General features: G+C 32.5%; 2 protein-coding genes and 1 pseudogene across 3 annotated transcripts; 1 reads left to right on the top strand and 2 right to left on the bottom strand.

Annotated features, from left to right (window-relative positions):
• Nucleotides 1-15,112: 15,112 nt before the first annotated feature.
• LOC133187803 (betaine--homocysteine S-methyltransferase 1-like) lies at nucleotides 15,113-23,617 on the bottom strand. Its single transcript, XM_061323204.1, has 7 exons — nucleotides 23,586-23,617; nucleotides 22,805-22,995; nucleotides 20,505-20,699; nucleotides 20,304-20,418; nucleotides 19,368-19,543; nucleotides 16,969-17,050; nucleotides 15,113-16,732 (listed from the first exon to the last, which is right to left on the bottom strand). The coding sequence occupies exons 1-7, from the start codon at nucleotides 23,596-23,598 to the stop codon at nucleotides 16,482-16,484; spliced, it is 1,023 nt and encodes a 340-aa protein (XP_061179188.1). The 5' UTR covers nucleotides 23,599-23,617; the 3' UTR covers nucleotides 15,113-16,481.
• Nucleotides 23,618-29,523: 5,906 nt separating this feature from the next.
• Nucleotides 29,524-34,707, bottom strand: LOC133188039 (S-methylmethionine--homocysteine S-methyltransferase BHMT2-like; annotated as a pseudogene).
• A 3,874-nt stretch (nucleotides 34,708-38,581) lies between these two features.
• On the top strand, nucleotides 38,582-70,301 carry LOC133187458 (protein O-linked-mannose beta-1,2-N-acetylglucosaminyltransferase 1-like). Of its 2 annotated transcripts, XM_061322838.1 has the most exons (26): nucleotides 38,582-38,673; nucleotides 40,309-40,403; nucleotides 46,435-46,518; nucleotides 47,179-47,238; nucleotides 51,755-51,857; nucleotides 52,714-52,772; nucleotides 52,974-53,024; nucleotides 54,627-54,711; nucleotides 55,416-55,542; nucleotides 56,192-56,261; nucleotides 56,472-56,640; nucleotides 56,936-57,051; nucleotides 59,060-59,144; nucleotides 60,746-60,872; nucleotides 61,443-61,512; nucleotides 62,493-62,591; nucleotides 62,778-62,873; nucleotides 63,640-63,716; nucleotides 64,069-64,162; nucleotides 64,645-64,691; nucleotides 65,247-65,373; nucleotides 66,833-66,965; nucleotides 67,082-67,225; nucleotides 67,432-67,587; nucleotides 67,791-67,919; nucleotides 69,293-70,301. In XM_061322838.1, exons 2-26 carry the CDS (start codon nucleotides 40,343-40,345, stop codon nucleotides 69,381-69,383), a joined length of 2,460 nt encoding a protein of 819 aa, XP_061178822.1. In that variant the 5' UTR covers nucleotides 38,582-38,673; nucleotides 40,309-40,342; the 3' UTR covers nucleotides 69,384-70,301. The 2 variants fall into 2 exon arrangements, with proteins under 2 accessions (XP_061178822.1, XP_061178823.1); XM_061322839.1 differs by lacking the exon at nucleotides 47,179-47,238 and having other exon boundaries at nucleotides 69,293-70,300.
• The last annotated feature ends 701 nt before the right edge of the window (nucleotides 70,302-71,002 follow it).

The following is a 71,002-nucleotide window of genomic DNA, read 5'->3' as shown; positions in this document are numbered from 1 at the left end:
GGAGAGAAATAAAATCTAAAAAAAAAAAAAAAAAAAAAAGAAAAGAAAAGAAAAGAAATTCAGACTTATTAGTTTTACAAACATTGAATTGATTTCAAAATATTTGCTGATGTTTAACCATCAGTTTACAAAAAAGTTGCTAAAAGAATAATTAGCCGCGAACAGTGTTTATATTACAGGAGGGTGCATTGGAGAGAACACAAGAATATCATTATATATAAACATATCTGATTATTGTATGAATAATGATGTGTTGATATTTTACGTTACCTCTATTCTGAAAAGTCTTTTGAATCTGTTGAATATAGTTTCATATACAAAAATCTCAAACAAACCTGATTTTGGTGAAAATGTTATCATTATGGTAAAAAGTTTACGCTTTAACCCAATTTTTATAGCTAAAAATAACAGATGGATATCAAAACCATGTGAAATTCACAGAGGCTTTAGACAAGGTTGTCCTGTGTCAACAAATTAATTTATTTTCGTGCTAGAAATACCAGCAACTCAACTTAGAATTAACGTCAAAATAATTAATCTATTATACCGGGTGATGATTTCAGTGGAAATTTAACATGGACAAAACAGAATGTTTATCGTCAGAATTTTTTTTTTTTTTTTGAAATATATATTCATGGTGTTGGAATTACTTTAAAATCATTAGGTGTATAACTTGGGCATGATAATGATATTTTTTATAATATGAACTGAAAAAATTAAACTAGAGAAGCTTGAAAGAAAACTAAATGATTAGAGAAGACGAAACTTAACGATCTTCAAAAAATGTTCTATATACATTATAAATACATCAGCACTATCTAAAATGGTATACCTGTCTTGTAGAGTAGGCTTTTCTCCTCTTAAAATCTTTTCCCCCGGAAAACTGGCTCTAAGGTAGGATTTTCCCCCGGAAAATATAGGCTCTAGAGTTAAATTTTCCCCACGGAAATCCCAAACCAGATTCAATTTTCAGAGGGGAAATCCTTCTCTGTGTAGTAGTTATAGAGTGCGATTTCCCCCAGAGCCATTTCCCCCAAATAAAATATAATGGCTGTACTTATGTTATGAGGGGAAAAGGTGGCGACACATTATTGCAAGTGTCCCTTAAATTCTTCAAAATGATGACCAGATGTATTGAAACATACGAAGAATAAAAAATAAAAAAAATTAAATCTCATTTTTCTCAGCAACCGTCCAACCAATTTTTAAAGCATTAAAATCTTATTCTTTTTATCTGGTCAAACTGGTTTCTGAAAAAAATTGATACAATGTAATCGGTCGGACTAATTTTTACTGTATCCATAGAAACAAAAGGAATTTTATTTTAAATGGAGATTTCTCTCCAATTGTATTCTACTTTAAATTCATTCACTTTCAAATGAAAGCAGAATAAACAACATGCACTATTTGGATATAGCAATGACACGCAGCAGCTTTATTATATTGTACAATGTGCATATAAAATGTCAAATATGAAAATCCATAATAATATACATGTATATCATAAAAGTTGGATTAAATAAATAATAGAAATAAAATTTTAATTTATGTTGTGCTCTATATGTCGTCTTATTCAACTCTTATATAGCCTTGCTAACGGGACCATTCCAGAGAACCATGCACGTGATCTTAACCAGTTATTCGAATGAAATTCTTGTAATTCCGAAAAAGTAATTCATTATACACATGTAACAACAGGTAGAAATTGATTTCTGCATGTCGAAGTCGTTCCTAAAACGAGAGGAATTTTATTTTCAAACTACATGTACATAATACTGGTGTTGAGGGTTTCTCCAAAATTCTGATGTTTAAATACCCGAAATAGCTACTGTTGCCCTGAAACTAAAAATTGGTAATTTATCTCTAAATATTCGGAATTTTGCAAATCTTTTAAAAGAGTATTTGCTCTCTGCTTTCCAATCCAATATTACATCGCTGGGGTCAAGAGGACATACTTATGCTTTGGCTTGCAAAAGCAGTGTTTCTTGTATTGTTTTTGATTTTGGCTTACTTTTTCTTTGAAGAAGTATTCGATTCAAATACTCACAAAATGGTATGTGGAACTTATCAAAAACATGAATTTAAAAAAAAAATTCACTCACTCTATGTAAAAATGGTGGATTCACATATGAAATACTGGACCTTTAGAGGGTCAACAAATTATCAAATCAATATAGGTGCCCTGATATACATTTAGAATTCGTGAGCAAAAACGTACCGCTGCGCTGAGAGAGGATGCTGACTACTGATGTTACTAATTTTACAATTTCCCATAATTTCAAATTTTGGGTTGAGACTTCATGATTTGAAATATTTGCTTAGAAAATTCTTACTAAAATTGAACAGTATATGAGTCGAAAAACACTCATTTGCCAGTTAAAAATCAGTTTGTCATTTATCCTTTTTTCATAACAATATTGCGGCTGTGGTTTATATTGACTCTATAACGAGGGGAAATCCTACTCTGAGAAAGAAAGAAGGGGAAATTTGATGCTGTAGCTTGTCTTATATAAAACAAGATTTCATCGAAAATGTATCAAAACTTGTATTTAATTTTTAATGGAAGAAAAAAAAATAATTAAGAGAAATATACTTAGCGGATAAGTTGACCAAGGTTCAATAGGCACTGTTGTTACAAGGAGTAAATTTTCCGCAGCAAAACTTCCTGGATAAAAAGAACAATGTTGAATAAAGTTTAAATCTCATAAGAATATTGATCTGGACAATTTCTTTTTCAATAAAAATAAAAAATGGAAATTTTCGTATATATCTTATGATTTGTTATCTACAAAATTACTTTGTTGAAAATCATTCTGATACCTCGGAAATGATATCAAAATTATGCTGGAGTTCGCTCTTCATTGACAACATCTATTTAGTTTTTAAAGAACAGGTCTTCCAATATCTGTATGAATTTCGATGGACACTCATTGTTCTCCTTTATTATTTTGTATTTTTATGAAACATAATTTATTAAAAAAAAAAATTACATGAAAAGAAAAAAAACTGTTACTATGGCCTTCAAAATGTAGATATATCGACAACTTTTTATGCATTAACAATAGTTACTTCAATTCATATGCCGACTTGTTATATCCCAGTAAACTTAAAATTAAACGCTCCGCCTTATTTGTTTCATATTTTAACATGTTACGGACTCCATATTTTAATGGCAAAGTAGCAACTAAAAATATGACAAACGGGACGATTCCACTATCACCTACACATGGTGTTTATGTCGCACAATGAATTTGATAAGCAAGAGCATGTTCTAAATGGGATCAACTTTTTACCCGAGTCAGGCTACTGACAAATAAGTTAATGTTGCAGAGCTTTCTGCAGTCCCATTAAAATTCAGTATTTTGTGAGTTTTATGACACCTTGCTAGAAAATACAACCTATCCTCGGGTCAGATTTTGACTGACATGTTTCATACTAGTTATTAAGCCAAAGTTTTGATACTCTTTTTGACTAGGGATTACTCCGTTTACCTGATCAATATATAGGGCTCGCGGCGGGTATAACCGGTCGACAGGGGATGATTAATTCTTATAGGCACATGATCCCACCTCTGGTGTTTTCGCCTCGTTTACGTTTAGTATTATATTTAGAGGATTTATGAGATTTGTCTTCTATAGATTTAGCTTCTAGAAATTTTGCTTCTATACAAGAATTTTAATTTACCTGATCCTTCTATTTTTGTCAATGAAAGTTAGAATTCTAGAAAAGATTTACCATCACACAAACAGTCCATCCCTTAGTACACTTTTCCGTAGACAACGAGAAGCATATTGGATTGGAAACCTGGACACGGCCTTTTCCTGTGGATGCAATGACAATGTCGATAGTGTTTGGAATCTTTCCAGTCCAAAGTGTAACAATGTAAATGTGATGGGACTTTTTAACCATACACAGAGATGTAAGCGTAGTCATGGGCATCAGTCTTACAATAAACCTTTAATACACGATGTCTCTTTTGATTTATTACTACCTTATGTAATCAACAGTTAGGTCTTCATCACATTCGCACCAAACTTTACTCTGTCTCTTTGAAATTTTTAAATAGTCTACTTAGAAATGTCAAGGAAAGTCCATTTTTTGATTCCTCAGAATGCAGGCTCGGATCTGTGGTTTTGGCTATTGCAAATTATCGACTTTTTAAACCGCCACGTTTTACAGAAGAAAATGCAGCTAAAACATCCCGTTTTTCCCTTGAACTCCAATATGCCAACAAAGGAATTGACGCGTTAATATAAGTAATATTCTTAATCACAAAAGGGCCAAGTCTTGTATTCCACCATATTTCAAGTTGAAGGCTACACCTTGTATTTCCTACAAATATACATCGACTATTGCTTCCAAACTTTTTAATTACAAGAAAACTTTACAGAGCCTGGATATTGAGCATCTGATACATATAGTTCTCCTTCCTGTTCATGTTCTTCTTCACCCTACAACTATAGTCCTGCTGGACACGTTATTACAGGTGACATGAATATAGTTAATAATCATTAATTTTAAAAGGGCCACAATTTAGGGAACCCCGATCTTTCAAATGCGTCAAAATTTCATAAATATTATGGATTCTGTGGAAGATTACGCCAGGCGATGGGCCAGACATAAAAAAAGAAGACCTTGACATGTTGTCAGAATGGATTAAATGTATCGGATGTATATCAAAATCAATTAAAGTGACAGTACGGCGCATCTCATCCAAAAACTGACTAGATAAAATTTTCCGACAAGATTTGGAATTTTTTTACTACTCATAAATGTATAAACTTTCAGAAAATTACAACTTTTACAATTAAATAATTTGGATTATTTCATTAAAATTAATAGTTATTTATGGGACGTAAATATATACATCGCAACGTGTTCGGGGTTCCACATTCCATGCTATGCACGCATGCGTAGTTTTCATAAACAAAACAGCATGGTTAGAGAGGGAATCCCGGTAGGCCTGCTACATTGACAAAGTCGACCAAAAAGAAAAAGAAACTGAAAATAGAACTTGAAAAAGCAACTTTCCTGACTAAAATTTAGTTTGGGGATTAATAAAATCGCTGGATAAGGAAGAAACGGGAACTCGGCGACACTCACGCAGGGCTCTCGAAGGTTCTATTCGACAGGTTTGTTGATACTAGTTATCATTTCTCATTTTTCCATCGCTTTCAAAGAAAAAAAATAGTGTAAACTCAACATAAAAAATACATTTTTGATTTATAAACATTGTTGCCATTTGAAATGCTTCTTTTTTTTTAACTGTGCAGAAAAATATTTTGTTTGACATTTGCCGCGATAACGTATGATTAGTTGGTTTTTCCTTTCTCGGACCCCAATACACAAAACGTAAACATTTGTACTTTTAATTCTGTTAAATTCGCCTGAATGCAGACTAAAATATTTACGATTATTGTTTTAGATTATTTTATCAGAAAGTTATGATAATTTGTGTTTTTGAAAATTGCTTTCACCTAATATTCATTATAACTGTAAACTCTACAGTGTAGGCACGTGCCGTTTTAGAATTCACGTGGTACAAATAAACAGATCTAAGATTGCTCCAGTTCGTACGACCCTTGATTTTCCGGCAGATTCTAATTAATTAATTTTGTTTGAGTAGAGGATATTTCTGTTTCTCAAACTGCTTACATAAACTTTATACCTTATTTCTTAATGACATATTGGGTAAATTTGGATGAAAAAGCACACATTTTGGAGCCGTACTGTCGCTTTAAGTGATAGAGGGGCAAAATGAAAACCAACAATCCGTCTGTGTTCAATGATTCAGAAGTGAAAAAAGAATGAAATAGATTACACGATCAGTGTGTACTGATCCCTGCTGACAAAGCAGGTAACAACACAGTCTTCGTTTGTAAGGCTCATTGTTTAAATTGTATTTTAGAGGAACTGGGTTGTGTGTGGGAGGTTGAATACTGGTGAATCTCGAAGGGTGATTCTTTTGTCACGGAGATTAACGATAAAAGCTATTAATAAATATCCAACGCGTCCGGTTCTGCCTGAAAGTCATTTTTCACACTTCCTCGTTTTGGTGACCCTGGAAATGCTTCGGCAACTGAGTGATAACAGAGAATGACGAGTCTTCGCCTTTAACTAATGAGAAGAAGGAACTGCTCGGCAGAAAACAACTGATTCCCCGAGTTCAGGGTTAACAACCTAAACATTTAAGAAAGCACATAAATGCTGCAGTGTCTAAAAGTATAATTATTATGATAGACACAAGGGAATCAACATGGACATCAGAGGTTAGAGGAACCTTGGAGGAACATTGAGAAGAACTGATATAGAAAGTGATCACTGTAAAATTAAAAAGGTAAAGAAAAGGAAGCCATGATATCCCCAAGAGGACGTGAGCAATCTTTACAGACCCTACAATCAGGAATGTTTTTCAGATAGGTATTTAGAGGTTAAGATCAAACTTTAGAGATAAGTATGAAATCAGTTTTGAAAAATTCAATATCGCGTTTTTAAGAGTAGGAAAGAAAAAGCGAGATGTAAAATAAGGGTGAAAGTACATATATATCTAAGACCTGTGAATTTCGGAAATAAGACGTAAAACAAAGAGGAAATCCATTCGTATAGTTTGGTTGTTAGTCATCCATCAAAATCTATAGTTAGTAGAACAGCAAATGTGGCCGACTCTTTGATGTCCTATTCTATATGATAAAAGGGATGCTGTCAGATTTTCAATTGTCAACTTTCCTCATTGATTGATTGATTGTTGTTTTACGTTCCTTGCAAGAATTGTTTACGAAAATGTAACCTTACCAAATACAGGTGAAGGGCTTCAAATTTAGAACTATACTCGGCACTCATGCCATTGAGCAGTGAAATTTCTTTAATGTGCCAACGCCTACCGGTATCGTGACACGGGACCTACGTTTTTAAGATCATGTGCAAAACACCCGTGGCTTTTATTCTTATGCCGGCCGCTTGCCGAAGGAACAATGACTACTTTTTTACGTTTTAGGTTTGACGCGGCACCGGGAACAAGAATCGAATCCAAACCTCCCGATCACGAAGTGAGCGCCCTACCACTAGGCTATCGCGACCGTTTTTCCCATTTATGTAGTAATATTCCACAATCATCTGCACATGTATTTATATCTCCCAAATGATTCGATAATGATTTGATAACGATGAACATATTAAGAAGATGTTAAGAGTACGAGAGGTAGGCTACTAACAAATCAACTATTGATACAGGATTTTTAACTATCTCCCTTAAAGGCATCATGTCGCAAATTCTATAGTCGTTATGATGATCATGATCGCAAATTACAAAACCTATCGTTGCATTGTTCGTATTTTGACCAATATGTTTCCCACCAGTCGACAGAGGATACCTACTCCTCCTAGGCATCTGATCCAACCTTTTGTGTTTCCAAAGGTTCATATTTCTGACCTGTTTACGATTCGTATTCTTTACATAACATATACTGAAACGCAAAAGAAACACAACAAGCAGTAATCTACAAATATTTGAATCTATTATCTAATGATTTTCAAAAATGAATATAGTAAGGTAAAACTCGTTTTAAAAACATCAGAGATTTGATAAAAATGTTTAATGATTATCTTTTACCTTTAGAAAGTAACACATGAATGTTAAAAAAAAACCACCCCCACCTCGGCCATTCAATAACAACGTCCTAGACTGCCACGTGCAACGTTGCATCTTGATTTCTACGATGCAAATGGTTCATCAATCTCGAGATCTGAGCGAACGAACTATTCTTTGCCATTTTTAAATGCCTGTTTTTCAGATGATGAGGTCGAATTTTCTCTAGCCAAGCGCAGTGTAGTAACCCTTGGACTTCTGGTCCAAGGACTGTCATTCATGCTAATGATACGTAAAAGCCTTTTGAGGCGTGATGTGGTGTATATTTGCATCTGCAACTCTCCATCACCTTTATTTTGAGATTTCCAGCTAGAGCAATGGAAATACGTACTTTAGTCATTTTTAGGAAGCCTTGGCATCGCTTACGGAAAAGAAAAAAGAATTTATTTTTCGGAACATTGCTGCATTACTTATGATGAAAGATACAAATCCTTAAAACCCCATGTTATTGCCAAATGTTTTGTTAAACGTGCAATTTTTGATTTCTATTAAATGGACTCAAATTTAACTTCCGGTAATGGTATGAAAATCATTCAACCGTTAAATTACCGATATTTGCAAAGTTGAAGATGTCCTTACTTTTTAGATACAAAATTATATCCTAAATATAATATTTCCCCCTAAAATAGGATGTTGCGTTTCTTTTGCGTTTCAGTATATAAGATTGATCACTGTAATCGTCATCTTCAACTTTAATATAAACCTCGTACGCAGGTGATGAAGGTATATTGCAGCATAAGTAAGGGAAGTTGACGATTGAAAAGTTAAAGTCATCACGGTTATCATGAAGCATGAAGTCTGATGCAGTTTCAGAAAGAAGCTTTAATCCTTGCCATAACTCTTATAAATGCAATCATTTATATCTTATTTGTATGATGGACACGCAAACAAGAGAGTTACAATATGCCATACATAACTGCGTCCTTATCACTTAGACACGGAAAGCGGATGATTCTTTGAAATTGCTTAATATTATATTTTATAATTGCTAATTTAAATATCTAGCAGATTTGTGTTTGATTCATGAGAAATTCATTGAGTAGGATACAAGTGGTCTAAACAATGATGAGTAAAAATATTACAAAATGTATAATTATTAGAAAATTACACCTTTTGTATCCAAATAAGATATCCTAGTATAAAACCACAGGTACTTATTTCTGTAATATTTTTTTAGGCTGTAGAATATATGGGTGAAAAAAATATTTCAGAAACAAGTGCCTATGTGTAAAACAAAATTGAACACATCCCACATGCACCTAAGTCAAACATATTTAAAAACAAGCAAATTCAAAGAATAGTGGTCCCTCGCTTTTGGTGTCTTAGTGATTGGGATGCAATTCTTTATGGCATATTTTAACTGTCTTGTTTGTTTGTCCTTCAAACTTAAGGTGAAGGTCATAAAATCAAAATGTGTACCTTTCTGAAAGATGTTCTCATAGATAATGTAATGTAAAATATAAAAGCCCAATCTTCTCTCATTCAAAAGTTATTACCAATGTAAAAATAAGAAACTGCAAAAGGCTGTAGTTCATACTTTAAGGTCAAGGTCAGGAGGTCAAAACTAGAGTATACACGCTGAAAGGTCTTGAAACAGGCAATGCATATATCAAATACGAATGCCCTCTTTTCTCATGCAAAAGTTATCAGCAATGTTTTGAAAAGTAAGGCAAACTTTAAGGTTAAGGTCATAGCGTTAAAAATCAAAATACTTATTTAAACATCTTAACACAGGTCAAATTTGAATACCCTGGCTTCTCTCCTTCAAAAGTTAACAGCAATAATATATGTTTTGAAAATAAGTTAAAACTTAAAGGTCAAGATCACAAGGTCAATTATCATAGCACATTCGGAAACTTCTTGTAACAGGTAATGTACTTGTCAAATATGAACACCGTATCTTCTCTCAATCAAGAGTTATCATGTTCAGATGTATGAATATAAATACATGTATTATATTTAATTCAAGGTCAAAGTTGCGGGGTCAAATATCATAGCATGATCAGAAAAAACTGATCACGGGTAATGAACATGTCAAAAATAAATGCTCTATCTTTTCTCATTCATAAGTTATGAACAACTTTTTAAATTTTTGAAAAGTAGGTAAAACTTCGTGGTCAAGATCAGAGAGGTAAAAAAAATCAAAGTACATTTGGAAAGGTCTTGTCACAGGTCAAGCACATGTAAAATATGAAAGTCCTATTTCGTCTCGTTCAAAAGTTATGACCAAGGTAAAAGTAATGTTGAAACTTTCGGAAAAAAATATGCGAAAATAGGGGTAACTTGAAGGTCATGAGGTCAAATATTATATTTGGAAAGGTCTTATTACATGTAATGTACATTTGAAATATGATAGCCCTATCTTTTCTCATTCAAAACTTATGACCAAGGTTAAAGTTTTTGTGACAGACTGACACACTGATGGACTGACAGACGAATGAGATTTTATTTCCCCTCGCTTTCGCGAAAGTGGGGTTCAATTAAAGGACAACAATATCATGTGAAATGTGGGCAATGTATAATTCACATAAACGTTTAACACAACACTTATACAGGGACATGTTTGTCATATATGGTCAACATATGATCTTTCAAATGTGGATCATATGACTTGCTTTATATAAACATGGATATACATGTAAAATTCATATGACTCGCATATGATCCTCATAAACACTCAATTTATACATGTACACGTATAAGGAATATATGTATTATATGTGGTATTTTTCCTTATGTTTAAACTATATGTACAAACCCAAAAATAAACATTTCATTGCTGACATAGTGGAAATAAGGATTCACTTTTTTTATTTTCATTTTTTTTTTTAAAATACTGTATAATAACTTCAAAAAGAATTAAAAGAAATAAAACTCATGCTACTGCTACTTACTAAATATAAAAAAATTCTTTTGATTGTTAGTTCTTCACACATTTTGAACGTGGTAGGAGTTAATTGGATAAGGAGAAAGAAGATGGGCAAACAGGAAATGCAAGATGTTTATTTGAATGTATGAAAGTATATTCATTTTGTTTGTTTAGTATCAATAGTAAAGTTCTTATAATTGAAAGGTGTGAAATTACTAGTATGACAAATAGAACTTCTCTGCGCAAAAATTTTTCCGCAAAAATATTCTATGATTTAAAAAAAAGTGGTATTCTTGAGGTTTGATCCATATTAAACAATTTAAATTCTAAATATCAATTTTATCTAAGAGACTAACATGCTAACCACTATGCTAAGTAGCTCAAAATAAATTGCAGCATTTAAATCATGTTTTTTAAATGACCCTTGACTAAATGGATTAAATATTTCTTGGAAAGATACATATACGAATGTTGTCTCATAAAGGGACATTTTTTTTAGGAAAAGTGCCTCTTTGCTCCATGTTTTTGTTAACCAAAATATGAATAGTTTTATGCATACTTTGAGTGTAATCTTTAAAAAGAATAAATGGAATGAAGGCCATTTCATATGAAAATATTGTGATATAGTATTAAAAACAGTGATCGAACTCAAAAGTCCATTAAAACAATACAAATTTGGAGCAGAGCAAACACTGACCTCTAAAACATCAGAGGTGGGATCAGGTGCCATGTGGGCTGGTCAGACCCGTGTGTGCTCCTTGTCATGATAGGGTAAACGAAAAAATCCGTAGACAATTCAAATTTCAAAAATGTGAAAATAATAGTACGACAATTGTCATGAAAAACGTCAGTCAACATTGTATTTATTGACAAGGTCTTTGTATCGACAATGGAATTTGCGAAATGTTGACTTTAAATGCGACTGTTGATATCCTTATTTCATCAACTTATTTGTCAATAGTTTGCCTCATTCAGAAAATGTTCGAACGTAGAGCATGCTCTTGAGTATCGAATCAACTACAAGACATAAACTCCATATGCAGTTGATAATATAATATTGTGACATATACAAGGAAAGTTGACGATAGAAAAGTTGAAGTTATCACGTTTATCATATAGTTTTTTGTAACGTTACCATTACAATTTCATAAACAAATAATCTAATCTTGTGAGACTGCTGCAAATTGTTGAGATGTTGCATAAATAAACGTTAATGAAAAATGAAATTTAAAAGTTTTGTCATAATTAAGATTTCATTTTTCACTTTCTTGTTTGTCACACAATAGGCATGTAGGTATTGTTCGCCTTGATCGCCAATCTTTTTTTTTTTTTTTTTTTTTTTTTTTTTTTTTTTTTTTTTTGAATTATTTATTTATTTATTTATTTATTTTATAATTTTACAACTTTATTGTTTATAATCAGCTTTAATTTGGTATTTATTTTTTCACAATACTTTAACTTTCTATCTACATGCATTTTTTGTCAACACTTAGGAATTACATTACCCGCCGTCTGTCTGTTTGTCCTTCCGTCTGTCACACCTTATTCCTTGAGAAGTGAAAGGGGTGTGGGTTTAATATTTTGCACATAAATGTATATGGCTTTTGTAAAATACCGACCCACCATATGATCTTTCAACTTGACCTTTGACGAAATTTTCAAAATGGTTCACAGAGTCGATAGATATAGTTTATTATTATTATTATTATTATTATTATTTTACATTTAAGAGGCGAATCTGTGCTATGTAGCATGTGCAGTGTTTGTCATAAGATATAATTGAAATTATCCGGTGTGGCAGTCCACTTAAAATCACATTCTTCGTTAAAATACTTCGAACGAGTAATATAAATTTTGAAAGGCAGATTTTCGATATCTAGCATAATCATATAACATAATTTATGCTTATGAGCTTATGATACTGTACTTTAAAACTGTATAATATAAAGTTACCACACAATCTGAAGTTAAATACTATGAAAATACCTCGGGATCATTTTACCAACATGGGTCGCAATATAGTTGTAGAATGACAATTGACGTGAAGACAGACTGAATCTTTCTCTAGCTAGGCACGAATCTGGGAGATTACTAGAGATGTTTAGAGTAGATGAGTAAAGTAGATGTTTCTACATGTATGTAGAAAATGATACACAAAAATATATATTTAAAATAATTTCAGTTTGTTTTTTGTTATTTTAGCATTCGGGGTTGGAGAATCATATTTTTATTTGAATGTCGCATTTCAAATTTTAATAGTATCCGTGGATTTTTTTTAGCATGAACTATAGCACTAGTATCACACAAATATCTGACAACTCTTAGATTTATTTACATCTTTACTGATGCGTTACTTGGAACGCTTTAATTAAGATTTGGTTAATCAGTAATGTTGAAGGTTTTTCGAGATCACTGCCAATTGTATAGAGATACGAGGGTTTTCCCAAAAAGTCGTAAACAGGGAAAATGAATTTCAAGTACAATATCCAGTGTGTTTAAAATGTGTCTCTTAAGCTTCTCGTTAAAAACCACTGTTGACTGAAAGAAAATTCATATTTCGAGATCGTTATTTCTAAAAGGGGGATGGGTGTCAATGGAAAACATCGCCGTTGAAATTTTTATACAATTCATGTATATGGCGATCGACGTATAGAAACAGGGACTTGTACCATAGGACTGGCAGTAAATTTAGATTTTGATGTTGCTGTGGTGTATTTGCCAGAAGAATCACAGTATTTTTTTAAGTCATGCCCACCTTTTGGCATCAAGCCATACTTTGACAAGACCTTGACTGATGAATGAATGATGTCAATTTCTAGACCTAGCTGATGAATGAATTAAGTCAACATTTTTAATTTTAAAAAATACTAACATTAGCTTGTCGATGTTCGCTTCTTAAATGTTTCTGTATGTTTTCTCCGCGTATCCTTAATCAGTAAATGATACGTCCTACCTCGAGTTCTCGTCATTCTCTTTCCCGTCTCCAAATACAAATAGAAATATCACATCAGAAGTCCCCGCGTTTTTTTTTACTTCCAATACCATTTCAAACTTTCATTAAAATGTCACAAATCATTTCATTTTTTTCTGTACGCCGATTGCCATATAGAGAAAGTTCAATGGCGATGTTTCCTATACCCATCCCCCCTTTTTCAAAAAAAAAAAAAAAAAAAAAAAAAAAAAAAAAAAACAATGATCTAGAAAGATAAATTTTCTTTCAGAGTTCACGGCTTGAATATAAAAGCCTACAATCGCTACCCCTGTACCTGTACCTGACAAAAATCATGTTTTCTGCGTCTTCAATATTCCAAAGGTACAATATCTTCATACGTACCAATTCCGAATTTTTTGTCAACAATTTGCAGTAGCAGTGACGCAGCTAAGTATGATCCTTGCAGATGGAGACAGCTATTTATACAGACTCCGGACCGTGGCTTGACACCTCGTAGTAGGCGGTGCTAATTATCAACATGCTTTTCTCTGATTGGTCCTCTGATACAAGTTACTTACACATTAAATATTAATTGGTTAGCGGTAAATAAACTCACACTCCACCCCTCGTGAATGAAAAACTGTGAGTGTATTTACCGCTAACCAATTAATATCTAGAGTGTAACTATAACAAATATACTGTCTAGTATATAAGTCCCTGATAGACAGTATGAAATGATTTCTGACATTTTAATGAAAGTATGAAATGCTATATGAAGTAAGAAAAATGCAGGGACTTCTGATGTTAAATCGCTACATGTACTTGGAGAAAGAAAAGAGAATGACGAGAATTCGAGATAGAACGTATCATTTACTAAATATGGAAACGCTTAGAAAAATTACGGAAAAAATTACAAGGCGAATTTTGGCAAGTTAATGTTAGTTTTTTTTAAATTAAAAATGTTGACTTCATTCATTCATCAGCTACATGTATTGCCAAGGTCTGGAAATTAACATCGTTCATTCATCAGTCAAAGTCTTGTCACAGTATGGCTTGATGCCAAAAAGTGGGCGTGACTTCAAAACCTGTGATTCTTCTGGCAAATACACCACAGCAACATCAAAGCAAAATCTATGTTACCGCCAGTCCTATGGTACAATTTAAAATGTGATATCTTTCTGTGTCGCCTGGAGCAAAGCGACAGTTAGGGATCACTTTACCCGGCATCTGCCTATCTGTCCGTCTCTCTGTCACACCTTTTCTCTTGAAAACTGTAACAGTGTCGATTTAATATTTTGCACATATATAGCTTGGCACTATGTCTTTTGTAAAATGCCAAGGTTGCCCACTTTCGACCTATGAACTCGATCTTTAAATTTCTTTTCAAAATGGTTCAAAAAGCCGATATGCAGTTTAATATTATAATTATTTTTTACATTTTAGAGGTAAGTAACTATGTGCTAATTAAATTGTACACAGTTTGTCATAAGATATTATAAAAAAAATGTGTAACAGTCCATTTGACATCTGACCTCCTTTTCAATAATCCTTCGAACGGTAATTCAAAACTTATCTTTTGAATTTTGAGAGACAGATTTTCGATACATGTATATAACACATTTTTGTGAGCTCACGATGCTGTCCTAGAAAATTGTATAACAAACAGTTACTACACAAACTGAATATTTATTACAACTTCATTAAATCGGGATCGGTAAAGCAAAATAATCGCACTTCAGTTAAAGCTGTAGACTGACAATTGCAGTACTTTCTTTAATCATGAATGAAATATGGGGATAACAAACAGCAATCAAGCTCAAAAGTCCATAAAAACAATACAAATCTACAAATGCGGTGGGATCAGGTGCCATGGAGGAGTAAGCATCCCCTGTTAAAGCTGTAGACTGACAATTGCAGTACTTTCTTTAATCATGAATGAAATATGGGGATAACAAACAGCAATCAAGCTCAAAAGTCCATAAAAACAATACAAATCTTGAGCTGAGCAAAGGCGTATCTCTAAAAAAACATATGCGGTGGGATCAGGTGCCATGGAGGAGTAAGCATCCCCTGTTAACCTGGGTGACTGTTGGTAATTACTTCGAAAAAAATTCAATTTCATTATCCCTTTAATTATATAAGCTTTGAGGGTTGGGGAACAATTTTTATTCAATTGCCACACTTTATGAAAATTGCAATTGTATCAAAGTTTTTCTTAGCAGGCAAATGCATGAATTATATTTCTTTAATTTATTTCCATCTTTAAGATAGTCCGAAATATCTGACGTTTTCCAGACTTTTTTTTCAAGATTTTGATATTTTACATGCCAAGAAAACGTCGGAACCGGCGCCATTATGAAAACTGGAAATTGGAGGCGGCATTCTCAGGTTGATTTTCGATACTTGCGAACCGAATTAAATCTCAAACGCAAAACTTATCAACAGTACAATACTTTTAGTACTCACAAACATCGTTTTTATGGAATGTTTATAAAATATACAGTCTGGTGTATCATTTTATCAGACTGTCGAGGTCTGTTTTCATTTCGTTCATTTTAAAATCTTGCAAGACCTGTATCGAAATGTGGAGTGATATTTTCTTTCCATCGATATTGGTGAGTACTAGAAGCATTTTGCTATTGATAAGATGTGAGTTCGGCAATTAATTTGGTTCGCAAGTATCGAAATCAGCTCCGGTTGGAGACGGCAAAATTTCCAGTTTTCATAACGGCGCCCGGGTTCTGACGTTTTCCTGGCAAGTATAAATACAAAAATCGTAAAAAGGCCTGGAAAACGTCAGATATTTCGGACTACTTTAATGATGCCATAAAGCAGGCGACACATGCTGCGTTCCTTGGAACACTCTAGTTTATATCTAAGCTTTATACTATCTAGAGTAAGCAATCGAAAATCTCATTGAAATACCGGGTAATATGAGGAACGTATATGAAAAGAACCTTCACATAATACAAATCACTTCATGAAATATATTTCACAAAAAAAGTTTGGGAGTAATAAAGCAGTCAATTACGGCATCACAAATCATGGTGTTTCTTTACAAACTCCTTCGCTCCAAACTTGTAATGCTTTGACATATCTGGTGCATATTTACTGGCAGGCGGCCGTCTGTTGTATTCCTCCGCCACTACTCGAGTGTAATGTGAAGCGTTTCCGCAACACAGACCCACGTACTGCACACCAATTTCTCTAGCCTGCTTTGCAAACTCTGCAATCTGTGTTATGCTGCAGAAAAATCGCGGGAGGTCAACGGGAAATGCAGACTTGCCTGAAATATACCATGAAAATATAATTGTGAGTTTTGTCACATTATATAGTTATATTACGATGAAGCATTCCACAATGGTAGTTTTGCATTTGCTTTCAAATACACCATGTATTTGTTATTTGTCCAAACATTTCAATTTAAATGCATCTATTGATTAGACGTGCTTAATACCATTTCTATACTTTACACCCAAACAATATAATTTGCTTTTACAAAAGGCAATGTAATAGAATTACCTGTATCAGGATCAACCAAAGTCTCGTAGGTGGGTTCTTCAGGGGTCGTTCGATACGGAACTGGGAGTGCGGCAATAGGTCCCTGAAAATAAGGGTGGCGTAAAAAAGTCAAATCCTATAGATATACATATGTATATGTTACATGTAGTTAAGTCTCAAATGTGGGATCATATCACAATTTTCAAGATAATCCATTTTCTCCATTTTTTTAACACAGCATGCTATAACAATTTGTAAAGTATATCTACCATGACACCTGATTGAAAATTGAAATACACTCTACAATTACTTAAACATTGAAATAAATTTGAACTAGGAGATATTGTGAGCAAGCTCACGAAATTATAACCCCCGTGCAATTTTTAAAGGTTATGACATACACTTAGCTCACAAGTAATCTTTGTTTGAAATTTTGATTTCCAATACTTATTTATCACAGAGTTATGAACTAGGCACAAATTGTATACTTTTTTCTGCTATTGACCTTGAACTTGCGTGAATGATCTTTGGCTACGGTCATGTTTCTGAAAGTGTCATGACCTTAGGTCAAGGTCATGACACACTCTTGGGACATGGGTAATTTTTTTAACCAAAAAAGCTTCCAATGTTTCTTCATTACAAAGTTATTATGACCTGGAAACAATTGAACGGACATGACGGACAGCTAGACAGAAGACGGACAGCTAGACAAACGGACAGACAGCTAGACAGACAAGGTGAATTCTATTTAAGCCTCAAACTTCCTTTGCGGGGGTTATAAAAAGATAATGATTTTTCCAAATACCATTGTTTTTAACATATCAAAATGCTACTTTGGAAATATTTAAATCAAAATACTAAAAAGTGTAAATAATTATTTTGATGAAAATAATCATTGTGCACTAAATGCTTATTAATGACAGTTACAAAAAAATTTTCTCCAATGTCTTTGTCAAACTTAAAGTCCCAAATGGAACGGATCTAAATCCATGGATTTTTAAGGACTGTGCAAACATATCATTTCAACTATATGAAAATATCTTTATCTCAATCATCCAAACAAAATCCTGGTAATGTATTGATAATTCAGTGATAAGTACTCTCTGTATACCTGGCATCTGATCGTCAAGAAACAAAGGTACTTGAAATGTTTATAATGAGAAACGTAGTAATGTAATCTTATCATGTCCTATTGTCGGATAAAGGGCAGTAAGTTTGTTAATCAACCCAACTGTTGCAATTTTTCCCCATTAAATGTCATTAATAATGACCTGTTTTGTCGTCGTAATATCTTCAGAAAATTATACTATTATTCTTCAATACTAGTATGTGAATGATTTGAGCTGAACCAAATTGATTTACATAATGTGAAGAAACTGTATCTGTAACTGCAGACGTATTCCTGAAGTCACCACATGCATCTACGTGTATGAATCTTATTTGAATGTCATGCAGCATCCTTATGCGATATTCTCTAGAACAAAACCCATCTTTCTTACATTCAAGATTTTTATGCTACAGTACTCAGCTACAAAATGTTGGCTCAGAAAGAAAAATACATTCACAAATTCCAGTCACGATAACCTTTTAAAATTCCTCCTGAATTAGATATAGTATATTATAGCCAAAGCATTGTTGTCAAGAATAAGTATCATTTTTTCTTTTGAATGAGGCTACATTTCTGATAATACTGTTCACATCCCAATTACTTTTATCTTAGATTTGACTTTTCCTATTGTATAGACAGGTTTCTTCAAGTATTGGACTTGTTGGAGGATATTTTCTTTAAATTTGAAGATATTAATAATTCAATGCATAAATATGAGCAAGAGACAAAAATATGATTCAGATACAGACACAATTTTTACGCACTCCCCTGGAAAAAATAGGTCAGATCCAGCACCTGGTGCAAGTCAGGTAGTATACGGATGCATCGGCCATGCATGTTTGTTAGGCATCATCTTAACATGTTTGTTCAACACATAAGGCTTATCGTTACTTGGGAATAGACTTGGTTTTAAAACTTAAAACTGGTCATTTTACTGGAAAATGTAGGTCAGAACCAGCATCTGAAGCAAGTCTGGTAGTGTTCATCACTAGAAGCATCATCAATGCAAGTTTGGTCAACTTGTAAATGGACTTGCACAAAAAACCTAAGCCTGGTCACTCATCTGGAAAATATCTGTCAGATCCACCATCCAAAGCAAGTCCGGTAGTAATTACGCCCAAAGATGTATATTCCATGCAAGTTTGTTTAAGAAGTACTACATGTAACAGTTACTTGGGAATTCGGGCATGCTCCTAAAACTTTGACTAAGATGCCAATGCTAGCCCCGAAACCGACGCCGGGGTATAGCATAAACTCAGAAATCTGGACAACATATCTGTGCCTATATTTTAACGTTGATATTCCTCATTACCTTGCATACTTTCCGAATTTCTCTTAGCAGAGGAAGCATTGTGGTTGGACCTCTACAACAATTAAGGCCCACCACTACTGCACCTGCCTCCTCTAAAAGTTTACAGGCCTCCGGAAAAGAAAGACCATCTTTTGTTTCGTCTTTTTCATGCGGTGCCAATGTCACCACTGCTGGCACTATAAATGATAAATATATAATGATAATATATTAAAAAATGAACTTGGATATAACTGTCAGTCAGTGACTTTCAACATAATGAACATGTATGATAAATTATATTAAAATATAAATATTTTAAACTTCAAAGTGAAATTACTGCAATATACATTTATTGAATGATAGAGATGGAAATGTGAAGATTAATTCAAGCAAGCAAAACCATATTCCCCGAGGGTTTCCCCCTCGGGGAATATGATTTTTGGCTGAATAAATCTTCATACTTCCTCGGCATTCATCCAATATACCAAAACAAGCCAAATCTTTAAAAAAATAAACAAAAAATTTCAAATTCGGCACCGCTCTTAAATTCGCTTTCAGTTCTAAAACGTCACTGACACACTTTACTGAAGACCCTTGAACACTTCAAAGACAATTGTCTTCGATTTCTTTGTTTTCCTTTCAGCATCCCAGTTGGAAAGTTTCCTCATCGCTTGTTAGATGAAACCTTTTCTACTATAATAATTGTATATTTTGCAGTTAGAAGTTTTCGTTCAAAGAACGATAATTATTGCAGGAAAATGCATGATCGAGGTCTCCCAAGAGGTTGAACATGATGTAAAGCATGACGGTGGCAGGGAAATATGAAAATTTATAGCTATGTCACATGACTTTCTAGAACTAATCAGATCATCTGTTGTATAGAATAATAAGATTATTAGAAAGAGGTATGATATTTGACAATATGATCTATCCCTATCGGCTCTCATATTTTCTTACAGCCATTTCCATATTCTTTGATACAGTCAAGTGCCAACCTGGCCTCGGCAAACTCATGGAACCGCTCTGCAATCATGTAATCTGCCCCACATTGTACAGCCCATTGTATTTGTTCCTAGAAAATTAAATAAAAAAAGAGAGTAACAAATTACTCATACTAATTATATAACTTTGTGATATAATTTCTTTATTTCAACTTACCCGAAATATCTCCCTAACCTCCTCTACGGAATTTGGATCGTCCCTGTGAAACACAGTGGTGTTACAGATATCCCCTGCCATCAAGGTGCCCGTTTTGACTGCCACTTCTTTGGCCATCCTCAGGGCACGTAAGTTAAGTTCCATCAGGTCATCCTCACGACCGATGACTTTGAGCTTCGCACGATGACCATAATACTGTTAATCGTACAACAATAGATCTGACAGATGAATTTAATGATAAACATTAACTATGTAATACGCCGCTTACATGTATCAATACTAATAAGTATGATTACTAAAGTTTGAAAACAAATGACACAATGCATACAAAATCATTTGGTAAATTATATTTAATTACACATTGATTTAACTGTATTTAAGAAATGTAAATGCTCACTCCAATATTAATATAAAAATTGGCAAAGTTTGTACCACTGTAGTGCAGATAATTGTAATTTTGATGAAGGCTATACTTTTCATAGTATACAAATATTTATATGATATCGAAGTTAATCAGAAAGAGTCAGGGATATGAGGGGGCGTTTTGGTATCACATATTCAAAAGGGTGATATCACACATTCGGATTGGTGGCATCACCTCTTTGAATTGGTGTTATCACTATCTGATTTGAAATGGCCATTTCACCTATTCGGATAGGTGATATTACCTATTCAAGTCAAAAAGTGATATCACATATTCAAAAAGATGATATTACACATTTAAATTGGTGACATCAGTCACATCACTCATTTGAATAGGGGATATCACTATTTGATTTGAAATGATGATTTCACCTATATCACCTAGGTGATATAACCTATTCAAATCATATAGGTGATATCACATATTCGAATAGATGACATCACCTATTTGAAAAGGTGATATCACTTAGTCATTTTGAATAGGTGATATAACATTTTCAAACTTTGTATGAAATAACAAGTGCTCCCAAGACTTTATTTGTACTGCATACATTTCCTCTATACACACGATGCGGGAAAAACATTTCACTCTCTTTGTACATAAATAATAATAATAAAGAGAAGGAATCGATACATATAGCAAAACTGAATGCAATTAAAATATGCATAACTTCACATGTCTCGCACTATAACAAGGGGAAGAGGGCAGCCCAAATTTGCTTAGGCTCAATATAACTCTAGTTTTTCGTATGTAAAATCGAGCTGTTTTATGAACCATTTAAGTTTTGTGTACATATAACACAAGAAAAGCCCCCCCCCCCCATCCCCCGCCTCTAGCCAAAAAGGAGATCTTAGCAAATCTTCAGTTTATTTGATCAATAAATGCTGAAATGGTAGAATGTGCTCAAATTAAGTTTAACAAGTTCAGAAATGTTTCATTTTTTTTTTATTGTAAGAGTAATTATATATGAAATCAATATCATTATTTTTTAACCAATGTAAAGAAAATAAAATTGTTCTAGCCTATTAAAAGTTCTTTCTTTATTTTGCATTGCATTGAAACTTTCCATGAAAAAGGAACTATTCATTACTTAATAACCTAGTAAGGAATACAAATAGGTGATATTACTCATTTGAACGATATCACAAATTCAAAATAAATTGATGATATCAACCATTCAAATGGTTGATACACTGTATTACCTATTCAATTCGCATAGGTAATATCACCTATTTAAAGGTGATATCACCTATTCAAAAGGGTGATACCTCTTATTAAAATTCAATGCTGAAATATGAAGATAACGAACAGTAATCAAGCTCAAAAGTCCATTAAAACAATACAAATTTGGAGCAGAGCAAAGACGTCGACGGACCTTTAAAAACATCCGAGGTGGGATCAGATGCCATAGAGGAGTAAGCATCTCCTGTCGACAGGTCACACCCGCCGTATGCTCCTTGTCATGATCGGGCGAACGGAAAAATCTCCATATGCACGAAACAATGCTATATTGCTACATAAATAAATAAGGGAAGTTGACGACAGAAAAGTTGAAGTCATCCCGTTTATCATAAAGTTTTGTTGTAAGGTAACCATTAACGTCTTTTTCTAGTAAATATTCAAGTATGAAACAGATGTGTCAGATTCTGTGGTATCTTTTATTTCGAGTCAAAAGGGATATAATATCGAATCAATGTAGTAATGAAAATGAACATTGTTAATTGATAAAACGTCGTTGATATATATCTAAATGTTGAATTTAAGGCAACGACAAGAGACTTCTATTGAGCGATATCACCTCTTTAAATGGGTTCACTGATATTATCTATTCAAATAGGTGATATCACTTAATTGCAATAAATACCAGGAAACTTACGGTAAATGCCACAACTACGTCGCTTCCTGCGTGCACAAATTCTTCGTGAAGAGCTTTGACGACCTCTGGATGTTCTAAAACTACTTCCGGAATAAATGCTCCGGCTTGTAAATAGCCTCGCCTCTCTAGCTCTAACAAATAGCCCTCGGCTACTATGATGTCTTGGCCACTCTTCAAACGTGCTCTTAACCCTACTCGGAGGCAAATGGAAAACATACAAGTCACAAAATAAACCGGCATTTAAGGTATTTATAATATATAGAAATGAAGAGCAGCAGCATAGCAACTCAATAACTATGAATAAAACTTGTTGAATTCTTGTGAAAAACATCCTATCTTCTTGCTTTGTTATCTTAATTTTAATCTTTAAATTATGTGCTGTATATGATCTATTCAAATATTTAAAAATGTCAATATTTACAAAAGAAGGGAAAGAACGAGGTACATTTATTTAAAAAAGCAACACAATAAAGGCAGCGAACAATTGAAAAATCTTTTGAAACAGAGATTATTTTAAAGGATCAGAATGCAATTTTAAATATCAATGATTATCAGCACAAACTTTATTCCATACCATACTTATCACATGGTTAGAACTTTGTACTGCACAGTGAAATATCAGAGAATGTTATTTACTTAATCAACTGAATTTTACATGAATGCACTCCTTTCCGAACGTACTGACTATGAAATGATATTATATGGAATAAGGATTTATTTGCATTTAAGCATCAAATAAAAGTGGCCAAAATTAAAATATTTTTCCCAGTAGAATTTTTACCTTCCACAGCCATTTTAAACCTGATCCGTCGCACTCAGTATATCCCAGTACGGGTTCCCGTGAATGTCAAGATTTATGTAATACTTATCAATGCACGTATAATCAGGTGATGTCTAGAAATTTTAAATTATGTATGATTTATGAGTATACAAAATGATAAGTTTTATTAGGCCAAGAATAAAAAATGATTTGTTTTATGTACCCGACTGACCCATCAAATTTGCCCCTACTGGGTCAATTTATTTCAGTACTTTAATTTTTTTTTAATTTTTTATATTTTTTTTTTTTTTTTTTTTTGTTTCTGGGAAAATACATATATTGTCCGACTTGCTTTTAGACATTAGGTTCTGTGATTTTCATAACATTTATGATTGTGTTAGAAAATTAAAAAAAAAAAATAAAAAACTACCTTACTATCCACCTTGAAAAATATGAGTGGGAGTACATAAAAAAAATAATAATAATAATAGCCTTAATATTTATCAACTTACAGAATTGTTTTTTTTAAAAGAAGCATAGACTATGTATAGTAATTATGCTTAAAAACTAATTCTTTTTAAAGAAGAAGTTTTCTTTTTTTATAACATTGGATATAATGTATCGTACATTGCACAGTATAATTTTGGTTAACAAAGATCTCATAAATACATCTTTTTATTGGAAGACCTTGAATGAATATACATGATACCGACGAAGAATACTCAGGCCATCTTTAAAAAATTGTTTGGTTGCCCTCTCCCTACCGCCTGGCTAAAAAGGGCCAGACTAAAAACCTGTTAAAAATCGGTTTCTTACAATTTAGCCTTAACTGAAAAATTTGCTAAAATTTAGAATTATCAAATTCCCATTTCGCCTTAGAACTTTTCAAAAACAGTCTGATTCACTGCATATTTACAGTTAGTGTATATTGAACTGTATATTTGCATACATTTTCGTATCTGCAGAACTGTAGCGATATGGTTTTATATTTAAGTGTTTGACCATAATGCTACAGATCCCGTAATGCAAATAAGGTGCAATTTACTGCGCAAGATTTTCTGCGCACTGTTGGGGAGAATTTCTTCACTTTCCAGCATTGGTCAATCAACTACATTTCACTCCCTAATTCTAGATACATTTTTTATCAACCTGTATATTTAATCCACCACCCAACCCTTTATAGTCGTCTTTACAGACCAATAAACTTGCTTGTTTTGATTTTTTTGTTGGATGGCAGAAAAAGTTTTGGAACATATCACTAAGGAAATTAGTGCACTGTTCATCCACATGTGTAACAAAATAAACTAAAAAGCAGTTATTACCGATTATCTTTGAGGCTAGAATCAGAGAGGAGGAAGTATCCTCTGTCGATCGGTCACATCCGCCGTGGGCTCTTTGTCTTGATCGGGTAAAGGAAGTAATCCATAGACAATCAGTTTGAAAATAATAGTTTGATTATTTCAAAATATCAGTCAACATTCGGCATAACGAAAGGTTGTATTTATAATCAAGGTCATTGTTACGACCATAGAATTTGCAAAATGTTGATTGTAAACGATATCGCTGATATCCTTGTAACATCAATATTTGTCAGTAGCTTGCCTTGTTTGTGTGTGTGTGTGTGTGAGGGTGTGTGTGTGTGTGTGTGTGAGGGAGGGTGTGTGTGTGTGTGTGTGTGTGTGAGGGTGTGTTTGTGTGTGTTTCGAATCAACTTGAAAAGAAAAACACCATCTTCTGGTGAAAATAGTATATTACAACATAAATAATGGTAGTTGAAGATAGAAAAGTTAAAGTCATCACGCTCATCTTAAAGTTTAGTTGTTAGATTTCCATCAATGTCTCCAGCTCTCTCTATTAAAAAATCCAAATAAGAAAATTTGTGTCAGACTCTGTGGTGTCCTTTTTGAATACAATGGGATATATTGAATCACTGTATGAATGAAAATAAATATTATTATATTGATAGAAAGCCGTTGAAATGTCTTCATTGTAAATGTCGAATTGCAGGCCACAGCCAAAAAAAAAAAATATTCTTTTCATTTGGAATTTTTTTGAATAAATTCTTCATCAGAATACACAAACAGGTCGACCAAATATTTATCTTTTCTGCATCAAGATTTATAGCAATAGCAATAGTTAACTTTTCAAGACTATCCTGCAGAAGTAAACATAAAAAGGACATCTTCAAATCTCTTCTACTATCTCTTCCTCAGCAGGGATGAGACAAGGGTCTTGTTTTTTCACATTGCTATCCTTCTTAATATCTGTCCTCTTTTCACAAAGCGAGTCTGTTAGATTACTCTGAAACGTTTATGTTTTTTTACCCATCAGGTATTGAAATGGTTAGTACTTTAATTTTGATAATGAGATGTTTAAATCATGTCACAAAAGGTATAACGGGAGCTTTTGATGAAGTGAATCCTCACACATAAAATCGATCAATTGAAAGATGATTAGCTAATTGAAATTGTTACGTATTTTATTGTTTTAATCACTCTGGCAATATTGTTCCCAAATGTGAAAAATTATTGCAAAAGATTATGTTCTTTGTAGTCTACAAAATCATTGGAATTAGTAAGAATTATAGGAGAGAAGCAGCATGAAATAGTTTATTGCAAGTAATCACACTACATGTATGTGGAAAGGAAAAAAGAATTGATAAATAAATAGGATTACAAATCTCTGCAAAATTAAATTTTGGCAAAAAACTGACAAAATAGTCCAATGTCCCCAATATGTTTATATTTTGCAGGCTTTGTCGATAAAAAAAGTACATATATCACCTCTTCATGAAAAAAGGATCTATCAATTAAACTTTCATATAACTTACCTTTATTCTTTATTATCGTTATCACGGTATAAAGCATCCCTAAAAATAAAATACGCTTTAAATGTACAGTATATGTCAAAGGGTTGATGTGGCACAAGTTTAAGTACGTACATGTGTAACTGCTCTATCAAAGTCCAAACTTTTCTATGTTCTAATACTTATTGTAACTAATTATGGCAACAGCAAGTTGATTATTCCAAATAAAAAATTATTGAAAATTAAGGATTTTTTATATCAATATACCATACATTTTAATTAAGAATGTCAACGAATATTCGAACGTTCGAATATTCATTCGATGAGTTGATATTCGAATATGAATTTAAGATTCGAATATTCGGTGTTTTTCAGATTTCATAAAAGAAGTACTGTGATTTATAAATTTTGATTAGAACATTGCTGGAATCATTCACGTTTAATTTACTAGCGATCAATTTCGATCGCCTGATTTCCTTCACTACTTTTCTTATCTTATAGATCGACTAAATTATTTTGTTTTGAGTAGGGTGTTAAAGAATTATAAATTAATGCTTTACATATTATAATACAAAACCTACTTTCATATTTTTTATTAGTTAAATACCATCGGATCTAAAATCGAGGACAACAAAATGAAAACCTTCTAAACCTTCTTCACGTCTAAAAGAGGTGAAGAGTAACTATACTTATCAAAATAAATTTAATTGATCATTGAATAAATGACCAATAGAATTAGTCTGTAATTACATGTAATAATGTAAAGGGCTCAATTTCAGAATAAATGTGTAAATTACTTGATTATCTTGGGTTGTACATAATCCTTAATTTTATATTCATTATCGGGAATTTAGTTTACCTGTTAATTACCTAGGAATATTGTCTATGGAAATGTTTGTTTATACTTTAAAAACATTTTATCACAAATTATAAACATATCTCTTATTAGGCTGATAATTGTAATTAATTACACGTATTGAAATCTGAACAGTATACGACCATCCTGTTTTGGTAAGACGACTGGTTCCTACATGTAAAAACACGTGTACATTTGGTTAAAATTATACTTTTCTACATTTAAATCAAATATTAATTTCAAACCATGACAAATATCAAATGGAATTCCTCATTGTACATCCACAAAAGTCTTCATACAATTTTACTTCCAATATAAGAATACCTACGCTAAATCTTTCAGGAAAGTAGGATGATGCATATTTAAAATAAACCAGATTTTATTTATTTTATCGAATATTCGAATATATTCGAATACTTAAATTGAATATTCGAATATCAATTATGGACAAAATTGACATCCCTAATTTTAATCATTAAACACGAAGCTAAAGGATATTTTGTATTTTAAAAATTATTTACAGTCAAATAAGGAGACGGACATTGAATACTTTTATTACTAATGTATATTTTAGTATAATCTGGACTAGCTCCTAGACTGGTAGATGTAAAACAACACAACATTAATTTTATATCAGATGACAAAAGAATTTTTATTTTTTTTTATTTGTGTAAATTATAAATTTTGTTTTCAGTACGACTTTGCCATTTGATTCCTTAGAGACTGGATCAAGGACACTTTAAATCAACAAGAAATATATGGAAATAACGAACAGTATTCAAGCTCAAAAGTCCATTAAACAATATAAATCAGGAGCAGAGCAAAAACGGACCTCTAAAACACCAGAGGTTGAATCTGGTGTCATGGAGGAGTGAGCATTTCCTGCTCTGTGCTCCTTGTCATGATCGGGAAATAAAGGAAAAATCCATCGACAACTCAGTGTGTAAATAATAGCCTAACAATTAGTATGAAGAATGTCGGTCAGCATTTGACTTAATGATAGATTGTTTTTGCTGACAAGGTCATTGTATCGACCATAGAACTTATATACGAAATGATGATTTAAACGAGACTGCTGATATTCTTGTTTCATCAGCTTGTTTGTCAATAACTTACCTCGTTTTAGAAATTGGTCATACTTAGAGCACGCTCTTGTATATCGAATCAACTGAGAGATATAAACCCCGTATGTGGGTGATAAAGGTATATTGCTGCATGAGTAAGGGAAGTTGACGATTGAAAAGTTGAAGTCATCACGTTTATCATAAAGCTTTGTTGTTAGATTACCATTAATGTCTATTTCTAGTAAAATATTCAAATATGAAACAGATGTGTCAGACCATGTGGTATCTTTTATTTCAAGCTCACCGGGATATATCGTATCGACATAATGGAAATAATCATTGTTAATAGACAATACGTCGTTGATATATTTAAATGTCGAGTTGAAGGCCACAGGAAGTGTTTTCTTCTTTTCACGTATAATATTCTGCTTCATATGAATACAAAAATAGGTCTGCTAATAACGGGGCGCAATTGGTACCCATGGGAATTCCAATAGATTGTTGAAAGACCTGGTCTCCAAAAACGACATTGATATCGTCAATCAGAAACTGAAGCATTTTTTTGATATCAACTTCAGAGTACTTGTGTGTACAATCAGAATGTGTTTGACAAAATAATTTTGCAAATTACCAATGACAAGGTAGGTAAATTTACGAGTTCCATTCTTATTGAAAAAGCAGTTGTCAATGATGTCAAAAAGCCTGGACTTTTATTTATCATGGGGAATGGTTGTATATAAAGTTGAAAAGTCGTAAATGTGATTGAATTGGTAAAATTTTGTGATTTCAAAAGTTCCTTGGAATTTTTAAGTATCCACATCTGATTTACACCACTTCTCGAATATATTGTTGCACAGTACTCCTGAAGTTTCTCCTTCAATATTGTTAATTTATTATTGTTTACTGAGGAGTAAAGAAAGAGGCTTGGTAGAACATTTACTAGAACCCGCTATGTATCTTTGTTTGTCAGGATTTTTATGAAGTTTCGGAATCCAATATACGAGCTAGGTAATTTAAATTCATTTTGGTTGTTGGGAATTTTAAAAATATTCAAAATTGACATATGATTTTTAAGAATTTAAAATATTTCCTTAAATGATATTTTGACATTAGCTTTAGTCTGGATAGCAATGACTTTTTAAAGTTATTATATATCAACAAAAATACTTGATAATTCCAAAAACATAAAACGTCAATATTAACAAGATCTCTTTTTTCCAGTGAAATAACAGTCTACATATCAGGAAGAAGATTTGTAGCGTGATAACTTTTAACATGCTTTTTATCCCCAAAGATATAATGCTCCGACATATCCGGGGAGAATTTGCTTGCTGGGGGTCTTCTTCCATATTCCTCCGCAACTACCCGGATGTAATGAGCTGCGTTTCCACAGCAAAGACCGATGTACTGCACTCCAACTTCTTTGGCCTCTCGAGCAAATTCAGCAACCTGAGTTCGACTACACGCAAATGCGGGAAGATCAAACGGAAAAGCAGTCTTTCCTAAAAATACATGTAAGAAAAAAAATTATTTTATTCAAGAAAAGTAGTGAACTTAAATGTGTATAGATGTAAATAGATGTTGTTTTGGGAACAAAGTTACGGATGTCTTCTTTTTCAATTGCCATCATCCTATTACATGTATGACCTTGAAGACATGTCCTTGAGTCAATATCTCTCATATCCAGGGTAATGGTTGACAATATAAAATACACTGAATAATTTTAATAAATATACACAAACATCGTCGCAAGCCACGGGTTTTGTGTCCATTCTATTTCCACAAACCCGTGGCTGCCTCCTACCAAATTCTCTCGTTCTCGCGACTGAATCATTGAATATTTATAAAGTGACGCCAGATTTACCTTGACCAATGAAATCACTCTGTAGCAATTTTTGGTACGCTTAAATGGCGGCGCCTATAATGAAATCATGTTTGCTATGCGTGGCAGATTTATTGAAAAAAAATACGATAGATCCTGAAGAACAGAGGTGAGTAACGTATATTCTAAAATACTTACAAGGTTTTACATTAAAATACAGGGTTTCGAATGTAGACGTTGTGTGAGAACGCTGAATAGCGTTACTCGTGAAGAAAGGAAATTCGAACCGAAGTTGATGTACAGCTCGTGGTTATGCGGTTACATCCAAATACATTTTCATTGGTTCTGACTTGAAGCGTCAGATGTTATTCCATTGGTTGAATGTTTGTTATTTATATTCATGAGAACGAGAGAAATTTGTAGGAGACAGCCACGGGTTTGTGGAAATAGAATGGACACAAAACCCGTGGCTTGCGACGATGATACACAAAGGTCTTCTTTTTTTCTTTCTAAAAATACATGTATTCTTAACTTTATTTCAAATTATCATTTGCCCAGTGACCTTGGCCTGTTAAATATAATCCTAGACTGAGCTCAAATGGTGACTTTTTCAAAGAGTACAGAAGTTTGAATTCGATCTTATTACCCCGTGACCTTGACCTTTGAGATATGATTTTTAGTCAAGTTCACAACCATCCTTAGGTCAGGAAAAAAAAGGTTCATGTACTAGAGACTGAATTCAGTCCACTCAAGGTGTACTACCTAAGAGTAGGACATGACTTTAATATCGCACATCCAAGTGACAGGCTCTAAAATTCTTCAAAATCCTAGGTTTTTTTTTTTTTTGGCGGGGAGGGGAGCGGGCATGGCTTTGCTAAAATTCCCTAAGAAAATTAATTCAAGGGGAAATTCTAACAAAAACAAAACAAAAAAAAGAAAACTATTTCTCTTTTTTTTTTTTTTTTTTTTTTCATTTCTACTCTGAAGTGCATCAATACAAAACAAATCAAAATGCCCTTCTTGTACTGAAATTATTCTTGTGAGTATCTTTATTATCAAATTTGCAAAGGAAAGTCAATTTAAATGTCTGAAACTGCCCTACTTTAATTATAAATTTGAATTTGAAAGCTGAATTTTATCCCTAAAATTCGCCCTTATCTTGTGCTGGACAGCCTGTGAAAAACATATATGACCATGTATCAAGATGACAACACACCTTTTAATCAAGGAAAGCTTGAATTTACATTGTATTATAGTCAAGGATTCAAAAACTATGACGTGGATATAATTTGACAATACTAAAAACACCAGTGGTAAAATCAATCCTTGTTAGAAACCCAAGGTCGATCTCTCTTCTTTTACCTTACACAATTTTTTTTTTAAGAGAAGCGAGTTTTCAACGCTGAAAACAAATGTACATCCAAGGTCGTGAAGCATTGTGAAGGCTACGATTAAAATTATTTTGTTAAAAGAATCACTCCGATTCTACACATAAGTACCCCGAGATCGATATTAAAGGGATGCTGGAGCTCCCCATTGACAATATCTATTTAGTCTTTGGAGAAAGGTCTTCCAACAATCTGTCATTGTACAGAGGGGCAGGGGCAGTCATTGTACTCTTTTATTACCCGACTTGTTTTTATATTCCAATGAATAAAAATTTATCAAAAAGGTCTACATGAGAAGAAAACACTTGCTGTGGCCTCCACTCGACATTCAGATATATTGAAGACGTTTTGTCAATTAACAATAGTTACTTCCATTTATATGTCGACTCGACAAATCCGATTGAACTCAAAATAAAAGAGTCAGCCACATCTAGCTGTTTCATATTTGGATGTTTTACTGACTGTAGACCACAAGGGTCAACTATCAACTGCATGACAAACCGGACAATTTAACGTCAGTTTTTCATCGTCAACTTTCTTTATTTATGTAGTAATATTCCATTATCACTTGCTTATGGTGTTTATGTCTCCCAACTTCTTCGATTCGCAAGAGTATGCCCTGAGTATGATCTATTTTCTAATTGAGGCAGGCTACTGACAAATAATTTTGTATATATTGTTTCAGTGGACTTTTGAGCTTGATTACTATTCTTTATTATCTTCATATTTCAAATACTACTCCTAGGCACGCGATCCTATCTCCGGAATTTCCACGAGGTTCGTGTTTAATGCAATGTTTACAGATTTGTATTGTTTGTAGATTTCGATCCTTATCTTCACCTATTTCATTAATATATGTGTACAACTTGAAATCTTATTAATTGGTATTCTAAAGCGACCTTTTTTCTAGCTAAGTGCGTAAAAATAGTATCATAAACATAGTTTTCCATTCCTTACACATTACGTTTCAGTAATCTTTCAGTGTTAGCTAAACTTCTAGACTGACCTGACTCTGCATCTCTCAGGGTTTGCATGGTTGGTTGCTCCGGTGTGGTACGGTAAGGCACTGGTAACATACAAATCGGACCCTGTGAAGGAAGAAAAGGAATTTTTCTGGCATATAAATATCAAAACTGACTAGTTCTCATGATATTAAACTATTTGTTTCCATATAGTAATGGAAAACCTACACAGGTTAAACAATTAAGTCCGGTTAAATCAGCCTTCTTCTTTTCTTTTTTTTTTTTTTTTTTTTTTTGGTTAATCTGATTTTTAAATAATAATTGGTCAAATTATGTTATTATCTTACACTTTGTAAACCGGTACAATGCAAGCTTTTCTGATGTCTTTTATGAGCGGCATCATGGTTTTTGGACCCCTGCAGCAGTTCAGTCCTACCACATCCGCTCCCGCCTCTTCGAGTTTCCTACAAGCTTCAGGAAAAGTGAGTCCATCTGACGTTGTATCCTTACCATGGGGAACAAGTGAAACCACTGACGGCACTGATCAATAAAATGAAACTACTTATAATAAAGCCGATTATTTTATAATAAGCTTAAAACTGCATAGAATTCTTTCATCCGTTATCTGAATGCAGATGTGAACGTTCTTTGTATTTCATTCCGAATTGCTACTTGACTTTTCCTTCGCCTGCATGTTAGGAGTCACTTTGTCTGGCATTCTACATCTGTAACTATGGTAGGAGCTACACTTTTGTATAATAATCACAGAAATATCTTCCATCTTTAAAAGCTTCATGTAAACATTCATAAGAGGATGCCAAAAATAATAAACTTATGGTCACAAAGAGAGTCAAAATAACGGATCGTCGATATATCGTACATCTATGTGTTTTGCTATTGTAAGTAGTACTTTCTTGAATAGTATATTGTATAATCTTATCTATACTTTTACATTTGAATTTTAAAAAATTATATTCCATAGTCTAGCTTCCAGACATGTAAGTTTACTAATGTATATTGGTTATACCAGAAGTTTTATCCCATTTACAGAAATACATTTTACTTACATCCTCTTCCATATTGTTTGATACATTGCAGTGCCAGTTCAGCTTCTGCATATTCACTGAACGTCTCTGCTACAATGTAGTCCGCGCCACATTATACGGCCCACTCGATTTGCTCCTAAATAGAAGACCCATCTTCGCTAGCCAAGAGTGACGATCCGCTCCTCTATTTCCTTCTTGAAAAGAGGAGAGGAGCAGATCGTCACCCTTGGCTAGCGAAGATGTAAAAGGCCAGCCTCTGTTAGATTCCCTGACAGTTTTCTAGTGTCTTTGTTGCAATGTAAAATTTAATGAAAATATGCGTAAAGTATATGAAAGCGCAACTTCAGTAATCGATCACATTTAAAACTCGTATGATTTACAGATTGTGTGTTTATGTTTGTGATGAGCGTAATATTTTTATCGCTATTATATGTTCAAATCAATGTACGTTTACAAACGAACCTTAAACATTTTTCTTGTAGTGTCAATGGCTTCCTGGTTCCCTCGCTCGAATACAGTAGTATTACAGATATTTCCCGCCATTAAGGTTCCTGTGTTTATAGCGACCTCTTTGGCAATTTTCAGGGCTTTTATGTTCAGTTCTTTGACGTCGTCCTCTCGATCAATCAATTTCAACTTTTCTCGATGCCCATAGTACTATTACCAAAACAGAATAGACTATATAAGATGTGTTAACTTAATTTACCCTTTTTGATTCACGTTATGAAGTAAACACTTACAGTAAAAGCAAGAACTACTTCACTTCCTGCATGGACAAATTCTTCATAAAGAGAGCGGACCAGTTCCGGATGATTGAGCACGACCTCTGATACAAAACATCCTGCCCTCAAGTATCCCCGCCGCTCAAATTCAAAAATATACCCTTCTGCTACAACAATGTCCTTCTTTTTCTGTAGACGCTCTAGCAAACCTAATTTAGAGCAGTGCCAGAATTTTCATATCAAAATCAATTTTGTCTTTGGAAAGAAATCTTATATGTCTTTCGAAAGTACCAGATGTGGAAAAAATAATGGTATATAGCCCTTGTAGCAGCTTGTAAATAATATAGTCAAATAGGGGTAATGTGACGTTTAGATCAGCAGTAAAATACAGACATGTAAACACTTAATATAGATATAGTTAAATGCAGATAGCTATAGATTTATCTGAACATTAAAGACTTTACCTTCTACAGTCATTTTCAGAGTGTTCCTGTCCACTAATATCAGGAAATGAAGTAACTCTTGTGAAATACGAAGTACGGTACTATAAGTTTATCTTTTGACCTACCACACCAGCATAAAACTAGGTTAAGCATAAAAGAAATTCCTTTAAAATCACAAGAAACACAACAGGTGTTTTTAAATATTCATGACATATGTACACTGTAATTTCTCTTCCCATTAAATTTCTCGCATCAACAAGAAAAACTAGTCTCAAAAATATTAAATGAAATAACTAGGGTCTGTTTGATTCAAAAACACTAATTACTTTACGCTTGAAAACTTGTTGATGTCTTTATATTGTGCTCTGCATAAAGATTTTATATCATCACTAAAATTTATGTTATTGATAGGTTCCACATGCCATTTTGTGAGTATTTGAATCGAGTAGTTCTTCAAAAAAATCCAAAACCAGAAACAAAACAAGATAAGAAATACTGCTTTTGCAAGCCGAAGCATATGTTCCCTCGATCCCAGAGGTATAATATTGGATTTGAAGGCAGAGAGCAAATACTCTCTTAAAGTTTTGCAAAATTTCAATTTTTTAGAAGCAAAGGACCCATTTTTAGTTTCATGGCAACGGCAGCTATTTTGGATATTTAAACACCAGAATCTTGGAGAGACACTTGCACATCAGTATTATGTACATTTAGTTTGAAAAACAATTGGAGAAAAAAATCCATTTAGAATAAAATTCCTTTTTTGTTTCGAAGGATACAGTTAAAAGTTTGTCCAACCGATTACCAAGTTTTATTAGGGGGGAAATTGGCTCTGGGGGAAATCGCACTGTATAACTATTACACAGAATATATAGGATTTTCCCCCGGAAAATTGAATCTGATGTGGGATTTTCTACTCTAGAGTCATTTTTCCGTGGGGGAAATCCTTTTCTAGAGCTTTTTTCCGGGGAGTAATCCTACTCTAGAGTCAGTTTTTTTTTTTTTTTTGGGGGGGGGGGATTTCAGAGGGGAAAGCCTACTCTACAAGATCGGTATGATAATTTCTCCTCCAACGGGATGAGGGTTAGGTTGTCTGGGTGTATGCCTTTCAAAAATCGTAATAATCAAGAACCTTATTTGGGATGGATTCACACTTAAGTTTTTGATGACCATGACCTAAATGCATGTGATAACCTAGTACCAATGAGACGTCCTATTGCACTGGACTTTGCAATCAGGCTGTATCTTTTGAACCCTCAATTGGAGTTTATTCAAAATCGAGTATGCTGTTACTCATGAACCAAAAATACCTTTACGAAATCTCTTATCTCAAAGGCAAGGTCACTGGGGATGAGATATTAAAATGTTGCCTGGGCCAATTAATTTGGAACCTGTATTTAGATTGAATTCAACTGTTGATGCTGACACCTAATGGTGTGTCACAATGTGTACTTAACGAGGTTATATAGCACCCTACCAAGGTTGTATAATGATGACCAGTTTATCATTAAGGAAAGTGTTTTAAATATCTGAAGTTTGGTTAAAAAAAAAAGAAAAATCTCTATGTAGTTACAATATTGCTTACCTTGCTTTAAAAATACCCTTACAATTTTGTTGCATATGAAAATTCAATGTTGCCAGACAATAAAAGAAACCTAGAAAAACTTGAGGAAAATTAAGTACCTTTTGTTTTCTAAAGTGCCTTTTATTGTGTTTTTGAACTAAGAATTCTTTAATTATATAACAAATAAACTTTTCATATCAAGAATCATTCAACTTCTGAGGACATTAAATCTTTTGTTCTATAATTGTGGAATTAACACTTCATAAAGATGAAGATTTGAATTATTGCAGCCTTGTTGTTCTTAGGAAGATTTCAAAAAAAAGTTTCCTCTGGATATATTTGTTCTCTCATGTTACTCCTTCTTTCTTTGATGGAATCCTCCCTTTATCCAACGATGCTTTGTGGCAAGTTTGGTTTAAATTGGCTGAGGGTTTTTAAAGACAAAAGATAACGGACAACAAACAACCGGACAGCCTTCAGTCATGCAAAGAAACTCACAACAAACAGACGGACAGCCTTCACTCATGCAGAGAAACTCACAACAAACAGACGGACAGCCTTCACTCATGCAGAGAAACTCACTCAAGCCTTTGGTTCAGATGAGCTGTAAAATGACTACACGTAGCTAGGACAAAAATTCATCTAACCAGACAAATAATTTAGAATCATATTTCAATGACAGACGATGACCTTAAGCCTGTTTAGTTTACTGTCTCTTAGAACTACTAACATGCATTGAACACTTTTGTTTGAACAACTAATTCGTGGAGTCACTAGTATGACATTGTAATTACTAAGTATTCGTTCAGCAAACAGAGAATGAGTCTAAATAATACCAGATTTATTGCGTTATAAATTGATCTGACTATTTTATCTTCACGTTGCTGTCAACGAGTGCAGACGTGATCACCACTCTGAACTAAATTGATCATGATCTATTTTATCTTCACGTTGCTGTAAAAAAGTGCAGACGTGCAGACGTGATCACCACACTAAGCAACAGACATACTGCTATCTATTACCGATGCCCTTTAGGTGACGCTCGGATAGTCGGCTATTGTTGTTTTCCAAAATTATTTGTGTCTGCTTTGCTCACCTGAACCACCTCCCTAACTCCCTCAAAGTCATTTGGCTTTAAATGAAGTTTTCAAGATCTGGTAAAAATAACATGTACATATGTATTTATTATCGTATTTTAAAATACCCCAACAGTATTTTTTATTGAAAAAAAATCCGCAAATTACGTTTGGATTCGAAAACGCAACCGTTAAATACGTTATAGTTTTCTATTGCATCTATTAGTGTGTTTGGGAGCACCTCCTCCCCCCCCCCCCCTTTGCAGGCTTGCAAATTTTAATTATGAAAGTACAGTGCATTTTAAGATGTGGGGTGTATGGTAAATTTATAGGGCTTCATAAAACTTGAACAGAGTAATTTATATTAAGAATAACTATAAATTGTAATCGGGGAAGGTGGGGGATTAACTTATTCATGTATAACTAATAAACGTTTTTCCCCACTAAAACCTATCGTGTATTTAATTTGTTTTATAGATTCCTATTGTCCTACATACTGGTTTTATTTTCCAATTATCGAAACAATAAATTCTTCATCAATATTCCGCTATCATCTGCATATGAAGGTTATGTCCCCCACGCTTATTCGATACTCAAGAGCATGCTCTGAGTACGAACAATTTTTAAACTGAGGTAGGCTACCATGGCAGATAAGATTTCAACAACCTCGTTTAATATATAGGCACTCCCCATCTTAATTGTTAAAAAAATTAATATCTACTATACTATAATCATAACACTTATTATTTTATAGTATAGTAGATATATATTTTTTAACAATTAAGATGAGGTGTGCCTATGAATTGTATTTTTTTAAATATCGATCACTGTTTGTTATCTTCAACTTAATTCCTTTGAAGAATCTTTATCTACAACCATATACATTGTAACATGTATGTACTCCGAAAACAACTGAGTCCACAGGAACCCATTAATTAAGTATATAAATAGGTCCTTGCTGGGTCTTAACCTTCTAAAGGTGTCTTGGCCTTTGCATACATGGCCCTAGAATATTCCTGTTTTCATGTACATCGAAATGTAAGAGTGCTTCATATTCATCAATTTCTTTTACAAAATGGTTAATGGCAAAATAAAATAATCAAAATATTAATTAAACAATCAATTTGAGGATTTAAATAATTTTCAGCTCAAGATTTTTTTCTTTGTAATCCGGAACATTTCAGTTTGATCCAAAGTTTTCAGGCTATTATTGCATTCATAATGATTTCCGATACAAGCGAGGCGGAACAATGATAACCGGGCTGGTTCGTGAATCTCGTGTTAGTTTTGAAGTGCAGACAAAATAAATATATTTTTTTATGTGTTGCAATGCACATCTGATTTAATTGCCAGTTGAAGTAAGGTAAGAATAAAACCTTTAGTGATTAGACAGCTCGTGTTTGTTTACAAACTAAGATACCCATTGGCCAACAAATTGTCTTTTGAATACTTTTTGTGTACACACTATTATCATTACACACAACATGCATGGATCTCTCAGGTTACATGTATTGTTCTTTCATTATTGGTTCCACTTGAAGTTTCAGATTTTTAAATCTTGAAGCAAAAAAAAAAAAAAAAACAACTTCGATACAAAGAACTAGAGACACAGAGGCCCACCACTGGTCTACTCTAGCTGCAATAATGTAGCCCTCTCCCGATTTTTTTTTTTGGGGGGGGGGGGGAGAGGGCTACAACTCCTTAGGATCTCCGTAATGGTGCAAGTGCGGGAGTGATTCACTCCCGCACGGATTTCGGATTAAATTATCAGTAAATGGCTATTTAATTAACATTTCTTACCTGAACTCCAAAAATGTAGTTATGCAAAACATAAATCAATCCAAACATACACAGAACAATCCATATATCGGTTATTTTTCGTGTATGTCAACATCACAACTTGAATTTATCCGCCATGTTTACTGACCTTGATCGATTTTATTTTGGGACAGCCAATGAGACTAGAGATCTCTAGGGAGCGGATCTCTGTAGGAATTACCTTATTTTAGGCATAAATATCGCTGTTTACGAAAAAAATGTCACATGGAATAGTTTTATTTATCAATATTTAGTGATGCCATACAGCACAATCATTTAGTAACCCCGAAAATCTACTTTACAATTTTTCAAGCGCAAGTCTCAGTGCATCACGCGAGAACCGTCATGGCTTCTGATGAGAGCGACTGGTAAACAAGCAGATTTATTTTATCTGGTTTTCGCGTTTAACGGGCTATGTTGTTGACAGTGAATAAAAATTTCGCCTTTTTAGAAGTAAGTTGAATGTAAAAACAATTTATTTTGCCTGCAGTCGCCCGTATATAAAAAATATATTTGCACCATTACAGAGATGCTGTGGAATTGTAGCCCTCTCCAGAAAATATCAGATAAAAAAAAATCGGAGAGGGCTACATTATTGCAGCTAGTCTACTCCTACATCGTACTAAAATTTTTTTAAGTGATCTGGGGGAAGTTGAGTAGAATTTTTTTTAGGGAAAACAATTTCAAAGAACTTAAATTTTAAAACCACTTGAGTCTTAAGTACCTTGTCAAATGTACTGATTTAAACTAATATTGGCAACTATTATAAATAGAAAATTGTGTTTAACATTGTTTAAATTAATAAATACTCATACTGACAGAAAAAAAGATTAGAAGAAATTTCAGATTTCATAGCATATACATGTATAATTCTAGCAACTGCTCTTTTTATGTATTTAACTGGTAATGATTTCCATCAAAATAAGAAAATAATATTAAACAAATTACTGAAATTAATTTGTAATCTGAATTTTTTCTGTATATATTTAACATTATGATGAATTTGATGATTAATGATAAATTTTGTCAATCTGGCAAATATAATACAGTCTGATTACTTATCAGTTAAAAAAAAATGTAATTGATTAAAAGCTGATGCTTCAAGTCAGCTAGCTTACATTAAAATTTAGTTGCTATATAAATTGTATGGAGTACATTTACTTGTGAATTTGTTTTGCAGTATGTTCATGACCTTGTGAAGAGATGCGAGACAAATGAAATCTAGGTCTGGAATGCGTAGGCGGGGAAGAAGATTTGTAAACAGGTCATGTGGAGGTGAGAAAGGGAGAGATTAAAAAGTAATATATACACAGATTCATCTTGGTAGTGATGCATTAAAAAGTGATTTTCTTCACAGAGTTTTTGAAAAGAAAAACAATTTACTGATTTAGTGAAAATCACTGGTCCACACAAATATCCACTGGTCCATCAGCATACATGTATATTTGAGATACTAAAATTAAAAAAAAATTCAAAAATTGAAAAATTGTTTTCATTCCAGTTATACATTACAATAGAGAATAATTCCAACTACCTGTCTCTTTCATCTTCAATTTCTCTCACTATTTCTGATTTTAGTTTTTTTTTTCTTTTTTTAGCTCACCTGAGCTGAAAGCTCAAGTGAGCTTTTCTGATCACATTTTGTCTGTAGTCTGTCTGTCCGTCCGTCCATCTGTCTGTAAACTTTTCACATTTTCGACTTCTTCTCAAGAACCACTGGGCCAATTTAACCAAACTTGCCACAAAGCATCCTTGGGTGAAGGGGATTCGAGTTTATTCAAATGAAGGGCCACGCCCTCTTTCAAGGGGAGATAATAAAGAATTAGTGAAAATTTAATAGTATCTTTTAAAAATCTTCTTCTCAAGAACCACAGGGCCAGGAAAGATGAAACTCATGTGGAAGCATCCTTAGGTATAAGTGTAAATTCAAATTTGTTCAAATCATGACCCCCGGGGGTAGGGCGGGGCCACAATGGACAATCAAACAGCGATTTTTTTCTACCCATTGGGAAAGGGTCTGGTACCGGTTCAATTGGGAAAAATAGCATTGAAGTAGAACAAAGGAGAATTTTCTTTCATATAAACAAATGAAACGTATTTTGTGTTTATTCCAATCTCATTACCTATTACTGCATGTTTTAAAGAATAAACAACAAGTATTTATTATTTTTCATATCAATATCCCTTGTTTTCGCATTTTCATGCTTTCAATTTGTCAAAATGTATGACACTACACTGTCTACAGGTCCCGCCATATTACGACATCTCTACTTTCGATTCAGCGGAAGTGAAACAATTATAGTCAACTTGTACAATGTTTCATATAAAAAGAAATACGATGTCATCATAGTCTGTTGCTTGGCAGTTGAATTGGGAATTTTTAGTCTCAAAATTGGGAAAAATTAACGTTATTTGGCATTGGGAATGGTACCGTTTATCGGTATCAGTTATATAAGGAAAAAAAACGCTGTCAAAGTTTTACATAGAAATATGTAGGGAAAACCTTTAAAAATCTTCTTCTCAAGAACAGCAAAGCCATGATGAGTAATATTTATATGGAAGCTTCTTCAGGTAGTGTACATTCAAGTTTGTTCAAATCAAGACCCCCAGGGGTAGGGGGTTGCACAATGGACAATCAAAGTTTTACATAGAAATATATAGGAAAAACCTTTCAAAATCTTCTTCTCAAGAACAACAAAGCCATGATCAGTCATATTTATATGGAAGCATCTTCAGGTAGTGTAGATTCAAGTTTGTTCAAGTCATGACCCCAGGGGTAGGGTGTGGCCACAATGGACAATCAAAGTTTTACATAGAAATATATAGGAAAAACATTTAAAAATCTTCTTCTCAAGAACAGCAAAGCCATCATGAGTCATATTAATATGGAAGCATCTTCAGGTAGTGTAGATTCAAGTTTGTTCAAATCATGACCCCCGGGGATAGGGTGGGGCCACAATGGAAGATCAATGTTTTACATAAAAATATATAGGAAAAACATTTAAAAATCTTCTTCTCAAGAACAGCAAAGCCATCATGAGTCATATTTATATGGAAGCATCCTCAGGTAGTGTAGATTCAAGTTTGTTCAAATCATGACCCCCGGAGATAGGGTGGGGCCACAATGGAGGATCAAAGTTTTACATAGAAATATATAGGAAAAATTTTAAAAATCTTCTTAGGAACAGCAAAGCCCTGATTGATCATATTTATGTGGAAGCATCCTCAAGTATTGTAGATTCCATTTTGTTCAAATCATGACCCCCGGGGGTAGGGTGGGGCCACAATGGAGGATCCCAAGTCTTAAATAGAAATATATAGGAAAATATCTTCTTCTGTAGAACAGCAAAGCCATTATTAGTCATTTTGATATGGAAGCATCCTTAGATGGTGTAGATTCAAGTTTGTTAAAATGATGACCCCCAGGGATAGGGTGGGGCCAAATGGGGGATCGAAAATATTACATAGGAACACATAGGAAAATATGTTCTTCTCAAGAACTGAAAATCATGTTTAGTCATTTTGATATGGAAGCATCCTCAGATAGTGTAAATTCAGTTGTATTCAAATGATGACCCCCTGGGGGTAGGGTGGGGCCCAATGGGGGATCAAAAGTTTTACATAAGAACATATAGAAGAAATATTTCTTCTCAAGAACAGCAAAGCTATGTTTAGTCATATTGATATGGAAGCATCCCAAGGTAGTGTAGATTCAAGTTTGTTCAAATGATGACCCCTTGGATAGGGAGGAACCACAATGGGGGATGAAAATTTGTAAAAATCTTCTCAAGTACAACAAAGCCATTTGTTATATTGACATGGAAGCATCATCAGGTAGTTTAAAATTCAAGGCCCCCCCCCCCAATCCCCATTAGGACTGATTACATGGAGAAAATTACTGGACTTTCGAAATATTTACCAGTTTTGTCAGTGGGACCAGTGGATTTCAAAAACTCTGGCTTCATATGCTATATAATGTAAATGATATAGAGGATATTCAATGTTTTGTAGATGAATAAGGAATTTATTTCACGAGTGGGACAGGATTTTTTTCATATTTTCATGAGTGCGAAGCACGAGTGAAAATATAAAAAAATCCTGTCTCACGAGTGAAATAAATTCCATATTCATCTACAAAACATTGAATTTTCTGTTTATTACATTTTCTTTGGTTTTCCCTTTGCCTCTGTCTTTTCTTAACACAGTGTCATAGGCTTGACTTCATAGTTGAGCGGTTGAGACGTCATAGCTTAGCAGTTGTGAGATTGAAAACATTACATAGCATGGATTTTAGCAACATATTTGGAGAGAAATTTGCAGTTTTAGCTCTATCAAGATGGTTAGCTACTATCTCTATCTTATGACAGGCCAGAAATTATTTTTTACTTACTTTGATATCCTTTCATACTGTGAGAGAATATCATTTTGGTATCCTTTCACACTGTGAGAGAATATCCCTTTTATTCAATAAATAAATCACAGTATTTCACTGTTGAAAATATAATAAAAAGGAATATCCCAACTATCCCAAGATTAAAGATGGTGTATATGAAATAATATTTGTATATTTAGTAATTAAAAGATAGAGGTCAGTGTGCAGCGATTGTTGCATGGTCATGCATAGAGGACATGGTACAGTTTTCATTTTTGTTTAAGGGCACTTTGAATAAATTGTATCTCTCTTGTACCATTTAAGAAATAAGGTAAATTATTATACAGTTTAAGTATATCTTTAAAGGAGATAGCAAAATTCCAGTTCCCCGAGACCAGGCCTAGACCCCCTAGGCTAAGCCGACAGAAATACACCTGTAGTCCTAGTTAAGGGGAACTTGAATCATGCTAATTAACTCAATCAATGATTTAATTTAAACATATTTTATTGAGTAATTCAATAAGGATTGGGCAACAGGCAAGGCCTATGCACACCCTCTCCTTGTATAATAGGTCAAGACATAGACATTGAATAATAATACTTGAACATGGTAATAAACTTGCTAATAATACAAAATAAAGATTCATAATCAAGTATTATTCATCAGTATCATAAAAAAAGAATGATAACCCCCTAATTGTATACAAATTATTTACATACTGTTCCAGCTTTCATATGAATATTGTAAAAATAATATATGTATATATATATACATTCAACAGAGTATTTAATATTGTAGTGTACTCAACTAAGTCTCTTAGTAGATTTTATAAATTCATGTACATATGAAAATATTTTACAATTTGTTTGATAGGAATATTGACTTTTGCCTCTTAACAGAGTGTCGAGTTCAAAGACAACATCAATATCATTTAATTTTTTTACCAGTAAATTTCTCTGAACAATATATGATGGACATTTGATAAAGTAATGTTCAGTATCCTCTGTATAAAATCCACATTTTTGACATGATGGTACGTCTGATAAAAAATGATTTTTTAAATGTGCATTGAGATTGCTAGCATTGTTTCGCAACTGACAATGTAAGATATTCTCTTTTCTATTACCAAAGTTAAAGTACCTACATGGTTTATTAGTTACTCCCCAACTTTTAAGCTTTGCTTTAAAGATAGATAATGATGAAGAGTTTTTGATATCCTCACTAAGACTATTCCAAAGTTTTATAGTTGAGGGAATAAAACTATTATAGTAAGACATTGTTTTACAAACTGGTATACACAAGTTATTACATCCAGACCTTAGGTTGTATGCATGTGGAACTGGAAAAAAAGGTTGAATCAATTCATACAAATAATCAGGTGCAGAACCATTAATCATTTTATACATCAATATAAGTTTGTGTTTTTCTCTTCTAAGATATAATGGTTCCCATCCTAGTTCATCATACAAGCAAGTTCTGGAAGAATTAACTCTTAGTCCAGTAATAATTCTGGCAGCTTCTATCTGAACTTTTTCAAGCAATTCTGCATTACTTTGGGTACAATTATCCCACACAATATCTGCATATTCTAAAATTGGTCTTATGAAAGCAAAATAAATTTTTATTAGTGAATTTCTATCTATACTATGTTTCAATAACCTAAGTATATTCAATCTTTTACATGCCTTTTCATATATATTAGACATATGATTATTCCAAGAACCATCTGCCTGAAATTGTATCCCTAAATGAACATGAGTTTTTGATTGTTTTATATAATCACCTCCATAACCAAATTGAATGCCAGGATAACTTAAGTTTTTTCTTGTAAAATCAACATTAACAGTTTTTTCACTATTAAAATCAACAGCCCAAGCCTTGGACCAATTTCTAATTTTTTCAAGATCTTGAGTAAGGGACATTGTTGTATTAGTAATATCATTGTCTATAATAGCAAACAAAGAAGTATCATCAGCAAACAGTCGAATATTACTTGATATATCATTAGTTACATCATTTATGTATAACAAAAACAGGAAGGGACCAAGTACAGACCCTTGAGGCACCCCAGCATCTATAGTTGTATATGCTGATGAAAAACCTTCCAAATTCACTCAATCAATGATATACCCTGGTACTTTTTAACTGTTTTATTATACGAATACAAATATAATTGTAAATATCAGCTTTTTAAAAAAAAAAATCATGAACAGATGTTTATTCTTCAGTCAAAGTAAAATCTAGAGGAATATATAGGTAACTGGGAATTAGCTTTTGACATAGGGATTAGTTCACTTGACTAACGAATGGATCTATGTTTAGATGTAAAATCTAGAGGATTATGGATAATAAGGAACTAGCTTTCAAAGCAGGGATAAGCGAACTTGACTGTGGCAAAAGGGGAGTTAATCCATGCACAGCAATTTCTAAGGAATTATTCTCATCTAAATATGATCTAATTTGCTAAAGGGCAAAATCAGTTATATACCAACAAAGATACCTTATGCTACCCTAGCGACCTTTCAATTTTTTGTCAAGGAAAGGTCAATTTTTGTCAAGGAAAGGTCAATATATCTTTTCATACCTAAGGATGAAATCAGAGATAAAAGGAACTTTGTGTTGTATGTTCTTGACCATGTTGACTGTATTTAAAGGTATAGATCTATACATGTACAATTGGTATCTTATAATACAAAACCATTTTTAAGCATATGAACAAGTAAATTCAAGATCATGTAATCATTGTAATTAATTGTAAATGTAAATTAGATCATAAGCAAATTAATTTTGTCATGTTTATTCAAAGAGTTAAATCACTGAAATGTGTTATGATATTTCGATTTTTTTTTTTTAAAAAAAGGTCTGAACTTCTGTTTAATTTTTTCTTATTTTCTGATACTTTTTTTAACATGGATTTCTTGTTTTTGTGATAGGATGTAAGCCCCTTGCAATATGGATTCTAATTGCAATAGCTGTATCGCTCTTACTTCTCCATTTTCACCATAAAGATCGGAAAGGTTTGTAGCTACTGTATAACTGGTTTGCAGTAAATGATGGAGCTATTTTTAAACAGTAGTTGTCATCCATGTCATAATCAGTAAATTTTGTGCAGTTTTATTTTTTGCATTTTCTGAAATATGAAATCATTACTCGGTTCTTTATTTGCCATTTGCACAACTGTGTGATATAACAGTGACATGTAATGTAAATAATACGACCTACTCTTTGTAAAGTTTTTTTTATGTTTGTGACATTGCTTATTAACCAAAAACCAAACAATCTAAATGTCTTGGGCCTTTACAACCTAACAGAGAAACAACCTTGAAATTCAATGTATTAATAATGGAGCCCCAATGGTGAAATCCATGGATAACAAAAGATAGAGATATACCGGTAGATCCAAAAGATAGCAGGGGAAAAATATTGTTTTATTGAGGGTTGTTTTAAAAGAGGTTCAGCAAGATCACCTAAAATTAATTGCTGCAGATAACACTGTCATCAAAATTCAGTTATGCAGGCCCTTTTAGCATTGCTTGAACCTCTTACAGTTGCATTCATTTTGTATAAAAGATTCTTAAATCTCTGTGTTGTTCTTAATACATTCAAGGTGTTTTTCAAGCCTGCTAGAAAGGTTAATGAAGTTGTGTTAAACCGCCCTAAATTCTTGTGTTGTCTAGGTACCCTTCCTGTGGAATCCAGAGTGTGGGATGCCAACGATGTGAAGGACGCTCAGTCTGGTATTGAAGCAGAAAGCAAATAACCTCTAATCTTTCCCTGATATGTTCTTTATTTATTTAATTATTTAGCTATTAATATTGTATTTATTATGCCCCAGGATCAAAAGATCCTGGGGGTATATTGTTTTTGTCCTGTCTGTCTGTTTGTCTGTTTGTCCCTCTGTCTGTTGTCAACTTTAACCTAGCCCATAACTATTGCGCTGTCAAGGGTAAGGCTTTGATATTTGACATGAATGTTAATTATGACAAGACCTTTCCATTGATACAGAAAGTTTTGATCATGTGACCTCAACTGTGACCTTTGACCTGCATTTGAAAAACTTGAACATTGGCCATAACTATTGCACTGTAGCCCATAACTATTGCACCATCACAGGTAATGCTTTAATATTTGGCATGTGTGATTTTCCAGTTGGTACCCAAATTTTCGATTAACCATAACACAATACTATTTTTAAAACAAAAGGTCTTCAGTATTTTCACCTTTGCTACCCTTAAAACATCTTACAAGTGTATACCACTTCAGTCTACGTCCCACTCCAGAATTGTGTTACCATCGGGGGCATAGTGTTTCACAAATACATCTTCTTGTTTTCTTTTATTGATTTTTGTCACTTATTTATTTAATGAAAAGAAAGTAAGTTAATTTTATATCATACAGGAGTTTTTTTTAGCTCACCTGACCTGAGGTTTCTGATCAAAATTTGTCCTTTGTCTGTTGCCATCGTTGTGTTTCTTCTTCTCCAGAACCACTGTGCCAATTTCAGCCAAACTTGCCACAATGTATGCTTGGGTAAAGGGGATTAAAGTTTGTTCAAATGAAGGGCCACACCTTTTTCAAAGGGGAGATAATTACAAATTCGTGAAAAATTAATGGCATCATTTAAAAATCTTCTCAAGAACCACTGTGCTAGAAAATAGGAAACCTATGTGGAATAATTGTGAGGTAGTGTAGATTCAATTTTTTTTTTTTTCAAATCATGACCCCCAGGTGGGGAGTGGGTGGATGAGTGGGTGGGGGGCTCAAGGGGGGATCAAAGTTTTACATAGGGAATACATAGGGAAAATTTTTAAAAATCTTCTTGTTGAGAACAACAAAGCCATGATTGGTCATACCAGTATTTATATGGAAGCATCCTTTGGTAATGTAGAATCAGGTTTGTTCAAGTCAACGTTTTACGTAGGAATACATAGGAAAAATCTCTAAAAATCTTCTTGTCAAGAACAGCAAAGCCATGATTAGTCATTTTTTTATGGAAGCACCCTCAGTAGTGTAGATTCAAGTTTGTACAAATGATGACCCAGCAAAGCCATGATTGGTCATAATAATATAAAAGCATCCTCAGGTAATGTAAGCTTAAAGGGGGAGGAAATAAGCACCTCCCTCAATTTTACCTGGTCTGTGAACCCCTGTCAATCAGATGAAATTAAGCCTGAGATTGGATACTGAAAATTGATTGACATATTGTTACCTGCCGTTGTGTATATCTTGTATACCTTGCCTGGGGATCGTACCGATCATTGAATTAACATTCAGTCTTTGATGCCTACCGCATATAATTTATAACATCGTGATAAAGAAGCAGCCAGAGCTGATATTATTTTTTTTAATGATAAAGTAATTAGCCATATTTAATTTATATTTAATCAGTCTGTCAAATAATTAAATAAGTGAAAAAGAATGTCAGTCATATATATAGTCATATTGTCCAAGTTAAAAATTTTAAGACGTGTAATATTTCTTCGAGACATGGTGATGAAAGTTACGGTAAAATAACCAGTTTTAAAGAGAAATAAACAGTATTATAAAAGCTGTCATTGCATATACAAGTTTAGAATTATGGATCCCGAGGAAAAAAGTACATGTATGATAAAGTGATTGTATTCCTGTTTCGTCTACCTGTCGGAGAAACAATATACGATGCCATGACCATTTTTACGAAACATCCATGCGTCATTGGTTAATCACTTAGGAGTTATACAAAAAAATATTTATTTAATTTATTATATATTTTCTACAAAAATTAGCCTTCAAACAGGATTTCAAAGTTTAAGAGACTTAATTATTCAGGACCGCGCTTTTTTCTACTTTCGTTTTGCGAATGACTATTTCCCTCGGTGTCGCCAGCTTACAACCAAAGATTTGAAATTTATTAACGCACAAAATTAAACTAAAATTGTCTCCTTTATTCGAACATATTTTTTAAGAAAAAGAATTGAACTAAAGGAATCAGTCTACATAAAAAATTTAGCATGTTATATTTCATAAATTTGACGATCAACATTTCGATTGACCAACGCGCGAAGTTAAACTATATGTCTTAGTAAAATATTTACAGGTAATATACAGGTAACATCCTGTGTATATAGATAGGTATATACAAGCCAGCTTGGTTTCCTCGGGGCTTCACGGCCGTGTCAATTAAGCTCCACCCCACACCAAATTTACCTGAGGAAAACCGACCGGTTGAAAACCTCGGCCTTTAAATTTGTTCAAATCATGACCCCCCAGGAGTATAGAGGGGCCATAACAGGGGATTACAGTTATACAAAGGAATTTAAAGGATATATCAATAAAAAATCTTCTTAAGAAAAGCAAAGCTGTTATGTGTCATATGAATTCAAAAGCATCTTTAGGTAGTGTAGATTCAAGTTTGTTCAAATCATACCCCCCCCCCCCCTTGAACCATTTTTATATTTAATCTTTTCAATACTGAACTGGTTTCTGCTTTTCTGTGCCCCGCCATGAATATGGCCGGGGCATATAGTGTTTGTCATGTCCGTCTTCCATCCTTCTGTCCTTCCGTCTGTCCTTCCGTCACACTTTGAGTTTAGCTCTGTTCAAAGCTCAGTTTCAAAGAAACTATCCAAGATATTTTTATCAAACTTCATATGCTGATAGATATTGATGAGAGCTATGCAACTGCATCAACATTTTTTGACCTTGACCTTTCTTTTGACCTTGACCTCACTTTTCTTAAATTAGTTTTCAGCTCAGTTTAAAAGATACCATTCAAGATAGTGTAATCAAACTTCATATGTTGATACATACTGATGTAAGCTATTCAACTGCATCAACATTTTTTTACCTTGACCTTTCTTTTGACCTTGGCCTCACTTTTCTTAAATTAGTGTTTAGCCCAGTTTTAATGAAATCATTAAAGATATTTTTAACAAACTTCATAGGCTGATACATACTGATGAGAGCTATTCAACTGCATCAATATTTTTTACCATGACCTTTCCTTTGACCTTGACCTCACTTTTCTTAAATAAGTTTTTAGCTCAGTTTTAAAGATACCATTCAAGATAGTGTTATCAAACTTCATATGCTGATACATAATGATGAGAGCTATTCAACTGCATCAACATTTTTGACCTTGACCTTTCCTTTGACCTTGACCTCACTTTTCTTAAATTAGTGTCAAACTTCATATGCTAATACATACTGATGTAACCTTTGCAACTGCATCAACAATTTTTGACCTTGACCTTTCCTTTGACCTTGGCCTCACTTTTCTTAAATTAGTGTTTAGCTCAGTTTTAAAGAAACCATTCATAATATTTTTATCGAACTTCATATGCTAAAACATACTGATGTAACCTTTTCAACTGCAGCAACAATTTTTGACCTTGACCTTTCCTTTGACCTTGACCTCACTTTTTTAAATTAGTGTCAAACTTCATATGCTGATACATACTGATGTAAGCTATTCAACTGCATCAATATTTTTTCACCTTGACCTTTCCTTTGACCTTGACCTCACTTTTCTCAATTTGTGTTAAAATGTTGCATTACTTATATACCCTCGGTGGGGCATTCATGTCCTATGGACATATTTCTAGTTAAGCCTAAGTGCTCAGGTGAGCAATGTGACCCATGAGCCTCTTGTTTTTGTTGTTTGTATGGATCTGATGCTGTAACTTTATTATGGCTATTTGCTCCTTCATAATAATATACTTGTAGGATCTTCAAAATGTCAGGATATTTTCTGATGGAACAAATTATCCATTTCAGAAAATACACACTTATTTAACAAGTTAAATTTTTCTGAATGCATTGTTTGCATGTACATGTATGCATGATGCCAGGTTTATGAAACAGGCTGACTGAAATCAATTTTCCAATTGTCTGTAAGATATTTATTGAAAATAAACCAAAACTCTAAATTTGCTGATAGCAGCACTTTGATGATGCAATGTTTTGTGTATCATTTTTATTTTGGATTGCATTTCAGAGCAACAAACGTCTTTTGTTTTAAATGAAAGCTGTTTCATGATCCTGGTATTCCTTTTAGGTAAAAGTTATAAGTGCTTAATTTCAAATATCTGGCATATCAGGTGCAAGCACACTTAGTTAATTTCAAGTCTTGTTCTTAATTAGTCTCGAAATTGTAAAAATTACCTTGGATTGATTACAGGTCTATTTGTATAGGTTTATTTTGATATTTCTATAAATGGGAATTATATGTTGTGAAGTTTGTTTATAGATTTTGCATATGATTTCTATTTATAGGTTCTGCCTGTGGCGTGTCATGTCCACCAGGACAGAAATCATTCTATGTTAAGACAGGGACAGATAAAAGTGTGGGGCCCACTATTTGTTACGATGGAGACATGTATGTAGTACATATAGTTAATTCATTTTATTCTTTTGAAAGTAATTTTTTTACCTATTTCAATGCAAGATCCTCTGAAAAAATTCAGACTTTCAATTGCACTTTGAAATTTATTGCAATATATCTACATCAACAAAATATTTTCTACTTTATTTGTTATATGTAAACTGATTGCTGTTATTTTAAACAATAAAATGCTTTCTTTGGTTGTTTGTGCGGAAATTATGTTGCAGCTGTTCAGAAAAAATACATAAGAAATTTTTTAAGCAATAGCTGTGATGTTATTTCCTGTACTAACAACCAAAGAAAGACATTTTATTGTTTATATTTATATCTGTATTAATAATCATTTAAAATAGTATTAAAAAGATTAATTATTGTATTATTTGATATGTACGTCATAGTATGTTTCATTGATGGAACAGCCACTGATCAAGAAATCTGTACAGGTGATATGCCTAGTGTTGTTCGTGAACTGATAAACGGCAATGTTTTTCTTTAGAAATAAGGGAGAACATATTCAGTGGGTGTAAATATCAATTCATTAACAATGGAGTGATAAACAGTTGCAATCAATGCAGAAAAAATTTAAAGAACCCACTTGTGTAGGTTGTGTATTTTTCTGCAATGTTGCAACCATCATCCCCACATAAACAAAAAAAAAAGCATTTTATTGTTTAACTGAAATTAATTCAAGTATGAAATGCAGCTGGACATTGGTACATGTATATACTTCAAATGTTGAAGTAAAAAAAGCTTGATGGGATTTTAATTAGTTATGCAAAAAATTAGTCTGATATCATTTTCAATTTCTTTGGCATGTGGATATTCCATAGAGGAATTATTTTCACTTTAGATATATGAGCGATGAAAAGCAAAATGTAGGAAGAGGACTCAATGTACTATTTATTGACGGTAAAGTTTTCTTTTCATTATGCTTCAATGATTTACATGCAGTTTGATTTACATTAAGCCAAGTTTCATTTGCAAAATTTTGATGACCTGATAATACTAATTCTGTTTGCATTAATATTAATGATGATGTAAATGCTTAATACATGTATATTATGTAAGAACTTTAAAGTGTAAGTGACATGTAAAGGAAATTGTTTTCAGGTGATTCACATAAAGTTATTGACCAGAAAACCTTTGACACTTATTCAGAAGGTAAGGAATAGTGTGTACTTTTTAGCTCACTTTAACGAAGTTGGGGGATGTAATACCCTCGGCGCCCCAGGTTAAAGTTTTTGGAGCAGATTTCTTTTCAAGTATTTCTATGACCTATATCAATCAGCGGTACATGGAGGATGCTTCCATGTGTTTCATTGTACTAGTGAAACAAGGTTTCAGATGCTGCAATTTCAGCTAAAGAATGACCAGGTTAATGTTTTTGGAGCAAGTTAAAGTTTTTGGAGCAGCATGGTTAAAGTTTTGGAGCAGATCTTGTTTCCAAGTAACTATAACTCCTATGTTGACTAAACTTGTATGGATGGTACATCTAAGGATGCACACTACCAGGCTTGCTTCAGATGCTGGATCTGACCTACATTTTCTGGATGAATGACCAGGTTAAAGTTTTTGAAGCAGATCTCATTTTCGAGTAACTATAAGTCCTATGTTGATCAAACTTGTTTGGATGATACATTTAAGGATGCACACTATTGGACTTGCTTCAGATGCTGGATCTGACCTACATTTTCTGGATGAGTGACCAGTATAAAGTTTTTAGAGCAGATCTCATTTCTAAGTAAATGTAAGTCCTATGTTGATCAAACTTGCATGGATGATACATGCACACAACTGGACTTGCTTTGGATGCTGGATCTAACCTACATTTTCCTGATGAGTGACCAGGTTAAAGTTTTTTGAACAGGTATCTTGCCAAGAAACTATAAGGCCTATCTGAACCAAACTTGCATGGATGATGCATCAAGGGACGAACACTTTCAAACTTGCTTCGGATGCTGGATTTGACCTACATTTTCTGGATGAGTAACTAGTTTAAAGTTTTAAAATAAGTCCTTTCCCAAGAAACTGCAAGCCCTTTCAGACCAAAATTGTATAAATGTTGCATCTAGAGATGCATACTACTAGATTATTAGTTTAGTGTGGGACTTTGCCTTACTTAAAGACAACATTCATTGAGGTGAGCTCTGTAATCTCTGATTACCTATGTTTTCTCTCCCACAGCTAAATTAGGTGTGGTGTAATACATGTAGTTTATATGAAGTGTAGACTTGTTACTACTTGATTATTGAATGAAATTATTTATCTAATAATCATAAATAACTGTGTACATGCATATTTATTTAGAAACTGTGTAGTTCTAATAACTGTGTAAATGTATTTTAAACTAGTTAAGTTAATCCCAGTCTGTCTTGAAGAACATAGGATATCTTTTTTATATCCATGGTTGTGATGTCATAATGGTTTTTGCATGAATTTGAACAAGTCAGTTATTGTGGATTTACATATATAAAACAGTGTAAAACATGAAATAGCTATATGTAAAATGTGATAAAAGAAATCACCCATGATTTGTGGTAAGATATGATTTTTTATCCAACTTGTTGTGTGTTTTTATCCCCTTACCAAGACTCGGGGATAAAAGCACACGGGTTGGATAAAAAAATCATATCCAACCACAAACCATGTGAGATCCTTTATCATGTTTATATATATATAACTAGATGTTAATTGTATATGTTAAAATAAAGATACATCATGATATATACTTCAGGTGGAGGATAATAATATATTTTTTTACAGATCAGACCTTCTTGCAGTATGTCCAGTTAAGAATAAAGGATGGAACGGTGGTAATCATGGCCAGTTTTGATGAAATTACCAATTCGTAGGTTACTTTTAAGTTGTTTTTTTTTTGCTGCCATGTTTTGAAAAAATATTTATCACTACATTTATAACTTTTGTGTTCAGCATAAAGTAATCAATCCTTAGGGTATCCATTTGCAATTTTCTGTTTTATTTTTTTTCCTTCAGTCATATCTTAGATGTGTATGTCTGTCAGTTGATAGGTACAGTGTAAATGTAGTATGGGATTGTAGCCTTCAGGGTTTTGTTCAGCCAGTTTGAATTCGAATCAAGACATTTTATATGCCCTTTACGTGAGATAAAATTATATTAATAACTCATTAATAATTTTCTCTAAACTGTAACATTTATTTCCTGGCACTAAAGGTTCGATTCAAACATCTAGAGTTTCTTTGATCCATTTACCATTTCCTTCAATTTTTCCATGTTATTTATGAATTGTAGTAACAATGAACGAATGAGTCAATGTAGCAGATAAAAGGTTGCTATAGTTGCTATAAATAGGATATAGTAGGAATTCTTTCAGAATGCTACTCCCTCCTACTGTTTTTGGCTTGACTTTAAAAAAAACTTGGTATGCAAGTAAACCAAACTTTATAAGAACATAATATAAATAATAAACACATAATTATAATTGAATAATTTACTGGTGTTGCCATAGCTAATAAGTTTCAACTTCAGGAGCTGCTTTTCTATTCCTTTTTTTAATTTTCGGTGGTTTTCTAGAATGAAGGATGATGCAAAGAAATGGTTGAAGCTGATGGGGGCCAGTAAGGTAGAAAAGGTGAAATTCCGGGAATCGTATCTTCTGATTGGTCAACGAGGCCTAAAGCAGGGGCATGCTATTGAGTTTGTGAGTACATATGTACATAATTTTCTTATTAAGAACTAAGTATAACAAGCATCATTTATACATAACTCAATATATCCATATATTAAATATTCCTTTATTATTCAGTATTTGATGAAAAATATGAGTTTGTTACATTCAAAAATATTAACACCATATTTGTGTGATTATACATCTACAATTGAGATTTTAGCAATGCTAGATATCCTTTCAATGTCCAGGTACTTTTGAGGCCACATGGCCATGACAGGATGGGACAAATATGATCATATATTTAAAATAATTATAATTGAATTATTTAATTAAAAACCTTCCTCTCTACTCCAGAGTAGCATATATAATACATTGCATGAAGATAATGAGCTTAGTGTTCTATTAATATTGCGTTTTATATCCTGGCCCAAAGTTAATTGTACATGTACAGTTGAACTTCATTGTCTCGAACTTCCGTATCTCGAATATCAAGGATTTGTCAAAGATATTTAAAAGTCCCAACAGATTTAGGAGGGCTTAATTGAGAAACTTGCATTTGACTTACAATGTAAAGGTAGCACTTGTTTAGGGAGTGTATCTAGAAAAAGCAGTACTCAATTGACTACTAAAGCCCATGTCTTATTAACTAAGCTGAAGATTTATTTTGTTTCTTTCTCAGTACAACCCAAAAATTGAAAATGAACAGTACGGTGCAGCACTGGAAAAAAAGGGATGTTTTCGCATACCACGTAAGTCCACATGTATTTTGGAATATCCTGATAAATTTTTGCAACAATCTTTCTGTAAACTTGATATTTGAATCTGACTTTGGATAGGATTTAATTGCTTACTATGCATACCAAATGAACTATATTAGGGGAAATACAGAAAAAATTGCAGCTTGGAAAACAAAGAAAGAATTATAGTTTATATTTTCACCTGCTAACAATCTATTGTAGTTGGGCCAGTTGAAGACATAACAAAACTTCTAGCTGAGCTGACTTTAATAAAACCGGGATCTGATCTAGAGAATTGTGGTCTGAAAAGTAAATGTGACGGGACACCTATCCAAGTTTACACGGGGGATATGGACGCCTCAATGCCTCACATCTGTGTGGCTGGAAAAATGTGAGTTTTAATTTACATTCTACAATAAAAGGAATAAAATTATTGCCAACAATAATTTCAGCAACTTGATGGATAAGTAATTTATGTATACTTGTACATGTATCCTTCTATAAATAATCATTTTTCAATTTGAAAATAATTTGATTTTGGGAATTATGCAGCATATTGGTATAGATTGTAATATACAAGGAAGCATGTCATTAATATGTTTGCAAAATGTCAAATAAACTTGCATGTATTTAGATCTGCTGAAAATTCCAATGATTTTGGAGTAAATTAAGTTTATATTTATTAGGATAATGGAAAAAGACTTGAACAATGCAGGAAGAGGGTTCAACATAGTGGTCCTACACAAGGATACAAGAGAACCAAAGCTTGTGGCTAGATTTGATACATATGAGACCAGCAAGGGTAAAAAACAAGTGTTTTAGTGAATAATTTTATGAATTTAATCAGCATCTCCTTTAAAAAAATCACAAGTGCTTTGCCTACATGATGTAAGATGTGTCAATTCAAGATGTGGTAAATTTTGAGGAAATGTGAAAAATAGGGTAAGAAAATTTCAAAATATTTTCCTAAGATATTACTAGGCCCAGTCAACAATGATTTTGAGTAAAATCCTTCAATGAGGGTTCTATTTTTTTTTTCTTCAAATCATTACCTTAAGGGTCTTGCAAGAAACATATTGTAAAAATCTATAAAAAGTCTTTTTTCCAATAAAAGCAATGCTGTATTTTGTCAAATAAGTATGAAAGATTTTTGAGTGGAGATTAAAAGAACTAGGTCCTTGGACCATCAAATCATGACTTCACAATACAGTGTACATGTAATGTTTGTCCATAAGCAATTAAGAGTTTAGATTTAAAATTGTTCAAACTAGGAATCCAAGAGCACAGATAATACCACAACAAGTATTCAATAATTTAGATAAGAATGTACTGGCACAAAGTATTTAGTAATTAAGATAGAATGTACTGGTACATGTACATAAATATGAAGAAAAATTGAAAAGAAAAAAATCTCAATAACAGCAAGACTATAGTTTGTTAAATTTACCTACAAGTACAATACATGTACAAGCAAACTCCCTTATTTAAGTTCACTTGTGGTAACAGTATATGATCCCTTGAACTAGATTTTGTGATGTATAGCAGATTGCAATTAGATATATGACTGCCGTCATGAGAAAAGGGCCCTTAAGATCAAAATTTCACAAATTGACTTTTTGGTAAATTTTGATAGCCTGACTCTTTCTGAATGCAAAAATACATAACTTTTAAAAGTATCCCATTTTTTCAGTATTTTATTAGCATTTTAGTAAGGTGATTCAAAACTACGTTGACGTTTCTCACTGAAAACGTAATGACGTCACGTGCGTCAAATTTATGATCAGTTTCCAAACATTCTTAAAATTATTTAAATGACCTTAATCGTTTTGACACATATAAACTTGAAAAAAAAATATTTCTTCTTCCAAGCTTCTAGTATGTAATTATTCCTAAGGAAGTCGCCTTTGTTCATACTATTTTAGAGACAGATTTAGTGATATCATAAAGGAAGGGGATGGGGTGGTCAAGACAAGATCTAGGACCGGTTTATATTCAGTTGACATTTTTATTTCTTTACAATTCCACACAAGTTATTCTTTTTCTATTTAATACTCTAGCCCAATTTATAAAACATATCAAGCATCAAAAAAAAAAAAACAAATTAAAAAACAAACAAACAAACAAATAATCAAACAAACAAAAAAGAAAAAAAAATCCACAGATGTCCAATAGAGAGAGGAGAGATCCAACCCAAACAAGGGCAACGCGTATCTGCGCCTTGATCTCTCTCTGGAAAAAAATATTTACGTGCATGTAGAATACCTTTTAATCATATGAGTCAAATTTAAGTATTTGCAAATTGCTCGGAAAACAAATATACAGTATTTTTAGCCATGCGTAGTATATAGACATCGCTATAAATCACTGTACCAAACAATGTGTTCATTATTTCATTTAGATTAATTATGCAATATCGAGTAAAATGCTTATTAATAAACAGAATTATGATTAAATACATGTACTAAGTAATAATAATAATAATAATATTTATTACAAATTTCCGCATCAATTCTCATATAATTTTTTTTTTATTTCACCTGGAAATCCAATTTTATTTCTTGTTCACGAAACGCAGCCGACAAAAATTACTTCCGTGTTTACACCGCGACTTTGACGTCGTTTTCTGAGCATTGTGACGTCAAAAGATAAGGGCCCTTTTCTCATGACGACAGTCATATATTTGTCAGTTTGTAAGAGTAAGGTATAATTGATGTCAGCTTTTTAGTCTTACTTTTGACTTTTTGGAGAATGTTTAGGCTTCATTGTAGAGTAAAGATGTGACTTTGAATATTTTTACTTTAAATTTGTAGATAGCACAAGCTTGGAGACCTTTTTGAAACAGTTGAATGAGGGTGACATTGTTATTGGTGTCATCAGTGATGATGCAGCTAGAAAGTGAGTCTCTGTTATAATTTCTGTTTCCCTCTGACATTATCAAATAAATGCACGTGTAAATGTGCCCAAAAGCATCGGGCATGTTCCATCTTTTTTTTTTTAATAGCTTATCAAAGTCTCAAGTAAGGTGTTCTGATTAAAAAGTGAATGTGTCTGTCTGTCTACAAAATATCTCCCAGTTATACAAGTATTTAATATATTTGAAAAAGCTTTCATTTTATTTTCTCAAAATAGCAGGGTCGCTGTTATTCACAATATTTGTAAAACAGAAGCATCAGTTCATTCTATATTCCCAAATGAAACTTGGGCCTCTTATTTAAATCCAACCAGAGCCCCTAGGGCCCTGGTTTGAACATACTGGTATACATGTACTAGTCAATAGTGGGTAAAAGTTTAATAGGAATATGTAAGTCACAATAAATTTATTGTTTTCATAAACTCATAGATCTACTCCATAAAGCAGGATTGCATGTCCAGTAAGTTATTAGGGCCCCGCAAGGATTTGCGGGTGCCCTATAGTAATCAATTCTGCCACATTGAAATTAATTAACACCTCTGTCTGCAAATGAAGTTTGTTTTGAAGTTAAGGTCAATTCTGAATGATGTTTACATTCTCTGAAATGTGGATTTAAATAATGTTCATACTTTATTTTGTTAAAATACACAATGAGTGATGATTTTATTGAATTCCAAAAACAAGATATAGATAAAGATATCATTTTTATTATTATTTTCTTTTTTCTTTTTTTTTTCTTTTTTTCTGCCTTATGTAAATTCAAGAATGCTAATTATTTTTAACAGGTATTCAGTTAATAACCTCATTCTATCATTGCTGAAAAAGTTCTTATTGTAACCTTAGAAGAAAAGGTTGAGAGAGCAGTATAATTAATCCCTTGGGTTTGATTATCTTGCTGGTTTGTAGAATATTTTAGAGGGTTATCTTTCTGTCACTTTAAGATTAATTAACACCTTTGTCTGCAACTGATATTTGTTTTGAAGTTAAGGTCAAGCCTGGGTGATATTTGCATTCACTGAAGGCTGGCATTTTAGAAAACACATGCTTCATTCATTTTTAAATGTACATTTAATTGAGTTATTATAGATATGATGTTTTTTACTGCCTTATGTAAATACAAGGATACTATTTACAGATTGTTGGATATTTAGCAATTGTTGTTGCTTATTCTTTATATATTTTGAAATTTTTTGGAATCAAGTAAAATTCTCATCCCCTAATCTGCACCCTTATATTTCTAACCCTTGGCGGGGCCCTTGCTGACTGGTCAGATTTCTAGTATTGATTTGCAAGTAACCAAATGTAGATTAAGGTTTGCCAAAAGCTTGGCCTCATACTGTAAACTATGTTGGGGTCAAAACAATGGAGTAAAGTTCCATATGAAAATTGACATTCATAAGAAAAAGAATTTGTTAAGTTGCCATATATGTATGAAGGGCAACACATTTGAAAATCTTAAGAACCACATTTTGTATTATTACAGTTTACTGTGTTTTAGTAAATCATAATATATTTACATGTACATTGTATTTATTTCAAATGTACATGTATCAGGTATAATAATTAAACCTTTCCCCCTAATTAGATTAGAAGAAGGTGCTATAAAGGAACTCAATGCATTAGGCAGCAGTGCAATACAAAACCTTAGATTTAGAGATGTCTGGTACTTCATTGGTCAGAAGGGCATCCAGGGATTTACAGAGCTGGAGGAAGTAAGTGATTTCATTAGTTATCTAAGTGCAGAAGTTTAAATGACTATGCAAATATAATATTATTATTATTATATTTGAAGTATTTTCATTGTTCTGATTTACATAATTCTTGAAAGTAAGTGCTCTAAAATTTTAGATTTACTGGGATTGAAGTGTCAGATAACTATATATATAACCACATTAATTTAATAGAAAAGCCTATCATCAGAAATTACATACTTGTATAAGTGTTTTGGTCAAAGAGGCATAAAAACAGAACTGGAATAGGCACTTTATTGGTAGGAAAGAAATCCATGGATTACTCAGAATTAGAAAGTGTAAATGATTATGTTGGTTAGAAAGTTGTATGAATTTGAATTTCTGCAAGGGGTAAATGATTTCGTTGGTCAGAAAAAACATCAGTCCAAAGATTTATAGAACTGAATGAAGTAATTGTATTTTATTGATTTGTAGACTTGATTGTAAAAACTCATGAGAAGTTTTACATTTCTTATGCAGAGTTCATCTAGGAAGCCTGAATTTAATTAGATTCTCTCATTTTTTGTAACTACTTTATTCTATTACATGCAGATCAGCTTTGCTACCTATGATGGAGATTGGCCAACACAAATCAAGAAATCCATTTGTCTTCCAAGGGACTGTAAGTATTGCATACAGTATTGTATATTTTGTTTCTAAATGCATGTACATAAACAAGAATAAATATAATATATAGAGGATATTCAATGTTTTGTAGATGAATATGGCATTTATTTCACGAGTGGGACAGGATTTTTTGATATTTTCACGAGTGCGAAGCACGAGTGAAAATATTAAAAAATCCTGTCTCACGAGTGAAATAAATGCCATATTCATCTACAAAACATTGAATTTTCTGTTTATTACATTTTCTTTGATTTTCCCTTTGCCTCTGTCTTCTCTTAACACAGTGTCATAGCTTGACGTCATAGTTGAGCGGTTGAAACATCATAGCTTAGCAGTTGTGAGATTGAAAAACATTACTTCGCATGGATTTTAGCCACATATTTGGGAAGAAATTTTCAGTTTTAGCTCTACCAAGATGGTTAGTTACTATATCTTATGACAGGCCAGAAATTATTTTTTACTTACTTTGATATCCTTTCACACTGTGAGAGAATATCATTTTGGTATCCTTTCACGCTGTGAGAGAATATTACTTTTATTCAATTAATAAATCACAGTATTTCACTGTTGAAAATGTAATAAAATAATAATATACAAATTATTATTATTTGACCATTTCAAAACATTGATCAAGATACTGTAAGCTGTAAAAGTACTTGCATACACTTCACATTCACATGAATTGCCTGTTGTGTGACCATAAATATCCACTGGCTAGTGTTGTCTCAGATCTAGAACTTAGAAATATTTCTTGTCTGCATATTAAAGCTGACTTACAGTATTCTGTATATAACATGTACTTTATACTTTGATGGCATCTGCTTATACCGTTATCATGTGTTCATGTGGTAGTAAACACTGAATTCAGATTCTTAAAGAATAGGTGTTTTTTTTTTTTATATTTACACAAACACATCATTAGAATAATTTTTAAGATTTATTTTCAACATGTTTTATAATCTTTTGTTTTATTAGTCAAAGGTGTTAAAGTTGCTCCCATTATAAGTACAAATCGCAATATGGAGAGAAGAGAATTCTGTAAGAAGTATGATGGTTACAGTGAATTCTGTGATGGTTAGTTTTTGGATTTAGTTTTTTTAGATTTTCAAAATCTTTCAAAAGATTTCAAATCAAAACTATGAAAGTTTCTTTCAAAAAAAAAATATATCAGTAATTCAAGTAACTTTCATATGATAGATAATCAAGCAAAGGATTGTGTAAAATATATTTGATGGAATGAAATTTCGATCTAAATTCCAGTTCAGAGAGTAGATGAGCTGCTGAAGACGGTTCCTCTCCAAGACAAGTCCAAGGCAAAAGACGTGATATACAAAACCCCCATTCTTATCATTCCAGGTGAGGAATCACATTACCTGTCTATTACACCTATAATACATTCTCTGTAGCTGTCTGTATAATGCTTTGTTCATTCAGGTGGTTAATGGTCCATGCTTTATACACTAATCATAGAGTGGAACTTTTAATGAAAGTAAAGCTAATATTGGACTATTATTTTTTATCTGAATTTTGAAAAAAGGAGAAAAAACCATTTCAAGTATCAGTAGAAATGAATTTTTACGTATAAAAAAAATCAGTTTTGTACTCTCCATGCTCTGGACACTCATAGTAGAAATGTGTCTATTCAGTTTAATGCTTTAATTCTAAACTGCATAACTAAGCAATTTCACAAACTGCGTGGCTGAGGCAGTCAACATAAATTACTGACTTACTTGTAATATTAAACATGTAGAGCACATTCCTGTAGATTGGAAACATTAAATCTGAATGAACTATTTAAGATATAGACAATACAAGTATTATAATACATGTACTACCTTGCAACTCTTGAAAAGAAAAGAATCAGAAAATGATTTCAACAATTCCGAATTCATACTTCTTAAAACTTTTTGAATTAATTTTTTTTCAAATTAAAATCCTGTTTAATACACTAATCTCAATGTTGTATGTAATGTTTTGTATCTAACTCATTCATGTAATCTGAATTCTAATCTGAATTTTTTTTTTGTCAGACTAAACTAGATTTTAGACATTAATTTTTTTTGTATGTGTCCAGACAGAAATCAATAAAAATCGTTACTTGTATGGCTTGTAATTGTTTTAGGTTTAGATCATAATGCCTTGGCGAGATTATTAGAGACCACTCACAGTATTCCTGGTGTCCACCCTGAACTTGTCACAGTGTGTATAACATCTCACCTTCTCTAGCACACGTCTGTGTACACAATATCTGTTATACATGTAATACTAAATAAATTATAATCATGTTATTGTATAAGGAGGATATTCTTGTCAGTCATTTACGTCAAAAGACATATGAATGGGATATTTACATGTTAGAAAAAAAGGTAAAGATAAAATGATTAAAAGAAATGTTTTTTTTTCTTTATTTCCTTCTCTTGGAGGTTGAATTTTAATTTTTGATTAAGGAACTATCATGCATGTATATATGAACAAAATAACAGAGACATGTAAATGGATACTTTGTGTGTTTATGATTGAGTGATATTTTTATATATGATACCTGTTACAGGTAGTTGTTGATGAGCAAAGTCCAGATCATGGAGAACTGGCAGCTTTATTTAAATTCCAAAACTTTAGTCTCGGAACTCTACCAAGATATGAAGGTATAAAATTAAGTGTTGCAATTTCTGTAATATTTTGACTAGTTTTCAGATATATTTCATTTATGTACATGTAATTATAATTTGCATATTTTATCAGAGAATCCTATTATGAATTGTGAAATGCACATGTTATTCTTGTTCATGTGTATTTTCAGAGCATTCATTACATGTATCAATATATAAAATGTATTCAAAATACAGTTTTTTTTAAAATATTTTTTACACTGTGCAATCCAACACCCTGTCTAAATTTGTCTCGGAGTGCATTTCTGATTAGAAAGGTTCACTGTAGTAGGTAAAGCTGAATTCAATTAAAAATCATATACAGTAATCAAATTTACCAATGAACAATTAATGTAAATTTTAAGTTGTATCATCATGTTCTGTTTTATGAAATAACAACCATGACACATGAAAAGGATATTTAATCAATACCAGTATGTATTTATACTGACTCAGAGATGTTTGTCTTATACATATAGATAAGATGAATAGTGCCCTTGAAAAAGAAATCCTACAAACAGAAAGTGTAAGTAGAACCAGATTAAACAGAAAGTGTAAGTAGAACCAGATTAAACAGAAAGTGTAAGTAGAACCAGATTAAACAGAAAGTGTAAGTAGAAACAGATGGAACAGAAAGTATAAGCAAAACCAGATCAAACAGAAAGTATAAGTAGAAATAGATCAAACAGAAAGTAAAAGTACCAAAAGAACCAGATGAACAAGAAAGTATAAATAAAACAAGATCAAACAGAAAGTTTGAGAAGAACCAGATCAAAGAGAAAGTGCAAGTAGAAATAGATCAAACAGAAAGTGTAAGAAGAACCAGATCAAAGAGAAAGTGTAAGTAAAACCAGATCAAACAGAAAGTATAAGTAGAAATAGATCAAACCGAAAGTGTAAGTAGAAGTAGCTCAAACAGAAAGTGTAGGACTAGTAGAACAAGATCACACAGAACATGTGCAGATTTATACATTTACACTTCTTGTTTTTAATGTTGAATATTAATTATCTTTTTATGAATTTGCTTTTCCATCAAAAATTGTACTAATAACAAACTTTTAAGTTGTTTTTTTTTTCACAGAAATATGTCATTGTAATTGAGGAGGAAATAGTACTAACCCCTGATTTCTTAGACTTTATGTCACAGTGTCTCCCTGCTCTGGAGGCTGATGAGAGTTTGTTTGGAATCTCAGCATTTAATTACAATGGTAAGATGACATTCAAAAATGTATTTGCATGTAACAGATTAAGGAGGTATACTACATCAAAATTTTATTTACTGGATTATTGAAACATCTCTTTTGAAATTGATTTCAGTGTTGAAAGACTTTCATAGGGTCATGAATTATTTTATACGATTTTTTAAAATATTTTTTTAGCGTAAAAAATACTTTGGAGACTGAAATTTACTGTTATTAAATTTATAATATAAATATCTTGGAAAACAGGGAAAGGAAAGTCAAGTAAATACTTTAAGTGTAATTTTTTTCTATAAAAAATTATTTAATATTTAAAAGTGGTAACCATTACATGTTAATATTTTTTATATATATATACTAGTAAAATCTATTAGAAAATAGTAACTAAATAAAAAAAGATATACAGAAAACAATAATATGTAAAAAAAAAAAAAAAAAAAAAAAAATTAAATTGTGAAAAAGAAAAATTGATTATTGATTATTTTCAAATTTGAACCAATCCCAGTTGCATGTACCTACTCAAGTCTAAAAGATTTTGCTTACTAATATTAACATATCATAGCTTGATGATGTTCATTTCTAAGACAATTTAAAAGCATTTCCCTAAATTATACGCATTTCGTCCCTTATATAGGTGGCACCAAGTCAAAAGTCTCTTGCTGTTAATCTCTAGCATGCTGGACAGGAGTAAGCATTTCCCCAATTTGTTTAAACCCCCCAATATTTTGGGTTTTCTGTACCAAGAAATGGACTTTGCCATTAAACTTATATGGGAGTGGGGGTATAATTTTGTGAGCTCAGTGCTCGTATACCTCTAGTTTTCAATAGTTTAATCAGAATTTTACTCTGATGCCTATAAGACAGATATAAAAACCTTGCATTTTTTCTATGAAGAAATAGAAGAGTATAATTATGAGCAAGACAAATTTGAATGATTTAAATTTGGTTGTAATGCGTCATTTGACTGGATAAAATATATTGTATAACCTGGGTTGCCTACATAATGTATGTCACAATGACTTATGTCAAAAACGTATCAATCTGCTTGACGTTACATTTAAAATATGTACAATTTAAAGGCATTTTTGAAGGAGAAATTCTTATATTTTTTACACTTAATGATGGAAAATTAAATTATATGGAATGAATTTAATAGCTACTCAAGTTATACTGGTATATACTGGGTAGGAACAGTTTACGCTTTTTATAAATTGCTTCACAGTTTATAAAAAAGCGTAAACTGTCTTGGTTTATAAAAAAGCGTAAACTGTTCCAACCCAGGTTTTACCAGTATAACTTGGGTAGCTATTAAATTCATTCCTTAAATATTTAGTCACCCTGACATATGTATATAAAACATCAAAGACAGAAGACTATTTACAAGGCCAACAATAGTACAGTAAAACGTGTAGTATAGTAATAATGTTACACATGTTATTGCCTGATTTAAGTGACAGTGATTCTTCAGGGTTTGAGACCACGTCCGGAGATCATAGCCGAGTGAACAGAGTGGAGGACTTCCCAGGATTAGCATTCCTTCTTAAACGTTCCGTGTTTGAATCCCAGATGAAGAGTGCAATGGAGAAATGTTGCAATAAAAGGTTCATTTCAACATTTACTCAGTTTTGATTATGTCATACATGTACATGAGTGTATACTGTAGATAAAATGGAAATTAGAAAATACTTTTTTATTATTTATGAACTGATAATTATAGGTCTTGGGATTCCTGGACTCTGAAAACTCCAGGAGAAATGCTTGTACCAGATGTGTCGCGGGTGTTCAGACTGCCTTATCAATCCTCTAACGATGCAAATAACTACTTAGAAAACTTATTTTACAAGCCAAGATTAACTATTACGTAAGTAACCTTTATACAGAAAGCCATACTTTTGAAATTTTGTAAAACACACTTATAATTTGCCTAGTGAGCAGTTGCTGAGAAGTTTTTTCCTGTAATTAGAAACATCAATCTTGACTGTTCTATGAAACATAACAACTTATACTGACTTACTAAATACCATATCTTTGTCAAATTGTCTGAAATATTCTTGTGCATGTTTTCAGAGAGGAAAATGTAAAGTTAAAGAATGTGGATTCATTGAAATCTACAGAATATGAGCAAGAGATGAAAAAAGAAATTAAATCTAGTAAACATTTTCCTCACGAAGAACTGAAAAAGTGTGGTAGTAAAGGAGATTCATTGGAAGTTCCTTCAAAAGGGTGAGTTAAAATTTAACATCCCAGTGTGACACTTTTACTCATGGCAAGGTGCAAAGGTTTCCATTGGTTTAAATATTTTTCTGTAAGCAAAAATGGCTAATATTTGCTGTTACAATGTGCATTTACATGTACTACTATTATTGTAATTATTGCTTGGACTTAAAGAGAAAATACACAGCTGATACATGAAGTATTTATTTCAGTGGGAGTTTTGTGATATATTTTGCTGATAAAGACTCCAAGAGAACAGTATTTCATAAATTATGCAAATGCTTTGGACTATATTCTGCACCTGAGAAACCCTTGAAAGGTCTTCACAAAGAATCTATACGGTGAGTCCATTCAAAGAAACTATTAGCACACATACGTAACCCATCATAATTCATAGCAGTCTGTTATGACTTATATTATGCCAAAATTACTTTTTAGCAGTTCAGAAGCATTTATAGGATTTTTGTCCCCAGTTCTTTTGAAAGCAAGGGGACATTAAATCTTATTCATTTATCAGTGTATCTGTCACAAAAACTTTAACCTTGGTCATAACGTTTGAATGAGAAAAGATAGGGCTTTCATATTTCACCTGTACATTACCTGTGACAAGACCTTTCCAAATATACTAAGATTTTTGACCCCATGACCTTAACCTTGAAGTTTGACTTACTTTTCAAAAATTTTTACATTACTTTTACATTATTCATACCTTTAAATTTTAATGAGAGGAGACAGGGCTTCTATATTTCACATGTATATAGCCAGTGACAAGAACTTTCCAAATATCCAAATATACTATGATTTTTGACCCAGTGACCTTGAAATTTGACCTACTTTTCAAAAATTTAAATATTGCTTATAACTTTTGAATAATAGAAGATAGGTTGTTCATATTTGACATGTGTATTACACATGTGAAAAGACGTTTCCAGATGTTTTTTTAACTCATGCACATGACTTGTGACAAGACCTTTCAGATTGAATTATGATATTTGACCTCATGACCTTGATCTTGAAGTTTCATGCAGTTTTGAGAATCTTTAATCTTTGGCATAATTTTTATTAATTCACTATTTTATTTTTTTTTTTTTTTTTGTATGATTGACAGACAAGACAGGATACACAAACAAAGCAGTTACAATTGGCCATAAATAATTGCATCCCAACCATGAAGACACTGAAAGCAATGGACTACAATTCTTTGAATTTGCTTGTTTGACCCATTAAGCAATAATAAGATGCAAATTTTTACATATATATGCATTGTTAATAATGATATTAAACTGATAGCTATTTATAAAAAAAAAGTTTTAACAAATAATGTTTCATAACAAATTTTCAAATTTCCCATCTTAAACTTTCGTGTTCACATACATGTATATTACATGTACATTTGCAAGACCTTTGCCTTACTCATAATGACAGTATAGGCAAGAAATGCAGTTTTAACTTTACATTGTACTTCTTGTGTGAACATTTTTTTATGCACTACACTTATTTATGCTTATCTTACTGAGAAATTTTGTACAAAGCAGCCATTCCAGTTGATAGGAATGTTGTTGCTCAGTTAAATTTTGTCAAAAATTTATTTCTATTTCTTAATTAATAGTTCATAGCATCAATTATAAATAAAATACATGTGATTGATTTATTGTTGACATCCACACCTTCAATAAAAACTCTCCACACTAATTATTTTCTGTTGGTTTTTCAGCTTCTTCTTCAAAGAAACAACTATTTTTCTAGTAGGATCAAGATCTCCTTACTTTGAAATGAAACCAGATGATGTTAAAGTTTACGAATGAAATATAGATTTCTTAAGAAATTATTTAGTCATAAAAATTAAATTTATAGCAATTACATGTACCTCTTACATTTTGCAAGTTGATTCTATCTACATGTATAAGTGTTGCTGTCTTGAATGTTTTTTTGTGTGCCATAATGATCTCAAGTTCTTGATGAAAGCCACAGAATTGATCGAAAATGAAATGAGCCATTGAATGTGAAGTTATTGTATAAGTATACCTGCATTTACAATGTGAACAATTTGATTGTTTTAGTGTTTATTTTAGTTAAAATTTATCTGACGTGCTATTTATATTTACATTTATGAAATGAACAATGTTTGCAATAATATGTTAATGTTCTTCGTTACTTATTTTCAAATATTGATTTACTGTAAAATCACATATTTTCGTGGGGTCAAATTTTCGAGGTTTGAGGAAAAATATTTGTTTGTGGGGATAGGATTTCGTGTTTGGGGAAGTGCTGAGTATAACGCATTTGAAAGTTTACATTTCGTGGTGGTCATGAATTCATGGGTCTCTCCATGGTTCAAAATCCATGGAAATTAAACCCCAACGAAAATTAGTGATTTCACAGTATCACTAATTTTCGTTGGGTGGTTAATGTTCGGTGTTTTCTTTATATAAAGAGACCCCCAAATTCAATGACATGTACTTCACAAAAATGTTAAAATTTCAATAAACAGTATCGTGTTTCTTCTTCATCCACAAAATCAATTCCCCTCAAATCACGAAAATTTTATCACAAAAATTAGTGATTAAACAATAATCTTTTTTACTTTAAATAATATATTGTGCTGTGTATGTCATATCTTTATACAGTGCACATTAGATGAAAAAAAAAAGTTAAAGGACAAAAGAATTTTCAATATTTTTGTAAAATTCTATTTAAATTCTTTTTTTTAAAATATATAATTGAAAAAGAAGTTGATAGCAATATGTTAAGAAAATGTGTCTCTTAAACTATATATATGTAACTCTAAAATACACATGTACAAAATATCATATTATTTGTTTTGCCGTACATATTTAATATATATTTTTCTGTACATATAGTACAGTTATTTTGACATTGCCATTTATGTACAACATGTCTCTCACGAAAGAAATCCATCTTCTCAGATACCAAAATCCAGTCCCCATCCATGTTGTGTTGCCTTTAAAAAAATATACAATGTACCTATTTTATTTTTCTTAAATTTTTCTTTTTACTGTTCTTTAAATTATCAAAATGATATATCCATCTTTCTTTGGATTTTAATGACCAGTGAAATTTTAGAAAGTGAAATGAAAATGACATACATTCAAAAATTTTCTGTAAAATAAAATAATAGTACAAAATATCATATTATTTGTTTTGCCGTACATATTTAATATATATTTTTCTGTACATATAGTACAGTTATTTTGACATTGCCATTTATGTACAACATGTCTCTCACGAAAGAAATCCATCTTCTCAGATACCAAAATCCAGTCCCCATCCATGTTGTGTTGCCTTTAAAAAAATATAAAATGTACCTATTTTATTTTTCTTAAATTTTTCTTTTTACTGTTCTTTAAATTATCAAAATGATATATCCATCTTTCTTTGGATTTTAATGACCAGTGAAATTTTA

This window comes from Saccostrea echinata, unplaced genomic scaffold (assembly GCF_033153115.1).
Source record: "Saccostrea echinata isolate AGI-Se365-2 ecotype Australia unplaced genomic scaffold, CSIRO_AGI_Sech_v1 ptg000015l, whole genome shotgun sequence".
In the NCBI taxonomy this organism is placed as follows: domain Eukaryota; kingdom Metazoa; phylum Mollusca; class Bivalvia; order Ostreida; family Ostreidae; genus Saccostrea; species Saccostrea echinata.
The sequence above is the reverse complement of the archived record's forward strand: the minus strand, read 5'-3'. Positions and strand labels throughout refer to the sequence as shown.

Bases quoted from the DNA above. Each gene is read 5' to 3' on its own strand.
- LOC133187803 (XM_061323204.1), bottom strand. The intron at 20,700-22,804 runs GTAAGTTTCCTG...TACGATTAACAG, and splicing joins ACGTAGTTGTGGCATTTACC to TATTATGGTCATCGTGCGAA. The intron at 20,419-20,504 runs GTAAGTTGAAAT...TTAATTTTCTAG, and splicing joins AGGTTAGGGAGATATTTCGG to GAACAAATACAATGGGCTGT.
- LOC133187458 (XM_061322838.1), top strand. From the start codon at position 40,343: ATGAAATCTAGGTCTGGAATGCGTAGGCGGGGAAGAAGATTTGTAAAC. The intron at 53,025-54,626 runs GTAAGGAATAGT...ATTTTTTTACAG, and splicing joins CTTTGACACTTATTCAGAAG to ATCAGACCTTCTTGCAGTAT. The intron at 64,163-64,644 runs GTATAAAATTAA...TTATACATATAG, and splicing joins AACTCTACCAAGATATGAAG to ATAAGATGAATAGTGCCCTT.